Below are 60,948 nucleotides of genomic sequence, written 5' to 3'. Positions count from 1 at the left end.
TACTACTACTACTACTACTAGCCACCTGGGATGTTAGTGGTAATAAGAACAGCAATAACAATAACAAGAATAATAATAATGATGAAAGGCACCAAAAACCTTTGGAGGAGAAGTAGTAGTAGTAGTAGTAATAATAATAATAATAATAATAATAGCCACCTGAGATGTTAGTAATAATAGCAGTACAGTAATAATAATGAAAGCCACTGAAGACCTTTGGAGAAAATAGCTGCCCAGATGGTTGCGGTTCTGTAGTTGTTCTTCTCCTTCCAACAATAGTAATAGTAATAACAATACTGTAGTAGTAGTAGTAGTAGTAGTAATTATTATTATTATTATTATTGCCACCAGGGATGATGATGATGATGATGATGATGATGATGATGATAACAACTGCCACCCACGAGGGTGGTAGTGATAAGAACAACAGCAAGAATACTAGTAATGAAGGCTGCCGAAGACCCTTTTTGTGTGTGGGGGGGAGAGGTCGGCTTATGAGCTGACATAATAATAATAATAATAATAATAATAATAATAATAATAATAACAGCCACCTGGGGTGTTAGTAATAATAATGGTGGTAATAATAATAATAATAATAATAATAATAATAATAATAGCCACCCAGGAGGAACAGCAGCAATCATACTAATAACGAAAGCCGCCGAAGACCTTTTGTGTGTGTGTGTGTGTGTGTGAGAGAGAGAGAGAGAGAGAGAGAGATTGGCGTATGAGCTGAAATAATAATAATAATAATAATAATAAATAATAATAATAATAATAATAATAATAATAATAATAATAATAATACTCCTGCTGAGGGGGTCCCGTGAGGGGTCCGTGGCTCCTCCTCCTCCTCCCCTTCTCTCTCCTCCGGGGAGGAGGCTTGTTTACCGGCGGCGTCGGTGGCGGCGTCGAGGTCCTGGTCTGGTGGGCCTGGCGGAGGAGGAGGAGGAGGAGGAGGAGGAGGAGGAGGGCCTTGCCTGCTTTGCTTGCTTGCCTGCCTTGCTTGCCTGCCTTGCCTGCCTGCCTGCCTGCCTGGGCCTGGGACTCGGCCTCTTTTTTACCTCAGGAGGAGGAGGAGCAGCGGCGGCGGTGGCGGCAGCAGCGTCGCCTTCCTCCTCGCCCCTCGCTCGCCCTTCTTCTTCTTCGTCGTCGTCGTCTCCCGTGAAAGGAAAAAGGGAGGCCTCGTCCTCGTCCTCCTGCTCGTCGCCGCCGTCGCCCCCGCCTGGGTCTCGGGGCCCCCGCCCGCCCGCCCGCCATCATGCCCCGTCTTCCTGGGCGGCGGGGGGCTCCTCGGGCTCTCTCTCCGGGACTCCTCGCCTTCGCCCTCCTCGCCTTGGCCGGAGGGAGCCTCGCAAAGAGTGAGTGGGGGATATGGGGAGTAGGGGGATAGGGGCTGGGCGGTAACCGAAGGGCTCCTCAGGTGGGGGGGGGTAGCGGGGAATAGGAGGGGGTAACGGATGGGAGGGAGAGAGAGAAAATGGGGGGGCTCCTGAGGTGGGGTGCAGAAGGGGAGAGGGGGGCAAAGGGGTGGGGAATAGGGGGTGGGGGTGAACAGACAGGAGGGAGAAAATAACGGAAGGGCTCCTGAGGTGGGTGGGGGGTAGGGAGAGGGGGTGGAAATATGGGGGGACATAGGGGGGGCGAAAGGACAGGAGGGAGAGGGAATCAAGGGGCTCCTGAGGTGGGGGGTGGACGGGGAGGGTAACGACCAGAAGGGGAGGGAGGGGGTTACGGGCGTAGGTAGGTAGGTAGGTAGGTATGTGGGGGGGGGGTAATGGGGCGAGGAAGGGGAGGGAGGCTGGCAAGTTAATAGGGGGTAACAGCCAGAAGAGTGAGGAAGGGGGGGAGGTAAGGGCCAGAAGGGTGACAAAAAGTAATGAGGGGTTGAATGGAGGGAGAGGTTAATGGGTGGGGGGGGGGCGAACAGCCAGAAAGTTAGTGAGAGGGTTACTGGGGTAGGTTGGTTGGGGGGGTGTTAATTGGGGGGGGGTAACAGACAGGAGAGTGACAAAGGGGAAGGAGGGGGTGAATGGGAGTGGTGGGTTAATGGGGGGTAGCATGGAGATCCCCTCTGGGGTGGGCCCTTCATTGCAGGTGTCAGGAGAAAACCGGCCTTGGCTTTTGCAGCTCAGCTCCCCGTTGGGGGGCTCCAAACCCCCCCAAAGCCTTGCTTCCTGGATGTGGCCCCTCTTCATAGCTCTGCCCCATAGGGGCCCAAAGTGGGCTGCAGAAGCCAAGCCCAGGTGCGTGGCAGCGGATTGGCGGCCTCTGGGGGTGGGGCTCCCAACATCTGGCCGCTCTAGCTGGAGGGCGCATGGGGAGGGGAGGAGGCCTCTGGGGTGCCCTCCCCCCAGTCATGGGGAGTTCTGCCTGGTGGGGAGACATCTGGGGCGATTGCAGGGGTTGCATTGGGGGACGGAGTGATTTCAACACATAATAGCAGTGGACTCAGAACAGACGGCTTGGAGTTGCGCTCAGGAGTGTTTGCAATGCATTTAGCAACCCGCTTAGTAGAATCCTAGAATTTGCAGAGGTGGAACGGATGCCAAATGTTATTTGGCCCAACCCCATGCGAGCTTTTGCCCATCGTGGGGCTCGAACCCACGGCCCTACATCTCTCTGCCAGCTCAACTAGACTTAAATTGTCCTTGAAAAGGAGTACAGTAACTGTTCAAGACTGGGGTGTTGCTGTCGGTGGTGCCCATCTGTGTGGCTGCAATGCGTTTGGCGGTAGTGGAAGATTTAAAACGTAACGGTCAGAATTCTGGCATGAGTTGCAATGGAAGGGGAGGCCTTAGGTGCCATGTTTCGGGTGCCAGGTTTAAGACCCAGTCGTGGGTATGTACCTAGGGGAGATTTCAAGGGCAGTTGCAATATTCTGGGCAGCTGTAGCCAACGTAAATTGGAATGGCAAGAGGAGACTCGATTGCAATGCATTTATTAATGGAAGTGCTACCAGTTTAGGAGACTGGGGTCATCTTGGTGGGCCAGTAACCAAGACCTTGGGGGACTGAAGCTTGGCAGTGGTTGTGGACTTTTTATTCATAATACCAATTCTGGTGTGGAACAGGAGGAGGGTGAAGAAAGAGCTGGGGGTGGGGGGGTGGACACCTCTTTCCCCACCCTTTGGACCCCCTCGGAAACTCAGCAAACCTGCCGTACCTGGAAATGAGTTTGGAGAGTGACTAGGGGCACAGCTGTGGGCAGCCCACCTTGGGCAAGTCTAAAGCGAGAGACAAGGCTGACGTCCACTGTTTCCAGAAACTCCTCCTTTTTATTTATTCTGTTCGTAACATTTTTATACCTAACTGTATATCCTTGAAATGCTCTGTTTAGGTTCTCGGCTCCTTTGAGATGTGGTACAGAAATCAATTAACTAACAGATAAGAGTAGGAGATTTAAATCACAACCGAAGGGAAGTCCTCCGGGGTGATTTTTCGGTAGCGCTAATAGTAGCCAAAGATTTAAATCCTAATGACAGGGTTTGCCTAGAGAAGTGACCACTGGGGTGATTGCTCTGCATTTACTAGTGGTAGTATTACTGGGAGTAGCCTTAGTTAAAAAGTTTTTTAAATGATGAGTGTTTTTGGCTTGTCAAGAGTTTATTTTATTGATATAAACAGTATTATGGTGGCACGCTAGCAGTAGCAGCAGCAGTAACAGTGGTGGGGGTTATTCTAGTAACTGCATAATTAGAATTGGTAGTAGCAGCCTCAAAGTGTGGTCTACTCAGAATCCACTGGTTCAATGCGGTTTGCTTTTGGGTCAGTGTGTGTAGGTTTGAAACACCCGTAATGGTAGCTAGTAACTAGTAGAATTAGAATTAATCATAACAGCTCCAGGTGATTGGAAAGGATCCGTTTGGGATTATGCCCTCTCTTCTTGTGGTAGCTATGACTTTTGTACTTGCCTGGAGGTGTAAGCTTTAACAAAACTGATAAGAGTAGAAATAATAATAATAATAATAATAATAATAATAATAGATTATGATGAATGGAGAGCAGTCCTCTAGAATTATTCTCTCCTCCATTTGGACACGACTTTAGTTAGTTATCAAAACCGTCTGTACATCACTTAGCATACAAAAGCATTGAAGCAGTTGTACGAGATGATGGAAAGGTATTCATCTAAAATAAAAGAACAAAAAACATAGTTTAGGCTTCATAAGCCGTAATTAAGGGCAGGGCGATACCTGCAATATGTCACCAGCTAAACATTGCAACAGACTGATAGATCACGATGTCTGGAATAAGGATGGAGGCGAGGGGAGTTTGGGTACAAAAAGAAAAGTCATTGGCATGCTCTGAAAGTGTAAGATCGTTGGCCGATACCTCTGAATGTCAGAGGGAAGATCGTTCCCGTGTGTCTCTTTTTAAGGAGTCGTGCGGGATGTGGAGACAAACGAATAAAAGCAAAAACATCACAAGGAAAAGCTGTATTATACTAAAGCCATAACAAGCTGGAAGAGGCAGCGAGCATGAAGGCCGGCGTGGGGTAAAGCCATAAGCATGAGATAATATAATAAACAGATCACGCTTATCTTCCCTGAGGCCTCATCTCCACCCATCCTGACCATCGATAACAGTAATTAAGTGCCACATTGGATTCCGTGGTTGGCATGTCAGGGTCATGGCAGCAGGGCCATGGTTCTGTTCTACGGGCAGGGCTGGAAAAGCTCCCCCCCAACCCCTGGGCAGCTGCTGTCGGTCAGTGTAGGAGACATTGCTGAGACCCACTCGGCCTGCCACTCGCAGGAGGGAGGCGATTCTGCTCCCCAGCTCCCTGCGGCAGAGCAAGGCAGCTTCCTGTTGAAACCGGCGCTTTGTTCAGACCCATGAGGACTTAAACCTTGGCTTGCTTGTAAGGAAAGGACCATCTCTTTGGGGCAGAGCAGCTGGGAGAAGGAACTGGATGAGAGGGGCTGGCCCGATGCTCCTTGCTTCGCTAAGAGTTGGCGTAAGAGTTGGGGGGTCCTGTGGGGCGCATCCCCCTTCTGCCACGGGGAGCCCCTCCGATGCCCGATGTCGGAGCTGATTGCACTTACGGTACATTGGTTCAGCACCGGCAAAGATCATTATCATTTCAGGAAAAATATCTGGCAGAAATCCTGGAGAGAGCTGCTGCCAGCCAGTGCGGGTAGTATTGAGCTAGATGGAGTCAGTGGCCCTGACTGCGCAAGGCAGTTTCCTCTGTAGCTCCCAGATTTCGGGGGAAGGTGCTGTAAGATACTCGCATCTGTGAGGGTTTCATTGTCTAGCAGAGAATATATATATGAAACAGTCTGTGGGGAGCAGCACAGGAGTGGGTCTGTTCTGACCTACAGGTTTGGGTAGGCTGTTATTTGGGGCTATGTTTGAGCTGTGTGGGGCCACACTGTTCTCCCTCCCTCCCTCCCTCCCTCTGTGCCTCCTGAGCAGTTTCATCACTTGTTGTGTTGTGTTTTGTGATGTATTTTGGTCGCTGGCGATGTCGGGTTCCTAGAACCAGGCCAGAAAGAGCGATGCCGGCAGTGGGTGCTTTTATTTGGAGGGAGGGTCCCTAATCTCCCCCCACCCCCACCCAGAACTGGCTTAATAATAACAGGAATAAAGACACCTGTTGACAAGATGAATCACCTGGAAGCTGGCTTATCGGAACTCTCCCATTTCCAGGCCAAAGTTCCTTGCTTCGCATAGGGACCGTCTCTAGTGTATTAGCAATGATCGTTCTGTTTGGTCGATGTGGCGGGGGCTGCTTATTTGCCGTCGCTCTCTGTGCACTTGATGCGCGCAGCTGCCATTATCCCCGGATCAAAACACGAAGCTGCCGTTCTGTTTGCTCTCTGCCATCAGTGCCCACCTCCCCGGGTCCGTTTCCACGAAACACGCTTTTATATTCCATTCCTCCCCGACGTTCGCCCCGACAGCACATTCTGCCAGGCGATCCTCTCTGCCTCTCGTTTCCAGAGAAGCAGAAGGAGGCAAAAAGGGGTTCTCCTTCAGAGGTGACCAAGTCTGAAAATCTCTCTTCATCTAGTATTTTGCATGTGTCGTGTTTGTGTGAGCACACAGGTCAGGCTCCGAGCTGAAACCAGCCTGTTTGTTCAGCCCGTAAAACTCTGGGGCCTGTGTCCTCCCTGCCCCCTCCCCTCCCCTCCCACAATTTGCTGGGACTGGCATTTCCAATTTTGCACGTTCAACTTCTCAGGCCAGGCTGGTTCTGCCCATGCAAAACCCAGAGGTGGGCAACACTTTCAGGAAGCAGGCCGGCCCACCGAGAACCGAGAGAAGTGGCTTGTCTTGCATCTGCTGGGAGGGCGGAATTGTTTTGGGGCTGGAGGGAGAGGCAAATTTAATACAGCCCTCTGCCATTTGGAATGGGAAAAAAGAAACACCATTGGAACCTTACTTCGGTCTGTTTTCATAGTTTTGTAGTAACCCCTCCCTGGAACCTTATGGTGACAGATGGGATAATTTTTTTTAATTTTGTAAGTAAATAAATAAAATCAGTTTGGAAGCAGTTAGGCATTGCAGTGCCAAACAAGCACCCCATAATAGCTAGAGGTGGCTGTTATACCCTGCACAGTTTTCATTCTTCCCCTGGTGTAGTCTTCTCTCTCTTTTTCCCAGTTGTACTGTACATTCTTTGGTTGCCCCCCCCCGTGTGTTAGAAAAAATGAGGCGGTGGATCTGAGAAATGCGTTTGGCAACCTTGGACTTGACCTAAGCCATTTTCTGAAATGCGTTCCTTGAAAGCGTTGGAAAACAAAACTCTTATTCTTCTTGACCAGGACTAAGGATTGTTTTAGTTGTTGGTGCTGGGTTTTTTTTCCTTACCCCAGATACGGCTTGTTGTTTTTTGTTTTTGTATAGGGAAGCCCCGTGGTTTCGAGATTCCAAAAGTTGGTTCCTTAAGTGGGAGTGGGAGGCTTTGCAGAGAGGGAAAAGAAGTTTTGGTTCCCCCCCTGCTTTTACTACATAGCCAGAATGCAAGGAGCTCAGCACACACGGAGGGAGGCTTGTGAAAGCTGCCTTGGGCAACGATCATCCGTCCAGCTTGATATGGGCTACACTGGCTGACAGCAGCTGGTTTCCAGTGGGGAACATTTCCCCCGCCCAATGCTGAGCAATGGAGTCCACCCCCCACATCACAACATGTCTTTGAACATGAGAGATGAGGGGGGGATAGTTCCGTCAGTGCGTGCACAGTGAGGTTACTCACGAGCAAGTGACTTCTGACCCAGCTGCTGGCCATGTTTACATGCATCCAAGTTAAATTTTTACATCGTGCGTTGCAATGCTTAACCGAGGGATAACTAGGAACACGGCTGTTTCCTCCACGCTTAAGCAGAGGTGCTTTGGGTCGTGCTGCCTTTTAGGCCTCCCCACAAGCGTTTCTGAAACGGGTCCCGAATCGCTGCTGCGACTTGCTGTCCCTCCCCTCAAAAACTGCTTCTCTTGACTGTGGCATTTGGAACACAGAGGGGTATAATTGTGCTCCTCCCGTCTATATATCCGTCCTTTGGCTATATATAAAAGCGGGCGTCAAAGCGGCCACTCACTCGCCAGGGGTTTGTGCAAGTGTTTTTTTCATGCTGTTATAAGAATTTTGAGGTCATATCTATATATATATAATAATTGTTCATAAAACATGTACATGAATGTACAGAAACATGTCTGAAGCAGCACAGGAAAACAGGCCTGACTGACACCATTTTGACTCTCTCTGACCAGGTGTTCCTCTGCAAGGAAGAAGTGGGGTGGGGGGAACCTTCTCATTGTCTCAGGAATTAAAGTGATAATCCCTGGCATCCTGATACCTGACTGCCAGACAAAAGGGTGTGATTAACTTGGCTGGGAAACAGGGAAATGTAAATATCTCTCAATTTTGTTGATTAGGTTTTGGGGGGCAGGGGGCAGGGTCCAGACTGCTCAGATTACTGCCACCAGACCTCCCCTTTCATGATGTACCTATGATGAATCTAGGGAGGGGGGTCTTGGGCTACACCCCTTCTGTGACATATGGATGATGCTTCTGGGGGGTGGGCTGAAACCAATTTCAAATTTCTTTTGAAGGGCAAGACATCTTTGTTTGGGGTTCCTTCCTTGTTCTCCTGTGTGAGAGGAAGGACCCTGTTGCAACAGCAAAAATAAAAGTGCCTTGCTTCGTACGTCCTGGTTTGGTCTCTGTTATTTGGTGGGCAGGAGACGCTTAAATTCGTCTGCTTGCCTGGATCCTTGAGCTCTCCCTGGGTCAAGATCCATTTCTCTGGGTTCATAGGAACCAGCTTAAATTTTACAACAATGCAAAACACGGAGCAATGTTCTGGGGCTTGGGGCAGCGCCAATAGACCGCCAGGCTACCGTTTTTGAGGCCGCTCTTCTGCCGCTCGGCCTTCCCATCCGCAGAAGCGCGCAGCAGGCTGCCAACCCGTGCAAAACGGCAGGGCGTGTGTCCTTGCTTTTAAAGTGCTGCCCAGAAATGTTGAGCAAAGTTGGAAAGAATAGAAAGCGACTATGACCGGGGGTAGACCAGCCCTCTTGCATTCAGGAGGCCCCAGGTTCTATTCTCTGTGGCGTCTTCGTACGAGGCTGCTGCCACGTCAGTGTGGTCAATATGGAGCTTGCTAGAATAGTGGTAGCTTCCTGCATCCTTATTTAAATCCGCCCTTGATTGAGACGATGAGGACTGGAATCCTGTTTTTCCTTTAAGGTAAGGAGCAGGGCTTTGTATGCCTAGCAGCTCCCAGGTTCAGCTCCTCTGCATAAGGCTGGGATTACCCCGTGCCTGAACCCACAGGGAGCCCTTGCTGCCAGTCAGTGCTGCCAGCACTGGGTTCGGTGGACCTCAGAGGCCTGGCTGGCCGAGGCCTCTTTCCTGGGCTCCTGGAATGGCAGCGATGTGAAGAAAGGCTTGTTAGGCAACCTCAGGTCCTTGCCAAAGGCGTGTGCTTACGCCCCCAAGGCAGGCTTCGGCAACCTGGTGCCCTCCAGGTGCTCTGGAGTGCAGCCGCCCCGACCAAAACCTCTGGAGGAGGGGGGGCACCAAGCTGGCAAAGGCTACCCAGAGCCCCAAAACACAACTGCTCTGCAAGAGGTGCTAACTCCCCTCTGGGGACTCTTGAGTTCAAACCAACCCAGTGTGTAAAGAGCCACATGCCCTTCGCTGCCTTATTAACAGTACTATAAAAGTGGAGGCTTTAAACGGAGACCTGGGTACGATTCAATAAAATTTTCCCACTGAGTTTGTTTTGTTTTGTTTCTGTTTTTTAAGGCCCTTTGGAGAACTCTTGTAAAGAGAGAGGGAGGGGAGAGAGAGAGAGAGAGAGAGAGAGAGAGAGAGAGAGAGAGAGAGAGAGAGAGAGAAGCATTAGTCTGATTCTGTCCTGTCTGCAGCAGACTTGGAGAAATCGCAGCTTGATTTCAAGCAGCGTTTGCATTTCTCAACTGTTGAGAAATCTATTCTTTTATATTTTAGACAGCCTGCTTCCCTCATATATTGAATGCAACTTTCACCAACCTGCATTGAACTACAACTACCATCAACCCCCTGTCCGGGTAACCAGGCTGAGAAAAGCTGATTTAACAGGGGGAAGGGACCAAAGGGTGTGGCTAGCTCCCTCTCCTCCCCATCCTAGCCCCTGGGAATAACCTAAGATATTGGGGGCTCTGGTGGGGGAATGTGCCCCAGCATTGTTTCTGGCGAACTGTAACTAGGCAAGCAGAGGAGAGTTTCTGCCAAAAAGATTGCGCCAGTTTCTTTCATTTAAAGGGCTAGCCAGCCCCTGGGGCCGCTGAACCCCTAGGCATTTGCAATATCGAGTCTTCTTAGTCTCCTCTTCTGTTATTGCCCAGGCCCCAGCCTTAGTTGCTTGGCATCCGCCTGTGTTGGGAGGCAAGGCAAGAGAGCGCCTTTGGGGGTGAAGTCAGACGGCAGAAGAGTTTCATGCCACTTTAAGGCAGCTGCAGCTTCCCTGGAAGTATCCGGGGAACTGTAGTTTGTTGCGGGCGCCGGTAGCTCTTAGGAGGCCCGTGTTCCCATCATCACAGAGTTAAAGTTCCCTGAGTTCCCCTGTGTGGGGAAGAGGGGTTGGCTCTTTAAGGCACACCGGAAGAGCTTGCTGGGTCAGTCCAATGGCTCTTCTCGCCCACCATCCCATTTTCCCAGGGGTCGGCCAGATGCGTGTGCGAATCCTGCAAGCAGAGCTTGAGCCCAAGAGCACAGTCTCCACTCCGGCACTTTCCAGCCAGCACTATTTGGAAGCTTTTGCTGCCCCCGCTTGACCTCCCCTCCGTGCATTTGCCCGAACCCTCTTTTAAAGAGGTTGCCGACTCTCGCTGCCTCCTGCGGCGGCGAGTTCCAGGGTTCAACGGCAGCGCGCTGAGAATTGCATCTCTTGTGAGAGGGTCTCTTGAGAACTCACATGGCACAGGCTACAGACTCCGGCAGTGGGTGGGTGGGTGGAAGCTGGGACGAATCACAACGCACGGTACTACTTTAAATGCAAAGTGCAGAGGCCGCCCCTCGTGAGTCATTAAAGGTTTGTTATCCAGATTGTTTACTACAAACATACTCTTGCTGCGTTCCAGAATTGCCCTCGCTCTTTCAATGCCTCAAGGGTACGCTACCTTCTGAGCTTATGTAAGATGCTCTCTCCCCCCCCCCATCTCCCCAAACCGCCTGCTGGCAACCAACTTTTTTTTTTCTGGGACTTGTATGTTGCGGAGAGGAGGCTTTGCTTTAAAATTTGGGTTTCGGTATATGTGTGTGTGCCGAGAAGGTTCTGATTCTGCTCAGGCTGGGGGTGAGGGAGCCTGTCCGCCTTGCTCAGTGTTGGAAACGGCTCCCTAGGGTTTGTTTCTCAGCCCCACTAGAAGGTGCTGAGCATGCAAAGCTAGCACCGAGCTGTGCCCTCCGTTCCAGGATATAAATGGCTCTCTAGCACACACCCGTCTTACCCAGTATGTGCAGTGAAACTCGTGATCCACTGCGATTCCTGCTTCACGGGGGGTTGGACTAGATGTCCCCTAGGGGTCCCTTTCAGCTCTGCGATTGTGCCGTTCAGCAAATGAACCGGGTTGCGTGGCTCAACAAAGGTGCAGGTGCGTCCATCCAGCAGACTTGACCTCACTGCTGCCCTGCAATCTCCCCGAACATTTTTCTCTGGGAATTAGGGAGGTAGTGGAGGATCGGAACTCAAGGCCAGCCGGTTCTTCCAGAGGCCAGAGTGGCCACCTGGCCCGTCCAGGAGAGAGGGACCTTGAGTGGCACCTGTGTGTGCCTCTGGCCGAACAACTCCCTGGCCAGATAACGGAGCAATATCTCAAGCAAGCAAATTTTCCCTCAAGGATTTGTTTGTCAAGACGGTTTGCACTTGCAGCTTTCAAGGTGAACAAATAAGTCTAACCTTCTGCACAGGAACAGCAGCCAAAAGAAAAGCCCCAGTACTTGGGTTTTCTTCCCCCACCCCCCTTTAAAGGAAAGACAAGCAAGTTTTGAGCTGTTTGGACTAAGGAGCATTGCAAGGAAGGCCTCGAGGATTTGCAAGCGGTGGGTGGAGAGGCAGCTCGTTCCAAGAGGTCCCGAAAAGTGGCTACTGGCCATGATGGCTCATGTTCTGCCCCTGGCTACCAGTTGCTGGGAGCCACACATGGGGAGGGTGTCCTCGCTTGCACTCAGGCACCGCCTGGGGGCTTCCTTGGGAGCCTCAAATTCATGGAGGGGAAGGCCAGAATCGGACACAGGTGGTTGTACAAGTGAGGAGGGTTTGGGACTAAAAGCCACGACCCTGAGATCGAGAGCTTCAGGCTCTGCCACCTGAGCTATCTTTTCTTCTTAACGGGAAAAGGCCAGTCTGGCTGGGTCTTCAGCTGGCGGGACAGAACATATTCACAGACTGCACCCTGGCCCAAAATGGGGGTATCTGGTTGGCAGCCATGGGGTGAGCCAGGTGGAGCCACCTTGGCCTGCCCCCCAGCAAGGCTGTTCTCACCTGAGGGTCAGTTGCCCCCTTTTGCAGCCGGGCAAAGAAGAGGTTTCAGCAGCTTGGGGGGGCCAAGTGTAAGATGGACCAAACAGCACAAGGCAATCAGCTGAGCTTTACGTTCAGAATGCCGCAGGTCATTGCTGCCAGTCAGTGCAGATGGCAAGGAGCTAGATGGGCCTGGGAGCTGCGAGGGCCTCCAACTCGGATATCTTAATTAAAAACGGAGAATGGAGAGGGTGTAGAAAACTCCAGCTACCTTGTGGAAGGGGAGATAGTCTAATCCGCTGCAGGGTAGGTCTGTCAGTGGCTCTTAGTTGCGATAGTTAAGTCGAACCTCCAGACTCAGAGGCAGTCTACTTGGGAATGTTAGTCCCCGTGGCACAAGTGAGGCAAAGCTGTTTGCAGACTTCCCGAAAGCTTCTGGTCGGATTCTGCACCAAATGGAAACCACCTGTTTAAATCAATATGTTAAACGTGCCCCACAAGGAATCCTTAAAATGATCAATATTTTTAGCCTGTATTTGGGGCCAAACGTTTTACTTCCTTTGTCTCTCTGCTGATTTTTTGCTTTTTTAAGAGGAAACAGTTGTCCAGGGGCCCCTTTTCCAGCATTGCCTTTATAAAGACGCGAGATCGACGCCACATTTCTTTCTGCATCTTTAAAAAGAGGGGAAGGTGAAAAATTCCACTGACGATTTACAAGACGGCCTGGACCTCTTGCCAGAAGAATGCTGTCGAGCAGCCATATTGTTCCAGATTCCGCAGCAGCACTGCCAGCTAAATTTTATTTTATTTGTGATTAATGGACTTTAAATGATTACTCATAAAAGGAGCTTTCGTGTTTTAATTAGATGGGGAGAAGGCAACTCTGGAGCCGGCCTTGCTGAGCTGCGTGTCTTGAGTGGGAAGGAGGAGGGCTAGGATACTACTCTGTTTCCCAGCTCCCCGCACCCCCCCCCCGGAAAGACCAACGCTTGTCCCCTCCGGCTCCCTCCTTCCTGAGCGGCTCCTGAATGAGCACCGGCTCAAGTTGCAGCAACATTCAGCGTCCTGGGCTTTTGGCAATCCCCAGAACTTGCGGGCGGGCTCTGGCGAGGCGTTTCCAAATACCTGGCCATAGGCCGCGGCCGCTCACCTACAAAAGGACACGCAGGGAAGTGGCCTAGCTGGATGCCTTGCGGTGACATTTGTCGGGGTTAAGCATGGGTGACCTTTGCAGATATTGGGTTGCCTGGCCTTGGCCGCCTCTAGCCCCACCTCTGGCCTAGCTCTCCTTCCCTCCGGGACACGTGCAGCCGTTTAGAGAAAAGGGCAGGATAGGAACACCACAAATAATAGTAATATTCAGATAAGAAAGACCCCTTGGAATCGACGGACTTTGCATTTATCAATAGGGCAGGGTGATATCTGCTTTTCAGTGTCATAACATGCCACCAGTTGTGATATACAGTGGTACCTTGGTTCTCAAATGCCTTGGTACTCAAACAACTTGGAACCCAAGCATTGCAAACCCGGAAGTAAATGTTCCAGTTTGCAAACTTATTTCGGAAGCCAAAAGTGCTCCATTTTGAGTGCCACACATCCAATTTGAGTTTTACGCTGAGGTCTGTCTGTTTTTGCTGTTTATTTTGCATTTTTGCATTTGCGGCTCTTTTGTTTTTGTGACTGTGTGGAACCCAGTTCAGCTAGTGATTGAGTGACTGCAGTACATTGTTTATCACTTTCATTTTATGGAACGATGGTCTCATTAGAGAGTAAAATTCATGCTAAGTTGCTGTTTTAGGGGTTGTTTTTAAAAGTCTGGAACGGATTAATGCGTTTTGCATTACTTTCTATGGGAAAGGGCGCCTTGGTTTTGGAACACTTTGGTTTTGGAACGGACTCCTGGAACGGATTCAGTTTGAGAACCAAGGTACCACTGTACTGATATTATATCACGATGTCCGAAATAAGGATGGAGCTATGGAGAAGTCACTGGCTGGCTCCACGCTTTTCTCCGCATTGTGATTTCTGCACAGTGCACAAGTATAATGATCCTTGACATATTGCCAAGAATCATGAAACCGGTACTGTATCACAATATTGATATATCGCCTAGTCCTATTCATCCTATCTGCTGGTTTCAGTGGATCTGCTTTGAGTACGAGTTTTGCCAACCCGTTGAAATTGAAGGACACGTGCTAACTAATCAGGCCCATTAATTTCTGTGGGTCTACTCTGGGAAGAAAGGCGTGCTATAAATCCAGTAACAAACAGGATAAAATACAACCCGCTCCCTCCCAACGCTGATAGGGTGGCCCGTCACTCTCGTGGCCAGTGGCCGCTGAACATATTAGCTCAAATCCCCTTTCAGAGCCATCCAAATTGGCTTTTGGAGATGAAGCCTTTTAAGCACCGGCAGCTTATCCCGCAGCTGGGAGGGGATATTAATCCCGGCCCTCTGGTTATCCAATGCAGATTAGCATGTCTAAATCAGATTATGACACCAGAGCGTCCTCATGGCCAAGGGCTCTGGCAGGGGGGGGGAGGCAGAGGCAGATAGTTGGCCTGGCTGGGTTCAGATTCCCAAGACTGGCCCTCTGGGTTGGCCCAAGTGAAATGGAGGCCAGGCAAGGGGTGGGCAACCCTCTCCCCAAAAATGGCAAGGGGTTTGGGGTTTTCACACGCTGCGGGTTTGCCCTTTTGGGCTGAGTGGCTGGAAAAGGAAACCCAAAGGCCCTCTTAATGTAATTGTCTTTTTTATTTTCCTTATTTTCACACACACCACCCCTCCAAAAAAGAACCCGTCACCGCCATCACACCTCCTAAGCAATATCAAAGATGAAGAAACAGGCAGTGGGTTGTATCCAGCTTAAGTTCCTCCCCGACTGATGTAGCCCTGTTCGTTTCAGTGGCTCTGCTCGGAGTGGAACTCGGTTCAGTTGCAAACCTGCAGCGCTTGAAGTTACAGCCATGTTAGAAACTCAGATATATAAGCTGGATGTCAGGCGCCTCCTTAAATCGGGGTTACAGTCTCCAAAACAAAATGCCTAGTTGCCATTTTGGGGCAAGACAGTTCTAAAGTCTTATTTTTCGAATGATGGGCTGACTGTGGCTGATTCTCAGTTGAACATCTGGCTTGTTCAGATGACAACCTTGAGCCAGGTTGAGAGCTTTGAGAACGGAAAGAAGGAAAGTCACTTGAGCCAGGGACAGTCCAAATAGATATTGAGCTATTCTGACCCTCTTTCTCTCAGTAGGGACATGGACCATTCATAACATAGGAATATTCTTCTCAACGGCGAGCAGGAGGAAGCGAAAGACAAGCGACAGCAATTTGCTATAATGTCATTCGCTGCTCCTGCTCGGGCTGCACGGAAAAAGCATTTTGGTTCCTAAGATTCAGACCAGTTGCGCAAATAAAATGCAACGGATATAATTCTACAGGATGGGGTATTAGTGCAGGCATAGTCAAACTCGGCCCTCCAGATGTTTTGGGGCTACAACTCCCATGATGCCTAGCTAACAGGACCAGTGGTCAGGGATGATGGGAATTGCAGTTCCAAAACATCTGGAGGGCCGAGTTTGCCTATGCCTGTCTTGGTGTGTGAAAACAGGCAAGGTCCCCTGGCCTGCACCTCCAGGTGGTGGAGATGTCGGGCGCCATCCTGTCACCTGGGCATCTTCACTTGGTTGCAAGTGGCCAATAGCCAGGTGCAAAATGTGCCTGGCGCCTGCCTAATTTCAAACACTTACAAGCTGTTGCCGCTGCCTGTTGGGAGGAGAGGTGTCTGTTTGGCGCCTGGAAATCTCTCCCAGCAGATTATTTTAACCATTTTTGTGTGCCCCCCCCCCGGTTCTCTTTCCAGTTTGCCCGAGTATGAACATCCGGAACGACATTTCCAACTTCCGCCAGCTCGAGAACTGCACGGTGATCGAGGGCCACCTGCAGATTCTGCTCATGTTCGGGGCCAAGACGGAGAACTTCCGGGGCCTCAGCTTCCCCAAGCTCACCATGGTCACCGAATACCTGCTGCTGTTCCGGGTCTATGGCCTGGAGAGCCTCAAGACGCTCTTCCCCAACCTGACGGTCATCCGGGGGACGCGGCTCTTCTTCAACTACGCCTTGGTCATCTTCGAGATGGTTCACCTGAAGGAGGTGGGCCTGCCGAGCCTGATGAACATCACCCGGGGGGCCGTGCGCATCGAGAAGAACGCCGAGCTGTGCTACCTGTCCACCATCGACTGGTCCCGGATCGTGGACTCCGTCGAGGACAACTACATCGTCGCCAACAAGCGGGACGAGGAGTGCGGGGACATCTGCCCCGGAAAGGCGAAGGGGAAGAGTGTCTGCTCCCCGACGGTGATCAACAGCATTTACATTGAGCGCTGCTGGAGCCACGAGCATTGCCAGAGAGGTAAGGGAGGCCTCTGAATGCTGGCTGCTGCTCTTACGCTGGGGAGAACAGGATTCTGGCCTGGATGGGCCTCTGCTCTAATCCGGGATTTCCCAAACTTGGGGCTCCAGCTGCTTTTGGACTACAGCTCCCACCATCCCTAGCTAGCAGGTCAGGGGTGATGGGTATTGTATGTAGCCCAGTCGCTGGGAACCCTAGTTTGAGAAACACCGTTTAGCCCAGTGGTTCCCAACCTTTTGGGGAGGGGGGCCATGCCCCACCTAAGCATCTCTAAAATTCTGGTGCCCCCCCTCCCATGACATATAATTCTTATTATTCAGAAAGTGAACTCCTATTCACGTGGATGAAGCCTAAAAGGCCGTTCATTTGATACAGTGGTACCTTGGTTGCCAAATGCCTTGGAACTCGTATGTTTCGGCTCCCGACGGATCAAAAACTGGGAGGGAGTGTTCTGGTTTTTGAATGATTTTCGGTAGCCAAACGTCCGGCACAGCTTCCGATTGGTTGCATGATGATCCTGCAGCCAATCGGAAGCCATGTCTTGGTTTTTGAACAGTTTCAGAAGTCAAACAGACTCCCGGAACGCAATCTGTTAGAGAACCAAGGTACGACTGGAACACATTCTCAAATTGTCCCCCTTGAAAATCAAATTGCCCCCCCATGGGGCATGTACCCCATGTTGGGAACCATGGGCTTAGCCCAGGCATCCCCAAATTGTGGCCCTCCAGATGTTTTGGACTACAATTCCCATCTTCCCCGACCACTAGTCCTGTTAGTTAGGGATCATGGGAGCTGTAGGCCAAAACCTCTGGAGGGCAGTTTGGGGATGCCTGGCTTAGCCTCTCCTACCTTGCAGGGTGGTTGTGTGGATGAAATGCGGAGGAGGAAGAGCCGTGTGCACCTCACTGCCTCGGGGTTCCTCGGAATACCCAAGTTTGGTAACATAAATTATTACGTTCTGCTGCTAGGCGGAGTCCGTGGTGTTTGCCGAGGGCAGCGGTCTTTAACTGGCCCAGACACAAAGCCCCCACCTCTGACTGGGGCCCAGCCTGTACCGCGGGACCCACCCTTTCCTATTTGCTTTCGAATTAATAGTGCAAATAATGCACGCTATGAATCTGAAAGTGGCAGTTCATGGAGCAATAGACATAGTGCCACCCTCGCATGACTACTAAATGAAGACCAGTGGTTTAGCCAAAACCCAGTGGTGGTGGTGGTGATTTTTAAGACTCCCCTTTCAGTGAGACCCCTGGGCAGGTTTGCTCTTCCAGTGGCAGGCGTTGTTGGAAAGTCTTAACTCGCAACTCGTTTTGGGCGGCTGCGCTGGTTTTTGGTTTCTGTTTTGAGGGTCGCTGCAGCGGAGAAGCCCGCTCACAAATATCTGTGGGTACCAAACAGCAGCAGGTGGACTAACCAAAGTCCAAAACCGGTTTCCTTCCCCGCTTTGGCATGCTTCAAGTTTCTGAAGCAAACCCTGATGCTTTGTGTTCGATTTAACTTCAGTAGCTGCTTAACTTCTGCCTGGAAATGTTTTTTTTTTTTTTGGTATGTTTACTTTCCAGTTGTCATTCTTTGGAATCTCTCCTGTCAATGTTTGGGTCTTGCTTGCTAGGAGAGAAGAGACAACAAAGGCTTTGTGATGGCAAAGCTCGTTCTCCGGTTTACTTAACCTGCCCAAAGCTTCCTTGTAGGTTCTGCGTTCTTACGTTCTTTTATTTTTCTTTAATTGTTTTACAAGCTCAAAACATTTGGACTGGTAGCGTTTGCAGCCGGTGAGAGATATATATACACACATACACAGAGAGAGAGAGCGCTTGGAGAAAGCTTTTTAAACGCCACAAACTGCTGCCACGACCGAACTTCCTTTGTGTATATTTTGACTGCCAGATTTCGAAGGAGCTTGCTACGTAGACAGCAGCTGCTGTATGTTTGCACAGATTAGACAAATTCACAGAGGGGGCAAGGCTGTTGGGGGGCTATTAGACCCCACAGCTAGGTCCCCTCCTCTGCAGAAAATGCAGGTGCCGGTTCTGCTGGGAATCATCGCAAGTGGAGAGAGTTGCTGCCCTTGTGCCGGGTCCTGCTTGTAAAGGCTTCCCCTGGGGGCATTTTGTGGCTCCCTGGGAGGACAGGAGGCTGAACCAAGGGGGGGGGGCTGCTACAGATCTCTTCTTATATTCTTATGAATGACTTTAAAGGGGGGGGGGTTAAGCAAATTAAGATAGGGAATAAAGCTCTCCGTGGCCCCGATGGCTGTGTTCTCCCTCTGCCGCCTCCAAATGCCAGTTGCTGGGGATCACAATAAACCAAGCCTTTAGCATCACCGGCCCTGTGGAACTCCCTGCCACTAGAGGCTCAGCAGGAGTCTTCTATGCCTGCTGAGAACTTTCCCATTCCACCAGGCCTATGCAGGCTGCTGTAGAGCCACAGGATTGTAAAGTCGGAAGGGACCCTTAACCCCCCCTGCAGTCCAGGAATCTCCATTAAGAAGACGTCCTTCCACAACAGTGAATTGGTGTCTTTTAATGGCTTTTGTTGCAGGGTTTTATGCTTTTATTGCCGAAAACCTGCTTTGACACTGCAGTATGCAAATACTCTTATGGGTAAATAGGGTGGGGAGGGAGGTGGTGTTGCGCCCAGGTTCTGCTCGTGGCCTCTATCCAGGAGCCTTTTTTTATGCATGTTCCTTTTGGACCCCTGGCTTGCATCCAGCGACCGCGGTGCAGGGCGAGAGGGTTGTTTATGCCGAAGTTGAGGGGTGCCGCTCCTCTTTCCAGGGCCTCAAACCCCCTGCAAAGAACAATTTGCCAGTCTCCTGCCCCGGCTAATCTCTCCTCCTCTCTCTGATCCAGCAGACAAAACAAGGCAGGCGTGAGTGGGTGGGTGCTGAGGCCTCAGCCGTGAATCCTGGCAAGACGAGGGTTTTCCTCTCAAACACGTCCGTATTTTCCATTTCAGCTCCCTCACAGTTGCATCTCCCCCCCCCCCAGCCTCCATCTTTCCGCTACTGCTCCCCAAACTGGCCACTCCAACCCTGGCTTTGGCTTGCTGGCTGGCTGGCCCAGGTTTCCCCCAATTTCTTCCTGGGTTTTCCTCTGCTGCTGATTTACAACTGCTGTAGGGAGAGAGCAAGGAATTATTATTAGAATTCATTTCCTAGGCTTGTGGGTCCCTTCTTCCCCGAAGGTCTCCAAGCAACTCGCAGCACACTTGAAATGCGTTGGGGAGCCCAAGGAAAGCTCTTTGCCTGCAGGAACAGCCTCACTTCCTCAATTTTTTTTTAAAAAACCCTCCTTTCCTTGCTGCCGAGACTTTGCCTTCTCAGAGGGTGGCAAAGTTCAGAGGTGTGTGTGGGAAAAACAGAGTCTTGTAATGTTTGCTTAGGTGGGGGAACATTCCTTAGCAACAGTTTCCTGTGACTTAAAAATGAAAATAAAAATCCTGAGAATTCCTGTAAATCATAAGCTGGTCTTTGCTGCAATCTGCTTCCGCCTCCCACCCTATAACCCCGTCCCCTCTTGACACGGGAAGCTGGGCCTATAGATAGCTCTGGATTAAATCACCCCTGTTCTCAAGGGTGTGATATTTCTTTAAAGCTCCAAGAAAAGCAAAGGAAAGGAATATATTTCCTGTTGCTGGTGTGAGAGAAGGAAGGAGGCTATTTCTTTATTTATTTCAGACTTTGGCGCATCTATTATTATTATTATTGGTGGTGGAAGTTGGCAACCGGAGGTTGCAGCACGTGCGTTTTCCCATCCTAGCAAGTGATAATATTTCCATCGCCCACACACGCAAGGTGGGGCTTCTGAGAACACGCAGAGAGCCTTGCAGGCTGGCGGTGTTCGAAAGTCTCATATATAAGCTAGGCACGGAACGGCTCTTTAAACCAAGGCTGCACTAGCCAAAACAATATCTAGGATCAGGGGTCAGGGGGCCGGTCCACTGTCCCTCAGACTATGTGGTGGGCCAGACTATTTTTTTGGGGTGTGTGTGAACATATTCCTATGCCCCACAAATAACCCCAAGATGCATTTTAAATAAAAGGACACATTCTACTCATGTAAAAACACGCTGATTCCTGGACTGTCCGCAGGCCGGATTGAGAAGGCGATTGGGCCGGATCCGGCCCCCGGGCCTTAGGTTGCCTACCCGTGGTCTAGATACCATTTTTGGGCCAGGCAAATCAAAAGTTGTATTTTTGCAAACGATGGACTGGCTGTGTTTGGTATCCAAATAACAACCTTGAGCAAGTTTGAGAACTGAGAACTTTTTTTTTAAAGTCCCTCAATCCAGGGACAGTCCGCATACAGTATATACTGGCCTATTCTGACCTCTCTTTCTTGGTGACACGGACCATTCATAACCTAGGGATACTCTTCAAAACTGTGAGCTGCTCCTGCACGGGCTACATAGGAAAAGCTTTTTGGTCCCTCAAATTCATTCCGCTTGTGCGGATAAAACATAACAGGTAGAATTCTACAGGACGGGGTCTTAAGTGTGCGAAAACGGTCCAGATCCAATGACCTCCTGTTGGTGCCTGGACATCTTCACTCGGCCGCAAGTGGCCGATAACCAGGTGCAAAATTATTTTTGTATAAACTTTTTTTTAATTGAGTTTTACACTGCACATTTAAATTCAAACATTAAACATCATCATCAGCATTTCAGATTCCCTGAATCCTTAGACTCCCCTCCGCCCTTTTTCAACTGCCTCACGTATTTTCTCTATTTTTCTTAAGTAGTCCAATTTTTACCTTAATTTTTAATACACTACAAGCGGTACTGAAATCCTGCCAAAGTTTTTAGTTGTTTACAGTGTTCTCTTAAGTACATTGTAAATTTTCCCCCATTCCTTATTAAAGTTTCTATCTTCCTGGTTTCTGATTTCCCCCCAGTCATTTTCGCCCTTTCGGCGTAGTCCATCATCTTCATCAGCCTTTCGTCTCTGGCCGGGACTTTATCTTCTTTCCATCTCTGGGCCAGTAGTATCCACGCTGCTGTCATTGCATAGATAAATAATCGTTTCTGCTCCTTTGGTAACTCCACACCTAAAATTCCTAATAGAAAAAAAAGCCTCTGGTTTTTTCACAGACGTTATTTTAAACATTTTTTTCCAGCGCATTATATATAATTTCCCAGAAAGTGCCTTCCTTCTCCTTACACTCCCAACATACATTTGAAGCAGTTCTATACATCTTTGCTAATTTTATAGGTGTTAAATACCAATGGTACGTCATTTCCGTATAGCTCTCCTTCGACACGCAGCGCCGGATGCAAAATTCTAATTTCGAACACGGCACTCTTGGTCAGGCCAAAGGGGTCCCGTCCGGCACCTGTGGTCATGGTGGCCAACCACAGGTGACCCCGTAAGGGAAGCCCCCAAATGCACACCAGAAACTGGTGGGTGGCCCCTGGGTGATGGCCATGGGTGCAAGAGCGGGTTGCGCCCTGCCCTCCCTCGGTGCAGCCTCCCCGCTGCATGCTTTCCCACTTAGCAGAGCACACACATTTGTCCCTCTGAGCTTCCACGGGAGGCCCGTTGCTCTGGAATTCCTGTGGAATGCTGGCTATGTGGCCACGTTGGAATTGCTGGGCCCGGATCGGCAGGCGGCTCCCAGACTGTCAGCTTGGGGGGGGGGATGACGACGATGAAGATCTCTCCTTCTTTAAAAAGAAATCTGTGCAGAATGGAACTTGCCAAACAAATTTGAGAGCGAGCAGGCGGGACAACAAGCAGCCCAGAGCCAAAGGCAGGAACTGTTTGTGCCTTCTCACCAGTCAATCTAGAGCTGTGTTGTCTCCACAGACAGGCAGCAGCTCTCGAGGGTTTCCGGCAGAGAGGGTATTTCCCAGCCGTTTGCGGAGGCGCCGTTGGGGAACTGGGCCTTTTGGACACCGAGCAGGTGCTCTGGCGCCGAGCGATGGCCCTTTCCTTCAAAATAAACATGAAGGTTCTAGTCCTCATGATTACGGCTTGGCATTGGAGAGGCAATATGTCTCGAGAGGCAACGGAGCGTGCCGGGGGTGAAGCCAAACTGCTGCGTTAGCAGCACACCGAAGTGACCTCCTTGGGGTGCAAGCTTATTTATTTATTGAATTAATATACTGTACTGCGGTTCACATAAAAGATCAACATAAAAACCACTACAGTATCTATATCTATCTATCTATCTATCTATCTATCTATCTATCTATCTATCTATCTATCTATCTATCTATCTACACAGTATATAATCAAAATAAAAACAACCCAATAACACCTCCTTTCCAAAAAAGGAGAGCCACATTTTAAAAGGGTATAGGATGTCAACCAGATCACTCAAAGGCCTGGCTAAAAAGGAACGTTTTTGCTTGGCGCCTAAAGGTGTGTAATGAAGGTGCCAGGTGAACTTCCCTGGGGGGAGCATTCCCACAAACGGGGGGCCACTGCAGAGACGGCCCCGTTCTCTTGTTGCCACCCTCGGCCTCTCGAGGAGGAGGAGGCACATGAAGAAGGGCCTCAGAAGATGACCTCAGGGTCTGGTAGGTTCATCTGCTCTTGCTCCCCTGAGGGATTGGCCCGTGAGGCAGCAGCGCTGAGGGTCCCCTGCTGCTCTTTCTCTTCTGCTTGTGTTGCCGTTCTTTAGGTAATTGGAGCTCTTCCAGCAAACGTTCCCTGCCTCTCTTTGGGGCACGGCTCACTCCAGATGTTTTCCTGGAATTCCCGCTCTCTGGCGTTCCCCAGAATCCAAACAAGAACAAGTGCAGGCCCTCGCAGGGGTAAAATCCTGCTCCTCGGATTTCTATCCCCCCCCTCCGCCACCCTTAATAAGGTTGTCCATGTTTCAGTACGAACCAGAGGAAGGAAATGGAGGGGATTTCCTTTTCTCCCCTCAAGATTCTGCAAAGGGGATTTGGGAACTTTCCCTTGTTGGAAATTTGAACTGCGGAGCTGGGGTGGGGGTGGGGAGGAGATAAAAATCTCCGTTGTCAGAAGCCAGAACAGGACGAATTAATGAACTGCTGAAATGCCAAGAGCTCTGGGACACCCGCGGTTGCAAAGTCTTTCACGTGTTGCAACCGCGTTGCGTAAGACGGGGCTCACTCTTCCCACAGATGTGGAGCTGCCCTTGTATGTTACGCGGCAAGTTGCCTGTCGGATCCGGAGCTTCCCGGGGCCCTTCGCCCCCTTTTGCAGACACGGCCCCTGGGGACGCGCAATCTGATGTGGACCTCTTTGCCCCCTGGTCTTTAATCCACAAGCGAAATAAAGCATTTCAGAGTTTTGAAACCTGGGGAAAATATAAATATATGTGTTTTTTGTTAGCCTTAAGATTCCACATGCAGCTGTGGAATAAACAGCTTCTCTGATACTCCTGTTGAGAATGAATGAATGGCTGCGGAAACGTCCCGGGCGCAGGAGGCAAGGTTTGCTGTTTACTTCGCCGTTTCAAAACCAAGCCACTTACTACAGCTGGTCTTTGTCCCCCTGGACACCGAGTCACACCTTGGGGAGTCTCTGCCCGGGTGCAGCTGAGGTCAGCCTAGCCCTCTCCCTTTCAGCAAAGCCATGGGCACCTGGGCCTTCCTGCCTTTTTGAAACGGCGCCTGTCCCAAAATGGGCTCTTCCCCCAAACTGCAACCATGCTGAAGCTGCCTGGGTTTTCCTTGTTCCGTGTGGCTTCCACACCATTGCTCCAAATCGCCACTCTCTGGTCACAGTGACCTCCTGCCTCGCTTTCAGGCCTGATTTATTGCGGTTTTGACCTCGAAATACATGGCCGCATCAGCTACCCTGGCAGAGTGCTCTCGAGGCATTTGGGGGGCTCTTACCAAAAGCTTCCTCCTCGCGGATTTCCAGGGCTACTGTTTTCTTTTTAGCAGACCTTTTCCCCTTGCAAATTCAGCTCATTTGGTTGGTTCTGGTTCAGCAAGCAGGTGGATTAGTGACGAGCCGCCCCTGTGAATTGTCAGCTAAAGTTCCCTGCCAGTTCTGCATTTGACAATAGGAGGGACTCTCTCCTTCCTTGGAGGTTTTTAAGCAGAACTTGGATGACCCTCTGTCCTGGATGCTTTAGCTGAGATTCCCACATTGCAGTGGGTTGGACTGGATGACTCCTGGGGGCATAGCTGCCAAGTTCTCCCTTTTTTAAGGGAAATTCCCTTATGCTGAATAGGCTTCCTCGTGAGAAAAGGGAAAACTTGGCAGCTATGCCTGGGGGTACCTTCCAACTCTACAATTCTAGAATTCTGTGATTATACCCTGATGTGGAGAAAGTGAACAGGAAGAAGTCTCCCCCCCCTTGCAGGCTTCCCTTTGGGGCATCTGCCTGGCCACAGTGAGAAGAGCAGGACTGCGGACAAGATGGGCTCCTGTTGGGCTGACCCAGCAGGCTCTTTCTTCCATCGTTCTGGAACAAAATCTCCCTTAGGCCTTCTCTGTCTTCCTCTTACAGCTGTGAGGGATTCTGCAGGAAGTTCTGGGACAGGCAGCAAGTGGAAACCAAGGTCCCTGCCTCCCAGAACCTTTTGTATTTGGAAGCAGGACCATGCAGAAACCACCCCCACACCGTCACGGGCACAAGCGGCCACAACAGGACTCACGAGGAATAGGGTGGCCGGCCGGTGAACGCCGCCTCTCTGGAGCTGACATCACAGCCCGGGGGTCACGTCAGGAGAGCATGGCTGCCCAGACGCCACCTTCCTTCCTGCCCCGGGAAGCGGTTGCATCCTGGCTCTTGACCCAGGCGTGCAGAGGGTGGCAGATGCCAAGCAGAGCTGGGACCCCCAACAGCTGGATGCCACCTTTCTGCATCCCTTCTTTTTAAAATTTATTTCTAGCGGTCAAGCACTAGAGGCCGGGGCACGGCTTAATTAGGTTGTGGTGAAGATTGGGCAGATGTTTCCTCCTTTGGCGCCAGGTTCCTGCACAGAGGGGGCTTCCTTGACTTCAAAGCCTGCAAGCCCTCTGTTCTTGCTGCTTCTGGCCGTGGTGGGCTTTCCTCCTGAGAATCTTCTTTCTTCAATGCATCCGCCTGGCATTTTCACGGAGCTCTTCGCCAGCAGCTCCTTGGGGAGATGCTTTTGCAACTCCCTTCATTATTACTTTTCACTCGCTCTGCCAAAGGTGTTCCCTTCCCTCCCCACCCAAACCCCTTTGTGCAATTGCTTTGGGGAGGAGGGGGGGGATCCTATTGCCTCAATTCAGTGCTGCTGAGTACAAGGCTGTTGTTTTTCCCCTCTGTGGCTTTTGGGCTTGCATAATAACCGTCCTGGGTTTGCAAACAGGGAGGCTGACTCTTGCAGAAGGAGAAGGGTTTATGTGTGTAGGGGAAACCAGAACGGCTGCCGTATGCCACAGGGGAACCGGTGGGGTGGAGAAAGGAGCTCAGGGGAAATTGGGAGCTGAAAAGAAACTTGCTTCTTCTTCTTCTTGACCTCGAGCAGATTTTTAAAAACGCATCTCAGAACAGAGGCGTCCGGTGGTCAGTGACTGCATCCCTTTCTGAATAGAGGCATTGCAGGGGGTCGGACTAGATGCGTCTCGGGGTCCCTTCCACTTCTTGGAGCAGAGATGGAGAGCGCCAAGGTGGTGGCAGGATCTGCTCCTTCCCCCTCTTCCTTGGTCATGCCTTGTAGGATCCCTTTTCTCTGGGCTCCCTCCCCGCCCCGAATCGCTGCTGCTGCCGGCCCGTGTAGACCGTCTTGAGCCCAGTGGACAAAACTGGCTCTGGACAAGGCAGCTTTCATTCTGCATGTGTGTGACAGAATCGGGGAAATCTCTCTCTCTCTCTCTCTCATGCACATATACAAACACACCCACTCCAGTTTCACTCTTCAGATGGCCGGAGGGCCTGTTGCTTCCCTGCTATCATCAGATAAAAAAGATGAATGAGTTAAAGAAGAAGAAAACTGGTTTTTGTGCTTGTTTTAAAATGCGCGTTATTTATTTATTGTTTGAAGCTGCTTCCTTTGCAGATAAATTTCACTGAGGGGTTGGGGTTTTTTTGCATCAACGTGAAACCGAATCGCAGGACTCTTGCTTTGAGTTGTAAAAACAAAACAAGTTCCAATGAATGATGGACCCCCCAGGTTCCGAGCAGAAAACAAGCGCAGGATCCACCCCACTGGCTGTTGCGGAAGAACATATTTCCCTGCTCATCTAGTTGGGCCCAGTCTTATTCAACATCTTTATCAATGACTTGGATGATGGGCTTGAGGGCATCCTGAGCAAGTTTGCAGACGACACCAAATTGGGAGGGGTGGCTAATACCCCAGAGGACAGGATCAAAATGACCTTAACAGATTAGACAACTGGGCCAAAGCAAACAAGATGAATTTTAACAAGGAGAAATGTAAAGTACTACACTTGGGCAAAAAAAAAAAATGAAAGGCACAAATACAGGATGGGGGTGACACCTGGCTTGAGAGCAGTACATGTGAAAAGGACCTAGGAGTCTTGGTAGACCACAAACTTGACATGAGTCAAGATTCCACCTAAACATTAGGAAGAACTTCCTGACAGTAAGAGCTGTTCGACAGTGGAATTTGCTACCAAGGAGTGTGGTGGAGTCTCCTTCTTTGGAGGTCTTTAAGCAGAGGCTTGACAGGCATATGTCAAGAATGCTTTGATGGTGTTTCCTGCTTGGCATGGGGTTGGACTGGATGGCCCTTGTGGTCTCTTCCAACTCTATGATTCTATGATCTAGTCAGGCTTCGCGTTCTCGCCGTGGTCTTGCAAGCAGGACCTGAGCTTGGGACTGGACTTCAGAAACATCATCGCTTCAAACCACAGAGAGAGGAAGCATAACCATTGGGGCTAGCAGCGCCCTGCCAGTGGCCTCTTTCTAATATTTCTCTAATCCTCTTTTAAAGCCGTCCAAACTGGCGGCTGCCTCTTGTGGGAGAGAGTTCCATAGTTAAACTCTGCGTGAAGAAGGGCTTTCTATTATCTCTCCAGAATCGCCAATATTGTGCAAAAGAGAGAGAGAGAGAGACTATTTTCTGCTGCTTTCTCCAGGCGGCAGCATAATTCTTCTAGCTCTTAACCTGTCGCTGCTCAGTCGCCTTTTCCCAACCGCTGCCCTTGAAGGGACGTTGCTCCACCACCACCACCCCCCATCTCGTTTTGCTCGCCCTCCCTGAACCTTTCTTGGCTCTTTTTGAGGCGAGGAGGCCGGCGTCGTATTTTCGGGGTCACCCTTGTTGAAAAGGAAGTGGCCGTCAAGTTCAATTTTATTCCCCCAGCCCCTGCATAGATATGGAAGTTGAAGTTTGGGTCTGCTGCGAGGAAGACTCAGTTGGATGCAAAATTTGAGCGGGGAAGGAGCTGGGAGAGGGACATTTCCATTCATTTATTTGGGTCAGCCATGTGGAAGAGGAGGGGGCTTGGCCAGCTGCTCCCGCGGCATTAAAAGGTGTGGTTTTTTTAAAATAAATTGGTTGAGGAGGCTGCTAGCGTCTACTGGCTACGAGGGCCGTGCTCTCCCTCTCCTGTTGGATACAGCATACTGGGGAGTCGCAAGCGGGGAGATCGTTTCTCTCATGCTCGGGTCCTGTGTCTTTACTCAGACATACCTTAATTTCTACACCACCCAACTGAGAAGAATTTAAGATTTATCAAAGTGGTGTAACATGAAACCACCAGAATCAAAGACAGGGGAAGCAGGAGAATGAAAACATGGCGGGGTAATATTGAATTAAATTACAAGAAAGGGTTTAAGGTGTTGTCTTAAAGGCAAAATGCCTTGTCTCCTTAAGAAGTCCAATAACTAAGAAGTACTATAAACATGTTTGTGATAGGGGAGGTGGTGGTTCTGTTCTTTTAACTATTCATTTGTGCTTTTTAGCTTGTATATTTTTATCGAAGGGCAGCATGCAAGTCTAATAGATGAAAACAAGTCATGTGGAAAGGCAGGGAACTCTGTTCACAGGGCTGCGTCGGCCTGTAAGGAGCAGCTCACAGTGTTTCCTCAATAGACACCCAAGGATCCGCAGGAGCAGGCAGCAAAAGGCAACTTCATCTCAGAGTCAGGGCTTCGCCCGCCCACAGCAACACTTTAAATTTGGCCCAGTAGCATCTTGGCAGCCGGGGCGGATTCCTCAGCAGGCTTGTCACATGCTGCCGATAACCAGCTCCAGTCAGCAGCCTAGGCGTCCTGCCCCCCAAGGCCCTGGCTTGCCCTGGGGTGTCCCAGCCCTGGCTCCCCCCCCCCAAGCAGGATCCTCTTCCTGCTCCCCGTTGTCCTGCCAGTTCAGGACACAGACTAAGGTGGAGATGCCTGCTGGAAAGGCGCGTTGGGGAAAGGATCTGGTGAAGGAGCTGTGTAAAGCTTTGGAACTCCCTCCCGCAGGAGTTGGGGGAGGCTGCCAGCCTGGGCGGCTGGGAAGGAGGACTGGATGAATTCGTGGAGGAGAGGGCAGCCGACAGCTCCTAGCCCCGAGGGCCGTCCTCTCCTTCCACATTTTGAGGCCGCCTTGCGTCTTGCGTACGGCTTGCTGGGGCCCAGAGGAGGCAAGAGGGCTCTGCTGGCGAGTTTCCTTTGGGGCATCCTGAGAACGGGATGCTGGGCTAAACGGGCCCTCAGCCTGCTCTTCTTAGGGGCTGAGAAGGCCAGAGGGAACCACCCTGCAGCTGAAAGGATGCCTGTTTTATAGGGTGGGGGTATTTTGTGGCAGATGAGAGTTCATTTCCCGCCAGCAGGACACTGAGTCTTCGGGGTGTGTGGCAGGGGCCTCGCACAAAACACAAACCTCAAAGCCCAGGCGCGCCCTCCCTGCAGAGTTGTCAGCAGTTCTGCTGGCGGAGGCAGCAGCAGCCCTCTCTTCTCCCCTCTGCCCCAGACCCAGACCTCTGTGTGTGCTGGGACTCGATCGGGTCCCGACTCTGGCTCAGGAGTGGATCCAACACACCCATATTCCAGTCGGTGTTGCCCGTGCAGAAGGCGTGTGCTGGGTGGCATCCTCCGTTCCGGACTGGCTTGCTTTCCTGCGCTATGGGCTTTCCCAAAGGGGGTTGGGCTAGATGACTCTTTGGGTCCCTTCCAGCGCGACAATTCCATGATTCTATAAGTCGGCCCACCTGGCCCCACGTTGCCTTCACAGACCGGCAGTCTCTCTCTCTCTCTCTCTCTCTCTCTCTCTCTCTCTCTCTCTCTCTCTCTCTCTCTCTCTCTGGGTTTCTCACTTCAACCTGGGAACTTTGAAGTTTTCCACAGTTGCTGTCTCAGCGAAGTGCACAGGGTGGCTCCAAAAGAGGGTGATCCTGGCCACCATCGTGGTGCCTCTGCAGCAGGGAGAGTTGCATTCGAATCCCGCCTGCTTGGCTCCTGGGAAAATCCTTCCGTTCCGATGTTTTGTGGGGCATCGGTGCCTCTTTCTACAGTTTAGTGGTTAGGGTACCTGTTCTGCATGCAGAAGGCCCCAGGGACGTCTGGGCGGGGCTGGGGGAAAGCCCTGGAGAGCTGCTGCCGGTCAGTGCAGGCATTACTGAGAGAGCCTGCTGGGTCGGGCCAAAGGGGGACCATCTAAGTCAGCACCCTAAAGAAGAACGGTGATAATTTTGTTATTTGTAGGATGCCCACCTGCCCCAGCCACAGCGGCCAACCAGGCACCCCAGAGAGGACTCCCACAAGCAGGATTTGAGCCCCTTCTCCTCCCACGGTTTCCAGCAAGCCTAAAGGTCTATAGTCGGATATTCAATTTTGCATTCAATCCAGCTCTTTTCAGAGCAACGAGGGCTGTAGTAGTAGTAATAATAATTTTATTATTTATACCCCTTCCCATCTGGTTGGGTTTCCCCTGCCACTCTGGGCAGCTTCCAGCAAAAACGAAAACATAATATAACGCCAGACCTTAGAAACTTCCCGATAACAGTCAATCTGAACTTTATTTCTAAGGGAAGGGTTTTGACTTGGCAGGTGGGCACCTGATTCAAACGCCGAAGGTCAGTCACTAGTAGAGGAAACCCCATCTAAAAACCCAGAGGGCTACTGCTGCCGGTCTGTGCCAGCAGCAATGAGCAAGGCCTGGGGAGAGACCCCCTCCCTGAAACCCTGACAAGCCACTGCCAGCCGGTGCCTGGCTCTATAAGGCAGCTCCCTCGGCGGGTCTTCCTTGCATGTGTCTCCAGGCGACGCCATTCGCTAAGCTCCTTTTTTTTTTTTTGGCCACTGTCGCTTCTGCTGTCGGATCTCGCATGTTGTTTATTGCAAGCCCCGATGCAACGTGGCTTCTCAACTCTCCTTGCAACTTTTCCAGCACCGGATCTCAGCTGGAGGCTTTTTATCAGCCGGGGGAAGAGGCCGAAGGGGTTAAAGATCTGTTTGCTTTGTGCAGAGGCAGAAGAAATGTCTTGAATGACGCCCCCCTCCCTTCGCTACTCCAAGCAGCCAAGGCATTGGTTCAGGGAGAGGGCGGTTCTCCTGGGGGAACCGTTTTTTCTGGCCTGGATTTCTTGGGATCTGCAGCCATGTTACATATCTATAGATATACAGTATGTTTATATATCTCCTCCTCCTCCTCCCCACGGCTTGTGGTCTGGACTCAGGCCAGGTGTTTTGGTTTGCTTTACTCCAAATATTATTATTATTATTATTATTTATTATTATTATAACGACAGGCAAGCAAAGAAAGGAAAGGGAAATCCAGATTAGTTGCAACAACTGCCAGTAAAGAAATAACAGGATTCAGCTCTGCAGGTTGCCACAGTTGTAATGGCAATGTTCCGTGGCCTAGACTAGCTCAATTAGGTAGCGAAAAAGAATACTGAAAAATAACCTTGAACCTGAGAGGCAGTGGGGTGTAGTGATTAGAGTGTTCTGACTAGGACCTGGGAGAGACCAGGGTTCGAATCCCCACTCAGCCGTGGGTGACTTTGGTTGCCAGTCACTGCCTCTCAGCCATGCCTACCTCGCAGGGGGGTTGTTGGGATTAAATGAGGAGGGGGGAGAACCAGGGGCGTCGCCTTGAGCTCCTTAGAGGTGGGATATAAACACAATACAAAATGAATACTAAATCCAGACAAGGCAGTGCGGGCTGTGTGTCTGTGTCTCACATTTTGTGTTTGAGAAGGGTTTGTGGCATTGCCCCCTCCCCCCAAAAAAACACGGGGGGGGTGTCTTCCTATGCATTAGAGACAACCAACTTGCTAGTTTGCACCCCCCCACCCACCCCCCGATGAGATCCTGTTGTGCAAGTGATCCCTTCCTTGGCTGGATCTTTCTCAGAATACAGGAGGGGGGAAGAAGTAGAACGAAATGCTGCAGCTCAGTGATTAGAGCACCTGCTTTGTTTGGGGGGGGGGCCAGGTACAGCACTGACCAAGCAGGGCTGGGAAAGGCTGTTCGAAACTCTGAGAGCTGCTGGCGGCCAGAGGCAACGATACTGAGCTGGTTGGATTTGATGGTCCATTCAGTGAATCCTTTATTCAAAATTGTGGAGACTGCAGTCCAAAAAGAAAGGACTGTGTGTGTATATATATATATATATATGTGAAAGATATATGTAAGTCACTTTGATATATGTATGTATTTTTTAAAATAATATTTAATAAAGAATATCTATAAAAAAAGCGGGACCCAGGTGGCGCAGTGGGTTAAACCACTGAGCCTAGGGCTTGCTGATCAGAAGGTCAGCGGTTCGAATCCCTGTGACTTGCACGTCAAAATGCAAGTAGATAAATAGGAGCCGCTACAGCGGGAAGGTAAACGGCGTTTCCGTGTGCTGCTCTGGTTTGCCAGAAGCAGCTTTGTCATGCTGGCCACATGACCTGGAAGCTATACGCCGGCTCCCTCGGCCAATAATGCGAGATGAGCGCGCAACCCCAGAGTCGGTCACGACTGGACCTAATGGTCAGGGGTCCCTTTACCTTTACCTATCTATAAAAAAAGAACTATTAACAGAACAGCAATCTGATCCTCCATTGTTTCCAGCCACCCGAAACCCAACAAATGTTTGGTTTACACATGATTTACCATGTTCTGTTTTAAATCTCTTCGATTGCATTATTATAGAAAATTGTATTACAAATACAGTAACGTAAGTCAATAAACAGAAGGTCCACTTAAAAAAAGAAGAAGAAAGGACCATAGCTCTAGTTACAGGTAGGTAGCCGTGTTGGTCTGAGTCGAAACAAAATAAAAATATTCCTTCAGTAGCACCTTAAAGATCAACTAAGTTTTAATTTTGGTATGAGCTTTCGTGTGCATGCACACTTCTTCAGATACCATAGCTGTTGGCCGCTCCGGACTATTTCAAACGATGTTAACTGGGGAGCCACCAGCTGGAGGCCCTGTTCTGTGTGCAGGCCAGCCTAGCGGGAAGCAGCTCGCCCCCCAAATTGGAGGGCAGGTAATGGGGTGGCCCAGCTCTGTGGGCGGGAGGGAGGTGGAAGGGCGGAGACATGGGCAGGCATTGCTCTATAATAATAATTTTATTATTTATACCCTGCCCATCTTTCTGAGTTTCCCCAGCACATATATAAGCACAAATGTGGAAAAACATCCCTTCAGGTGTCTTCTGAAAGCTGTGTAGTTGTTTTAACTCCTTGGCATTGGGTGGCAAGGCACCACCACCGAGAAGGCCCTCTGCGAGAGACGGGGCATGTTCTCATCCCTCTCTGTTTCTCTCTCTCTCTCTCTCTCTCTCTCTCCTGCAGTGTGCCCTTCCGCCTGCAAGTCCCAGGGCTGCACCCCGGAGGGCACCTGCTGCCACACGGAGTGCCTGGGCAGCTGCCTGGAGCCCGGCGACCCGGAGAAGTGCCTGGCCTGCCGCCACTTCAGCCTCGAGGGCAAGTGCATGGAGAGGTGCCCCGCCGGGTCCTACCGCTACGCCGGGTGGCGCTGCGTCACCTTCGACTTCTGCCAGGAGCTGCACAACAAGTGCAAGGCCGCCCGCCAGTCCGACTGCCCCGTCATCCACAACGGAGAGTGTGCCCCCGGCTGCCCTTCCGGCTACACCATGAACTCTACCAGGTGAGTTGGCAACACACCCACACACCTCGGGGAGGGGGGCGGAGGAACCAAGGGGGGGCTCTTCTCATCGGCAACCGTCTCCCTGATATTGGGGTCTTGCTTTGACCCCCTGTCCCGGCTGCATGAGTCTGTGCAACTCACCGCTTTGCAGGAGTCGAGATGCCCCAAAACAGAGCAGCAATAATAATAATAATAATAATAACAATAATAATAATAATAAAAGTGATGATGATTTGGGGGAAAGAAAGAGGTCAGCGCAACGCAGAGTGAGCCCCCCAACCGTTTGAGGAGGAAGGCGATGAGGATTTAAAGCCCTTTTTCTGCCAGGTGCTGATCCCTGAGGGCTCTTGCGGTACCGAGGGAGCTGGACACCCTAGTCTCAGAGATCCCCCCTTTTATTTCAGGGGTGTCTGAGCCCCCCCCCCACTCCCGCTGGGGGTCCTTGTCCTAAAAATGCCTCCCTATGAAGCACCCCAAAGGGATTAACGTTTCGGAAACCATTCTGGAAAACGATCGAGAAATAGCATCCAGCCTTAGAACAGCTGCTAAGATTTATTATTGGCTAAAAGACGGAGGTGAGGGGAGCTTAACTACTGCTCTGTCCTGATGGATGGAGAGATAATTGGTCAAGAGAATCTCTGGTTAAACTCACCTGTTACGAAAGAACGCACAAAATGCAGCCTAGCAGGTTTGTGGGGAAATGGGCATTTGGGGTAATGCTTTGGAACACGTTCAGCGATAATGCCCAATCTTAGGCAGCTATCAACCTGCTGGGACAATATTTCTGTTCTTTCTCTTTGGTTTATCTTGTTCATTAATGAAGGAATGAACGGAAAATGGGGTCGGGGATCAACCACCGAGCAATTTCATAATGTAAAAAGCGATGAAAGCGAATTCGCAGGCTCAAAACAGCGGGTTGCGCCCCTGCCCAGAGTAGACTCGTTGAAACGGACGGGCACTGCTGACTTCGGCCGATTCATTTCAGTGGGTCTCCCCTTAGCCCAGTGAGAACAATTAGAACAATTCCAGACCTCCGCTTATGGAAAGAGGCAGACCTTCAGTCAGTCCCAAGGAGGCAGCAGAGGCGGGCCCTGCCTGATAACGCCACGGGAGAGAGTTTAATCCACGCTTAATGTATGTTTGATATTTAAGATATCAACAAAGTTACTTGTACATTTATCAGAGGCAGCGTAAGATCACAGGGGTCTCTGAAATTTGCCTGCTGTGGGGACGGGGTGAGAGGCTGGGGGGCTGGCTGTTGCCCCCCCAAATGCAAGGGAAGCATCCCTTTCTGGTCATCCCATCTAGACCCCATCTAGATCTTGGGGGGGGGGCTTCTTCTTCTTCTTGGCAAACCAGCTTCCTGACGCTCTTGGGCAAAGCCAGGAGCCAGCCAGGCCCCCCAGGGGAGGAGAGGAAATTGCCTGTTCTCATCATTCTCAGGAAAGGGCAGCTAATTGGCCTCTAATTGTGGTTGACGGCAGCAGACCTCGTTCCTCCTGCACTGGGTGGATTTTCTCAAAGCAGATGGAATTTTCTCCGAATGCTTTTTTCTCTAACCTCCTTGCTATCACAGGGTTGTGAAAGAGAGGGGGCAGGAAACAGGAAGCAGACTCTCAAAGGGCAGACCCCTCACAGCATGCCCCCCCCCCCGCCCGGACCAGCAGGGTGCTTAAGGACCTTGCAGCGGGGGGGGGCCCTTGCAGCCATCCTGTTTTGTTTGAGCTCGATTTGCTTGCTGGGGGGTGGAGAGATTAGAACAGGGCTTCGTTCTGGGCTGCCCCACAGCCCCCAATGCACTTTCTTTGTCCCAAGCAACACATTGTAAACCTGTGGAACTCATTGCCACAGGAGGCGGCGGTGGCTTTAAAAGAGGACTGGACAAATTTGCCGACAGCTGCTCTGCTTCCTTGAATCCCAGTTGCAGGAAACCAAGAGAGGGGAGAGGGCTCTTGTTGTCAGATTGCACTGGCGTGTTTTTTGTTTTGGGGGTGGTGGTGGCTGCCATTGTGAGAACAGAGTGCTGGGCTGGGCAGGCCACTGGCCTCATCCAGCAAGCTGTTCTTAGGTTCCTTTCCTCTCCCCTGTTGGGAAAGTGGGTCTGCAGGCCCCACAGGGCCACCCGAGAGGCTGCGGGGGCATCTCTGCAGCCTCTGCGCACAAGCCAAACTCCCCAAGCTTTACTGAACGCGCACATCGGTTATCGGGGCGTCGAGAAAAGCCCCGCGGCCGTTTGCAGCACAAGAGGCATCTCTCTTTCCCCACCGTGTCTCTTCTGCAGCCTCCTCTGCATGCCCTGCGAGGGGCTGTGCCCCAAAATCTGTGAGTTGCCCGTCAAGGAGAAGACCATCGACTCCGTGACGGCGGCCCAGGAGCTCCAGGGCTGCACTGTCGTCAACGGCAGCCTGACCATCAACATCCGCGGAGGAAGTGAGTGCTGGGGGGGGGGGAGTCTGGGTGCAGGATGTGGGGGGAGCCAGAGGGGCCTCTCACTCTGCCCCACGCCAAGCCGGTCACCTGGGAAGCTGGTTCTGCTCACGCAGGGCCGTCTCCAGGCCCAGGCGCGCCTCTCAGCTGTTCAGCGGCTTCAGGCCGCTCTCCGGAGGCGTGGCAACAGGGGACGGGCAGCGCCCCCTGGCCCAGGCCCGGCCCTATGGCCAGGCTGGGTTGTGCAGGACTCCAGCCCTCCAGGCGGCAGCCATGCTGCACCCACCCGTCTGCCCGCCACGCCGGGAAACGGGGTGGGGCGGGGGCGCCGGAGGGATCCGTCGCACCAGGGCGCCAGGTATGCTTAAGACGGCCCTGGCTCCACAGGTCTTTCTCTCTGGGACACAAGGGCTTCCTTCTCACATCCAGAACCTCACGGCTTCAGCTCTGGGGGAGCCTTTTCGGCGGAGGGCCGCATTCCCTTCTTCTGGGGGCCACGTGCCGATGTGTGGAGGGAGAGGGCCAGAGGGAAAAGCCGGCAGAGCAATGGAGACGAGGGCTTTGTCCAGTTCTGGGCCTAAGGGGGTCACGGACAAGCTGGAAGGTGTGCAGAGGAGGGGATTGGAATGGTAGAATGGTAGTGTCAGAAGGGATCCCGGAAGTCATCTGGCCCAACCCCCTGCAATGCAGGAATCCCAACTAGATCACACCTATAGCATGACAGAGTGAGGGGTGTTTAGCCTGGGACAGAGGAGACTGAGAGGCGATACAAGAGTCATCTCCAAATATCTCAAAGGCTGCCCCATGGAAGTGGGAGCAAGCTTGGTTTTCTGTTGCTCTGGAGGACCTGAACTGATGACTTCCGTTTACAAGAAAGGCGACTCCGACTAAAAGTTAGGACAGAAAATTTGTTTGCACCACACCAAGCTTTTTACTGATAAGAAATCGCTTTGGGGAAAGCCCAAAACTTGGATCGGTCTCCGTATTGCTTTGTGCTCTCATTTCAAAAAGATGTCTACCCATATTCTGCAAATGGAAAAAAGAATTATTTTGATACTAGAATATACCCCAGTGTTTCTTGAATCTTCCTGCCCCACCCTTATAGAAATTTCTATGGGCTCTTTTGGTCGGTAGTGGACTCTCCTTCCTTGGAGGTTTTGAAGCGGTGCTGGGGGGGGGGCGTCCACCAGGGATTCTTCAGCCGACATCCCTGCATTGCCAAGGGGGTTGGGCTGGATGACCTTTGGGGCTACCTTCCCACTCCACAGTTCCGTGAGTCTGTGAAGCAGGAGGGCCAGTTTCTAGGCAGGCTCAGCCCACGCCTCTGTATCGCCCCCTGCAGGCAACATTGCAGCTGAGCTGGAGGCCAACCTGGGCTTGATTGAGGAGATCACGGGCTACTTGAAGATCCGGCGCTCCTACGCCCTGGTCTCCCTCTCGTTCTTCCGGAAGCTCCACCTGATCCGGGGAGAGGCCCTCGAAGCAGGGTGAGTGGGGCCCCGGAAGGCGGCAGAGTTGGGAAGGGACTGCTAGAAGCAGGGCTCCAGTCCCCGCTTGGCCGTGCAGCTTGCTGGGTTGTGTGGCTCAACCCTGGCCTGCCTTGCATTTGTGGGTATCAAATGGGGGGATGGGACACGCACACCGACTTGAGCTCCTTGGAGGAAAAAGGGGGTTGTACATGTCAAGAAACAGATAAGGATCAAACGCTGGCGTCGCCAAGTGAGCGCTACTCAGAGTAGACCCACTGAAAGGAAGGGAGCTTGCTTGGCGAGAAGCTGTAGCTCAGATAGCAGAGCTTTGTGCCTCAAATGGCCAGAGGAATCAGGAAGACCAAAACTTAAATAAGGAATGGGGGGAATTGATAATTTACAGTGGTGCCTCGCTAGACAAAATTAATTCGTTCCACGGGTCTTTTCTTATAGCGAAAAATTCGTCTAGCGAATCCCATAGGAATTCATTGAAATTTTTTTGATTTTTTTTTTTTTTGCCCATAGGAACACATTAATTGAATTCCAATGCATTCCTATGGGAAACCGCGATTCGCTAGACGAATTTTTCGTAAAACGCATTCGTCTAGCGAGGCAACCTCCGCTCGAAAAATCCTTTCGTTAAGCGGAAATTTCGTTAAGCAGGGCATTCGTTAAGCGAGGCACCACTGTATCTTAAAGGCCGTTGTAAAATGTTAAAATCATTAGTAGGGTTGGAACATCACTTGTAGTTTATTGTGAGTTTTGGACGCAGTGGAGAGGTAAAAAATTTCGGTTATCATAAAAAGATGCAGGAGGAAATGATTAACAATAGGACCCACAAAGGGGAGGAGGAAAGTCCAAGAGATTCTTTGGATTCTTTTTATGTTGTATGTTGGATATGTGACTGTCAAGTTTTAATCTGAAAAACTGAATTAAAAAATTTCTAAAGAAAAAAGAGGCAGAGAGGAGTCCGGCTGGAGAAGAAGTCGTCTTCCTCTCCTACTGCAACCAGCTCCCCAGAACCAGGAGAGGGATGAAGAGGGCAGAGCAGAGGCAGTGGAGGCAGAGAAGTCTCAGATTGCTTAGGAAGGACAAGATTTAGGCAGCTGTGGGAAGACAGGGGCCTTCAATCCCCCCCAAAAAGTGCCTCATTGGGGATGAGTAGTTGGGGGTCTTTCTTTCTTTGCTGGGCCTGCTCTCCCCACCTTGGCCAAGGAGCATCTCTCTCTCCCATCCCCACCGACCGTATTCATCTTGTTAATTCCCCCTCCCCGCCAGGAACTATTCCTTCTACGCCTTGGACAACCAGAACCTGCGCCAGCTGTGGGACTGGAGCAAGCACAACCTCACCATCGCCCGGGGGAAGCTCTTCTTCCACTACAACCCCAAGCTCTGCCTGTCCGAGATCGACAAGATGGAGGAGATCTCGGGGGCCAAGGGGCGCCAGGAGAAGAACGACATCGCCCTCAAGACCAACGGCGACCAGGCCTCTTGTAAGCGGGCCGGGTGAGGGGTGGGCGGGGAGGGTGCCCTCGCTTTTGCACGCACGAGGTCCCAGGTTCGAATCACGGCAGTTTCCCCGGGTGTGGCCAGGCAGTGGCTCCTGCCTGAAACCCTGGAGCACTGCTGCCAGTCTGAGCAGGAGATACGGAGCTAGATGCTTCAGAGGGAGAGGTAGCAAGCAGCTTCCTATCGCCCTGCTTGAACACTTCTTCATCTAGAACCTTTAGGACTGGAGTGCTTATTTTAAGGGTTAGGGCCGTAGCATCTAGGGAAGGCGCCCCCCACTGGCTTAAACCCTGGAGAGCTGCTGCCAGTTAGTGCAGGCAGCTCTGAGCTGGGCGGGCCAGCGGTTTGACTCCATATAAGGCAGCCGGCCTCCTGTGTCCCTGTTTGAAGCAGCCATGAGGACCGGAGCCTTGCCTTCGTCTTTGGAGTAACTCATAGGAAAGAGCCATGTCTCGGGGGCCAAGTAGCGAGTCCCAGGTTCCCCCCGCAGGGGCACCTCCAAGTCAGGCCCCGGAGAGCGGCTGGGGCCAGTCAGTGTGGACAACAGTGAGGGAGATAGACCCAGGGCCTGGCTCTGCAGAAGGACTTTTCAGAAGAGCCCTGTAGTGGTGGCGGCGGCAGGATCAGGCCAAAGCAAAGCCCCCAAGCAGAACCCAAGGATGCTGTGGGTCGGGGTGGGGGGCACCCCCATGCGCCGCTGGCTTCCTGAGACCAGAAGGGCTGCTCTTCAAGCTCCTGGGCCTGAGCTTTATTATATTATTAATAATAATAAAAACCATTAAACCTGCCCTACTCCACTTGGAGATGGGGTCGAACCCCGTACACCCCCCTGGCCCCCTCCCTCTGCTCTCCCAGAGGAGAGTTTCCGGGGCTGTCTTCCGGCCCTCTTTCCCTCCTGGCCGGCGCCGCCTCTCTATGTACGATCTATATGTTTGCTCAGTCTTGGCTCCCTCCTTCCTGGAGCGCCTGCCAGGCTGGCAGAACGCCGGACAGCTTGTCCTCCCAGAGGCCTCCCTTGGCACTGACAGCCTCCAGGAGGGTGTGCATGGATGAGAGAGAGAGAGAGAGAAGGAAGGAAGGAAGGAAGGAAGGAAGGAAGGAAGGAAGGAAGGAAGGAAGGAAGGAAGGAAGGAAAGGAGAAGGAGAGAGGAAGAGGGAGAGAAGGAGAGAGGAAGGAAGGAAGGAAGGAAGGAAGGAAGGAAGGAAGGAAGGAAGGAAGGAAGGAAGGAAGGAAGGAAGGAAGGGAAAGGGAGAGAGAGAGAGAGAGAGAGAGAGAGAGAGAGAGAGAGAGAGAGAAGGAAAGAAAGAGAGAGAGGGGAGAAAGAGAGGGGGAGAGAAGGAAGGAAGGAAGGAAGGAAGGAAGGAAGGAAGGAAGGAAGGAAGGAAGGAAGGAAGGAAGGAAAGGAGAGAAAGGGGGAGAGAAGGAGAGAGGAAAGGAAGAGGGAGAGAAGGAGAGAGGAAGGTAGGAAGGGAAAGGGAGAGAGAGAGAAGGAGAGAGAGGGGGGGGAGAAAGAGAGAGGGAGAGAGAGAGAAGGAGAGAAAGAGAGGGGAGAAAGAGAGGGGGGAGAGAAAGAAAAGGAGAGGGAGAGAGAGAGAAAGAGAGAGGGAGAAATAGAGGGGGGAGCGTGCTCTTGGACTGGGGTTCTACTTAAAGGCCTCCCATGTGTTTGGTGGTTCACAACATCAAGTTACACAATCAAAATGCATGAATGAAATGAGCCCCCCTCCATCCCCCGGTGGGTCCTTAGCCAGGCTCTCCCATCTCTGACCTGCCTTTTCCGTCCTTCCTGCAGGTGAGAGCGAAGTGCTCAAGTTCTCCTACATCAAAACCACCTGCGACAAGATCATGGTCAAGTGGGAGCCTTACTGGCCGCTGGACTTCCGCGACCTTCTGGGCTTCATGCTCTTGTATAGGGAAGCGTGAGTAAAGTGGGGCAGGGAGCTCCTTTCTGCACTTTGGGTCTTGGGGAGAGAGGGATTCTTTGGCTGTGATTCCTGCGTTGCCGGGGGTTGGACTAGATGGCCCTGGGGGTCCCTCCCAACCCTTCAATTCTAGGATTTTATAACACACACACTCAGCTTGATCAGAGAGAGTTACAGCGCCTGCTGTGGCAGCAGAGACCGACACGGGAGAGACATGTTTGGTTGCAGCCGGGGCAGAAGAATGTTGCCGAAGGGTGGATGGCCCAGTCTAGGAATAAAAGGGGATGTAAAAAGTAAAGGGACCCCTGACCATTAGCTCCAGTCGTGACCGACTCTGGGGTTGCGCGCTCATCTCGCATTATTGGCCGAGGGAGCCGGCGTACAGCTTCCAGGTCATGTGGCCAGAATGACAAAGCTGCTTCTGGCAAACCAGAGCAGCACATGGAAACGCTGTTTACCTTCCCGCTGTAGCGGTTCCTATTTATCTACTTGCATTTTGAAGTGCTTTCAAACTGCTAGGTTGGCCGGAGCTGGGACCAAGCAACGGGAGCTCACCCCGTCGCAGGGATTCGAACCGCCGACCTTCTGATAAGCAAGCCCTAGGCTCAGTGGTTTAACCCACAGCGCCACCTGGATCCCTAAAAGGGGATGTAGAACGAACTAAATGTGAACACGCTCTCTTCTATACCCTAAAAGTCAACTGAAGAAAGAGGCTGTGTATTTTCCCAATCCGCACCCAAGAAGGATTTTTAAAAGGCTGGGCATTATCTGAAGGAGTGGCGCAGAACGATTTCATTGGAACCCACGAGATCCCCGGCGAAGCGTTAAAAACGTGCATTATTTAAGTTGAAAGGCCTCTCTGCAAAATAACTTAGGATTAGGCCCTCCTATTCCTCCTTTGTCTCTCGGGCGATGCAGAGTTTGGAGGGCAGCCCCCTAAAATAAAGTTGTCAAGTAGATTCTGCCATTTCTGTAGCTGGGATTGAAGGATCGGTAGAGGCAGCGCTTGGAAATAAAAGTGAGAACTCGGGGAGAGCAGCCGCAGCCCAACTGGCTCAGTTTCTACAATTTCCATGACCTTAATTCATTTCTGCAACAGGCTTCCATGCAACCTTTTGCAGTTTTTACATCTCTCCATCAAAGCGTAAGTCCCACTGCAGGTGTGTCTGTGTGTTGCCTTTCTGAAATAAAAGCCGTTTCCTTTTTTTGGCCTTTTCCAGCCCCTTCCGGAATGTGACAGAGTTTGACGGCCAGGACGTCTGCGGTGCCAACAGCTGGACGGTGATGGACGTCGAACCGCCTCCCCGCAACAGCGACACCAAGCCGGGCCACCTTCTGCGCGGCCTCAAACCCTGGACGCAGTACGCCATCTTCGTGAAGACCCTGATCACCCACTCGGACGAGCGCAAGTCCTACGGGGCCAAGAGCGAGATCATCTACATCCAGACCAACGCCTCGGGTGAGAGGCTGTCCACAGTTGGAAGCAGGGGGCTGGGGTGAGAGGGGGCTGCGGGGTTTCCGCCTCGCCCTGCCCTGGGGTGACGTTTTGTCTCTCTTCTCTGTCCCCTGCAGTGCCCACCGTCCCCCTGGACCCCATCTCGGTGTCCAACTCCTCGTCACACATCATCTTGAAGTGGAAGCCGCCCTCCGACCCCAACGGGAACATCACGCACTACAAGGTCTCCTGGGAAAAGCAGCCTGAAGACAGCGAGCTCTACGAGCTGGACTACTGCCTGAAGGGTGAGCCGCTGGCACTGTGGCAGCGCCTGCCCGCCTGTGTGGGCCTCTTTCCCCACCCGCAGAGGCCCCACCTAGCGTCGTGGTCTGGCAGGGTGCGGGGGAATGGGTGGGAGGCACCAGCTGGGGGACCCCCAAAGGAAGAAGGGTCAGAGCTTGAGGGGGCGATGATGAGGGATTAGAGGGGGAAGAGGAGTTGTTGGAAACCGGAGAGGGAACAGGGCTTTGTGAGTGAGGAGAGTCGGTGGCAGAGAGCAGTCAGCAGCTGAAGCTGGAGAGGAGGGAAGCCAAGAGGCAGAGATGAAGTCACAGGGGTTTCCCCCTCCTGCAAGAAGCTCTGCTCCTCACTGGTCTCCCAGAACCAGGAGAGGCATGAAAAGGGCGGAGAGGTTGGCTGCACATAGGCACAGTTACGGATTGCTTGGAAAAAGCCCCGGAGTGGAGGGGACTTAGGCAGCTGTCATGGACAGGTGGGAGGCAGAGGAATGGTGGGGGGCACCAGCTGGGGAACCCCCCAAGGGAAGAAGGCCCAGAGCCTGGGGAACGGGGTGACGATGAGCAGTCAGAGGGAGAAGAGTGGGCAGAGGAGTTGCGGGAAGCTGGAGAGGGAACAGGGTTTGGTGAGCGGGGAGATTCTGTGGCAGAGAGCAGTCCAGAATCAGAGGCAGAAGCGGAAGCAGGGCAGGAGGGAAGCCAAGAAGTCACAGGGGTCTCCCCCTCCTGCTGCAACTGGCTTCCCTCTTCGCTGGTCTCCCAGGACCAGAAGAAAAATTAGAAAGGGTGGCACAGCGAGAGACAAGACAATGGCGCCTTAGGCTGCCGGGGAAGGAGGAGCCTTTGGGAGCGGTGGGAAGGTGGACACCTTCAGACCCCACAACTGCCTCCTTGGAGCAAGACCCGCTGCTTGGGTTTCCTTGAATCAAGGCCGGGTGCTCCTGATCCCCAGGATGGCAGTGTGGGCCTTGGGTGGGGGAAATTCCCCCAGATAAACCTCCTGCCCCCTCTTCTCTTTTCTTCTCTTCTCCCGATCTGTTTCTTCTTGAGTGTTGTCACTGCTGCTTATCATGTGTTAGAAAAGGATTATATATCTATCTATCTAAAGAAAAAGGTATTCCATCTCTGCTACAGAGGGAGTAGGGGGGACTGTCCAGAGTCGGGGGGGCACCTCTGCATGGATCTGGCCGCCTGGCGCTCTGGGGTGCCCTCTCCGTGGCTCCCTCGCTGCCTTTCCTTGGCCTCATGAGCTTCCCTCCTCTCCCCGCAGGCTTGAAGCTCCCCTCTCGGACGTGGTCCCCTCCCTTGGAGTCGGAGGACTCCCCCCACAAGCCGAACGACAGTGACAGCGAGGAGCCCAGCCTGGAGTGCTGCCCCTGCCCCAAGACCGAGTCGCAGATCATGAAGGAGACCGAGGAGTCCGCCTTCCGGAAGGTCTTCGAGAACTACCTCCACGACATCGTCTTTGTCCCCAAGTAAGAGGTTGAGCGTGGCTACACACACACACACACACACACACACACACACACACACACACACACACACACCACTTTCTGGCTTAGGTGTGGGAGCAGGGAATGTAAGTGAAAGAAGAGCCTGCTGCTGCTGCTGCTGCTGCCAGCCAGTGCAGGCAATGCTGGGTTAAATGGATCTGTAGGCCTGTGTCAGGTCAGATCCAAGAGGATGATAACCGCGCTTAATCTGCTGAGGCTCCATGGTTAGAGCCCCCGTGTTGCACACAGACGGGTGTGGGTTCAATCCTCAGTGGTGTCTCCCTGAGAGCCCTGAGCCTGAAACCCTGCAGAGCCACTGCTGCCAGTCCGTGCAGGTTGTATTGAACCCAAAGCTGGGCAGCCCTGCTGTGCCAAGGAACGTGTGTGTGTGTGTGTGTGTGTGCATTTGTTTGTGCCCTTGGATCTTTGGGCCAGGGAAGGTGTGGGGTGCGGGACGGAGCCTGTGAACCCTGCCCTGCTGCGGGAGGGGGCACAGTCCAGCCGGGGGCTTGTGTGGCTCACAGCCCCAGGATTAATGAGTAATCCACCAGAAAGGGAGCCAAGCCCTGGGAGCCTCTCTTTGCTCCTGGAGCCCCTTCCTGGGAACGCTTTGAAACCCAGAGCCTGAGCCGAGGCTGCCGGTGGATCCATTTGTGCCCTCGCGTTTGCAAAACGAGGCCACGCACCCTTAAAGAACCAAAAGGGTCACACATCCCTCGACCGAATGCCAGGAGCGGGTTGTGAATCAGAGATAAAAGATGGAATATCAAGCAGTGTATTTACAGCAGATAATAATTAAATGAGTGCGTTAAAGGAATTTGCATATAAAGAAGAATGTTTTAAAAATAAATTTAGGGAACCGCAGAAAGAGGGGGAAGGAAGTCAAGTTTTGAAATGTTAAATTGATGGCAAAATAAATGAAATTGTATAACTTTGAAAAGTATAAATAAAAAGCTAAAAAAAAAGTAATATCGAGCAGGGGTGGTGGTGGTGGGGAATGGGGACGCATCCGGGATGAAGAGCCGGAAGTCAACTTTGGGGTGAAATTGTATTTTTTTCAAAAGGAAAACCAATCAAGATTGATTGGCAGAGTCTGAGCTCTGAGAATTCGATTTTTTTAAAGTGGTGGGACCCCAAGAAAAGCGCCTCTCTCCCAGTCCCCAAAGAGAATCCCAGATAGAGGAGACACCGCCAGGGCGGCTCTAGTGTGTTTCTGAGCTCCCCGGCCAAGCGCTTTCGGAAATGGGGCTCTGACCGACGCCTCTCTCTCCCTTTCTCCGCAGGCCGTCGGTGATGCGGCGCAGGAGGGACCTGGGCGCCCCGGCCAACAGCACCACCCCGTCCCCAACACTGCCGGCCTTTGGGAATGCTTCCATGGCAGCCCCCGCCAGCCCCCCGGAGCCCAAGCCCTTCTCCAAGGTGGTCCTCAAGGAATCCATCGTCATCTCCAACCTGCGGCACTTCACGAGCTACCGCATCAAGATCCAGGCCTGCAACCACGAGGTGCCCCAGGAGTGCAGCAGCGAGGCCTACGTCAGTGCCAGGACCATGCCGGAAGGTGAGCGGGGGGGGGGGCAGCCGAATGGGCAGGGTGCAAATAATATTTTTATTATTGTTGTTATTACCATTATTTATTCCTCCGAGAAGCTGGCGCACGAGATTCTCTCTTCCTCCCCCCATTTTTGTCCTCCCAACAACCCTGCGAGGTAGGCTTGGCTGTTTGAGCTTCATGATGGAGTAGGGCTTTGAACCCGGGTCTCCTGACTCTCCTAACCGCTGGCTTTCGCGTCGGGTGTCCAAATTTGCACCGAGCAAGCCTCTTCTCTTGCTTGTGTTCCCAGCAAAAGCCGACGACATTGTGGGGCCCGTGACTCACGAGCTGGAGAAGAATGTGGTCCACCTGCACTGGCAGGAGCCGAGGGAGCCCAACGGGCTGATTATCCTTTACGAGGTGAATTACGGGCGCCTTGGAGATTCGGAGGTGAGAACCCCTCTCTTCCCCTCTCTCCCTTTTCTGGCTTTCCATCCCAGAGGATGCCCTGACTCTCTTCCCTCCCCTTCAGACATGATCTGTTTCTAGCAACTCATAGTTCTGGTTTTGAATTCCGTTGTGTTTTCTTTCTCAGCATATTTTTGGTGCTGATCCAAAGATGCTAAAAAGTTCATAACCAAGGCAAAGGTGTTTTTTGTTTTGTTTTTTCCCAATACACCAGAATAAAATTAATACAGTAGAACCTCGTTTTTCGGAGCATCTCGGAAGCCAAACGTTTCAGTGTTCCAACACCCAAAACCCGGAAGTGAATGCTTCCGTTTTCCAACGCGCCTCGGAAGTCGAACTGCTTCCGAGGCGCCTTTCTTCATTTTCTCAATGGAATTTGCCGACCAGCCGTTGCAGCTTGGTTGTCGGAAGGTTTCAGAAGTCAAACAGTCTTTTCCGGAATGGATTACGTTGGACAATCGAGGTACCACTGTACTACTAAAATCGGATCTAAAAAGGAACAAGAGCAGAGAGAATAAAAAAACAGAAACAGAAGAGGGACCGAAAGACAATGAAAATTGAGTGAGTGAGTGAGTGAAATATAACTTTCACTCATTAACGTCCAACTGTTCAATTTTCTACAAGCCAATATTTTCCCCCCAGTCTTCTAACCCGGTCGTGACAATTTTATTTTCTCTTTTCCGCAAAAAAGCCTATGAGGGGTTTCCGATACTCAATAAATGGCAGTCACGGTTTCCGTGATTTCATCAGCCCTCCCTCCCGTGCTTCTTTCCCTCTTTTTGCGAATAAAAATTCTGTTGCGTTGCCGTCTTCTGCAGAAGGGCCGGATCTACATTGAGCTGTATGCGATATGCCGTTCTTAACCTTTCCTGATTGCCAGTAGCTGGTTGCTCTGCAGCGCGATCAGGAAAGCGCCATTTCCCCCGATAGGTTACGAAAACCCTTCCTGGCGCTCCCTCAGCGTTGTGATCCTCCGCGAGTGTGGATCTGCCCAGGGCTGTGCAAGCCGCTGCTCTGAAGGATGCAGGATGGGGCCTGCTGGGAGACACCCCCCCCCCACTGAACATGCCGTCTCCCCACAGGAGCAGCGCTACTGCCTCTCTCGCCTGAAGTACGCCACTCAGCAGGGCTGCAAGCTGACGGGGCTGCAGACAGGCAACTACAGTGTCCGGGTGCGAGCCACATCCCTGGCGGCGAACGGCTCCTGGACGGAGCCCATCTACTTCTATGTCTACGACTATTGTAAGATCCTGGGGGGGGGGCAGGGAGAAGGAGCTTGGCTTGGGTGGTCATGTGCCTGTAGACTTGGCTGCTTTGGACTACGATTCCCATCATCCCTGACCACCAGTCCTGGGAGGATGGGAGTTGTAGTCCAAAAGCAGCTGGAGATCCAAGTTTGGGAAACCCCGATGTGTGTGTTTCGTACTGTGTGTGTCTGTGTCTGTGGCATGTGCATCATAGCTGCCAAGTTTTCCCTTTTCTCGCGAGGAAGCCTATTCAGCATGAGGGAAAATCCCTTTAAAAAAGGGAGAACTTGGCAGCTATGATGTGCATACACACAGATTTCAGCTATTTACATCAAGAAAGCATTTAGAAATACATCAACTATATCCAAGCGGTTTGCAGCAACAGAGCCACATAGAAAAGCCCCAGTCGGTAACCAACCGGCTGTGGGGGAAAGATGAATCCTAAATTGCCCCCATCAAGGGAGAATTTTCAGCTGGCATTTGGGAGTTTGAACAAAAGGCGCTTGCTGTGGGATCTCTAGTGGCAGAGGGTTCCTCAGGACGGGGCCCGGGGCCATGAAAGCAGGACTTCCTTGTTGCTGTCAGAGGAGCCTCTTGTATATGTGAGGGAGGTTGTGTGCCCTTTGGTGGGGGGTGAGAGAGAGGGGCTTTTGGGGGGGTGATGGGGGAGGTGAGTCCTTTTCAGCCCAACCTGACCTGGTCCCCCCTCTCTACCCCCCACTGCAGTCCCCCCCAACAATAACCTGGTCAGCATCATCATCCCCATCATCTTCGCCATCTTCTTCCTGGGGGTCATCGGAGGTGCCTACGTCTTCATCAAGAAAAGGTGGGTCCCTCGTTTGCAGATTCCCTCCCTATAGACTCCAGACTTCTTGTGGCGGGGAAGAGGGGGAGCTGGCAGGTGCTTGCGGCCGCAACCAAGGACACCGCCTTCCCCTCCCGATCCGCGAAAAGCTTTCCCCACTGCAGCTGGTGGGGCAGCGCCTTTCCCCCCCTCACGGACTGGGCAACAACATTTCCCACCCCACCCAAAAATGGGTTTTATTTTATCTGTTAGGCACCTTGAGTCCCTGGTAGAGGAAAAGGCGAGGTATCGATTAACTAACAACACAACAATAACAAACAACAACTGAAGTGTTCCATAGGCTGGGTGTGTGGGATCACATGCCCTCCCTCACCTGGTTTTTCTTTTTCTTTTTGAAGGCTTTATTATGAAGCTAAGAACCCTGTAAGAAATACGAAACTGTTGGCCCTGGGTTTTCTCCTTCCTTCCTTCCTTCCTTCCTTCCTTCCTTCCTTCCTTCCTTCCTTCCTTCCTTCCATCCTTCCTTCCCTCCCTCCCTCCCTATCCCCTGGTTTTGCTTGAGCATGTCCCTTTAAGTGCCACAAAACACACACATGCACCGTCCTGAGGACTAGAAACCTCCCTGCACCTTTGGGTATTTGCTTCCAACGGCGATTGCTCGAGTCCTTTCAGATTACGCAGGCCCCTCTGTGCCCATGCATACACACACCCCACAGCCGTTCCCACTCCGTTTTTGGGGATCCCCGACGGGTGACAGGCGCCTCCTCTCCTTTGCTTGCTTCCCCCCCAGGCAAAAGGAAGGACCGACGGGGCCACTTTATGCCTCCTCCAACCCGGAGTATCTCAGCGCCAACGATGGTGAGTGGCAGGCCGAGGCAGCGGGGCTTTTCCTCTCCCTCTTCCTTGCTCGGGGAGGGGGCACAATCCACTGGGGAGAAACAGATTCTCCTCCTTCCCTTCGGAAGCTTCGAGGTGCCTCCACTGCCCTTCTGGCCGCAGGCGTTAAAGGAGGCGGATGCAGCCATTCTGGACTCGGATCAGAACCGAGCTGGAGAGAATCCTCTGGGGCGGCAAGCTGAGCTCCGTGCCACTCCCCCCCCCCCCGGGCTGGCCTCTGCCCTCCCGAGCCCCCCGTCCCCCTTCTGAAACCGGCCCTAGAGAACCCAAGCCCTCGCCATGCCGTGAAGCTGGAAGGGACCCGAGGGTCATCTAGCCCAACCCCCTGAGCTGCTCGCAAACCCGCTTCCCTCTGCAGTGTACATCCCCGACGAGTGGGAGGTCCCCCGCGAGAAGATCTCCCTCCTGCAGGAGCTGGGCCAGGGCTCCTTTGGGATGGTCTACGAGGGCATCGCCAAGGACATTGTGAAGGGCGAGCCAGAGATGCGGGTGGCCGTCAAGACGGTGAACGAGTCGGCCAGCCTGCGGGAGCGCATCGAGTTCCTCAACGAGGCGTCCGTCATGAAAGGCTTCAGCTGCCACCACGTGGTGAGGGACCCCAGGGGTCATCCAGTCCAACCCCCTGCAATATGGGGGTGGGTGGCGGGGGAGGGCTGAGAAGACCGCTCCGCAGGGGGGTCGCCGCTCAACCAACCCATTGGAGAACTACGGTGGGAGGCGAGCGCTTGCCAGGCAGCTTCCTCGGCTCTTAAGGTCCTTTGGCCACGGGCCGTCCTCTCGCTTCCACGGGGTTCTTCATTGGCTCACGGGCCCTTCCCTCTCGCCCTCCTTTCCCCCAGGTCCGCCTCTTAGGCGTGGTGTCGAAAGGGCAGCCCACCCTAGTGGTCATGGAGCTGATGGCTCATGGGGATCTGAAGAGCTACCTGAGGTCCTTGCGCCCGGATGCAGAGGTAACAACTGGCTGTGGGGTTTTTTTGGGGGGGTGGCGAGGTAGAGAAGCTGGAGCCCCCTTTTGCTCATGCCTCCTCCTCCTCTCGGCTCCCCCAGAACAACCCAGGCCGGCCCCCACCAACCCTCCAGGAGATGATCCAGATGGCGGCCGAGATCGCCGACGGCATGGCCTATCTGAACGCCAAGAAGTTCGTCCACCGGGACTTGGCTGCAAGGAACTGCATGGTGGCCGAGGACTTCACCGTCAAGATTGGAGGTGGGGCAGCTTTCCCCGGGGGGGGGGGGGAGAGGGCCCCAAAGGGGATTTATTCCGAGCCTCTCTCGGAGCGCAGCCAAAGGAAGAGACAGAAAGATGCGTGTCCTCGTTGAAAGAGCGAGTAAAACATGCGATATCCTGCAAGAAATGCATTGGGGGTTGAGGGGTCCAGGCCAAACTCAGCACTGGGGGGGGGGGTATTTCACAGTTGGGGAGCTCCCACTGTGAAGACCTTTCTCTCATATATAGATATAGATATGTAGATAAAGATATATTTATTTGTTTTGTTTTATTTTATTAAATTTATATACCACCCTATACCAGGTGGTCTCAGGGCAGTTCACAGAATAAAATCAAGATATAAAACCACAAAATACCTAATGAAAATAAAAACAACAACCCCCCCCCAAAAAAACACACAATTTTACAATTTAGAATATTCATTTAGACCACCTTAAAATATCAACGACTTCCCTTCTTCTCTTTTTCTGGTTCATTTTGCGTAGCATAAATCATTGCATAATTTACATAAACTAAACCAGGGGTCCCCAGACTTACCGCGCAGCGGGCCGGAGGGCGGGGGAGTGCGCGCCCGTGCGCATGCGCACACGCACACGGTCGGGGAAAAAATCGCCAAAAATCGCTTGTGCGCATGCGTATGGGCCTCCCCCGACCCAGAAGTGCATCGGAAATGACCTCTTCTGGGTCGGGAGAGGCCCATACGCATGCGCACAAAGGATTTTCGGCGATTTTTTGCCGATTTTTAAGACCGTCGCCGCGCCGCGCGCCGTAAGAGCGGGCGGCGGCGGTCGCCGCGGGCCGGATTGGGAGGCCGTAGTTTGGGGACCCCTGAACTAAACCATTCAGTGTCGCATGGTTTCCGAAGGCCTTTTCCCAGATCACCAAATAACGGAGGTCTCCCGACGGCAGGCGAGCATGAAGAAGGCCCTGTTTCAGGGGTGGTGGGGGGGTCCCCCAAGCCACCCCCCTCTGCTCTGGCCATGCCCCTGCAGGCACTTCCTTGGGGAAGGCTCTGAGCTCTCCCCCCCCTCTTCCTCTCTCCCCCCCCAACCCCCAGACTTTGGCATGACCAGGGACATCTACGAGACGGATTACTACCGCAAAGGAGGGAAGGGGCTCCTCCCCGTGCGGTGGATGGCCCCCGAGTCGCTGAAGGATGGCGTCTTCACCGCCTGCTCTGACGTCTGGTGAGTGGGGAGCACCCCCAACCCCAACCCCCCTGCCGCTGCTCAGGGACCCCCTCTCTGAGTGAATGCATGAGGACGCTGGGCCAGAGCAGCCCTGGCTCTCCTCGCGAGCCGAAGAGTCCGTAGGAAGCCGCTCCTGTCCCGAGTCAGGCCATCTGGCTCAGTATTGCCAACTTTGGTTGTCAGCAGCAGCAGCTGCTCTGCAGAGTTTCAGGCAGGGGGGTCTTTGTCCCGGCCCATCGGGGAGAAGGGAAACTCTGATCCTAAACCTCCGCTGCCTTGCGGGATATTTTGGGAGAAGAAAAGGCTCAGGAGGAAACCCCACCCAGTTGGGCGGCTCCTTCTGGCAACTCCTGCAGCCAAGCGGGTGCCAGACATCTCACTCTTTCAAGGGGGTGGGTCTTGCCACCTGGGCAGCCCAGGACCCCCAGACACATGGCCTAGATTGCACCCCAGGGACGTCACTTCAGTGCTGCTAACACAGCAGATTGGCTTCACCCCCGGAGGTGCGCTCCATTGTCTCTCGAGACGGACAGGTGCCCCCACTGGGGACTGAAGCCGGACCTTCTGCATGGGAAGTGGGCCCTGTGCCGCCACTGCCCGGCTCGTTCCAATCTCCGAGGCTCCGAACAAAGCACTAACTTGAGCGGAAGTGTGGGGAGCTGCCTTCTCCTGAGTCACAACAGTGTGGTCTGCACTGACTGGCAGCAGCTCCTCATGCTTTAAGGCAGCGTTTCTCAACCAGTGTGCCTCCAGATGTTTTGGGACTACAACTCCCATCATCCCTAGCTAGCAAGACCAGTGGTCAGGAATGATGGGAGTTGTAGTCCCAAAACATCTGGAGGCACACTGGTTGAGAAACACTGCTTTAAGGCCCGGGGGTCTTTCTGTGCCCTTTGCGCAGAGAGTCGTTTTCTTCCAGCAGTGCCCTTGGGGAGCTGGGGACCCCAGCCTTGCGGGGGGGACACACACACACCCTGGAGCGGCTGCATGCGGGACAGCCTCTGCCTGGGGAGTCCCCTCTGCTTTCTGGCCCTCACCCCCCCGTTTCTCCCCCCCCCCAACCATTTCCCCACAGGTCCTTTGGCGTTGTCCTCTGGGAGATCAGCAGCCTGGCCGAGCAGCCTTACCAAGGCCTCTCCAATGAGCAGGTCCTCAAGTTCGTCATGGACGGCGGGTGCCTGGAGCAGCCGGAGAACTGCACCGAGAGGCTGTGAGTCGGGAAGGGGAGGCGTGCCCACCCCCAGGGTGCCTCCGGGTGGGTGGGTGGGGCATGGGGCACCAGGCAACTCCTTTGCCCTCCGTCTCCCTCCTCCGCTCCTAGGGGGGTCTGCTCCATTAGGGTGAACAGGCTCCCTCTGCCCTGCCAACCAGTTTCTCAGGTTTGTCCCTTGAGAGAAGGAAGGCACAATGGGGAGAAGCGGGCTCTGGCGCCACCTGCTGGCAGGCTCCTTGCTCCTGCCCATCGGTCTCTGGAAGTGGTGGCCAATTCATGCCATGCAGCCACGTGGTGCCGAGGCAGGGTCTCTCCTGCCTAGGGACACGGGTGGCGCTGCCGTCTAAACCACTGAGCCTCTTGGGCTTGCCAATCGGAAGGTTGGCAGTTCAAATCCCCGCAATGGGGTGAGCTCCCGTTGCTCGGTCCCAGCTCCTGCCAGCCTAGCAGTTCGAAAGCATTCCAACGTGAGTAGATAAATAGGTACCACTGCGGCGGGGATGTAAACGCCGTTTCCATGCACTCTGGTTTCCATCGCGGTGCCCCGTTGCGCCAGAAGCGGTTTAGTCCTGCTAGCCATGTGACTTGGAAAAGCTGACTGTGGACAAACGGTGGTTTCCTCGGCCTGAAAGCGTGATGAGCGCCACAACCCCATAGCTGTCTTTGACTGGACAACTGTCCAGGGGTCCTTGACCTTACCTCTCCTTCCCCCTTGGCGCAAATTAGTGGCAGAGGGACATAGAATCATAGAATCCTAGAGTTGGAAGAGACCACAAGGGCCATCCAGTCCAACCCCCTGCCAAGCAGGAAACGCCATCAAAGCATTCTTGACATATGCCTGTCAAGCCTCTGCTTAAAGACCTCCAAAGAAGGAGACTCCACCACACTCCTTGGCAGCAAATCCCACTGTCGAACAGCTCTTACTGTCAGGAAGTTCTTCCTAATGTTTAGGTGGAATCTTCTTTCTTGAAGTTTGAATCCATTGCTCCATATCCGCTTCTCTGGAGCAATGGATTCAAACATGGGTCCTTTTTTTTTTTTTTTTTTTGAACATACTTTTTATTAATTTTACAAAATACAAAAAAGCAAAAAAGAAAGGTACATACTTAAACCCCTTTTCCACCTCCTTCCTACCCACCCACATGGGTCCTCCCCCGCCACAGAAGTATCCCATGTATGTGAACAGTCAGAGATGGTCCATTTTGTGCTTGGGTTTCTGTCCTCCCCCCCCTCCCCTGACCCCAAAGCCCCCCCCTGCCACCAGGGAGCTCCAGCAAACCAGGGCAGTACGCAGGAGGACATCCATCCAACCATCTATTGTCATACCAAAAAAAAAAAAAAAAAGAGAGAGAAAAATAGAAATAGGAAAAAAGGGGGGAAAAAAAAGAAAGGGCGAAAAAAGAAAAAAGAAAAAACAATACAAAACAAAATTTTTTTCTTGCATTCATAGTTGTAAAACCATATTTTGTGGGCTTCCCCTCCCCCCCCCTTCCCCGGTTTTCATCCCTTTTTTATCATCTGCAACAGTTTCTTACTTTATAAAAATACACCTTTGCATCTTATACAACTTATAAATCAATTGTTAACATTTTCATCTAATATTCAAATCACTGAGAAATCAAACTCCCATTTTCTCTTCCCGTGCCTAATTTTTTGTTTTTTCTCCCTCTATAAGCCTCCATATTTTCACATTTTCCAAAATCCATTCACTTTTAAAACTATAACTATTCTCAATTTAACCTTACATCCCCGATTGCCGGCTTCCCCCCCCAATCCAGCAAATTCCAAAATCAGCAGACCAGTTATAAACCTGTTAATCCATCCTTAATCACAACATCACTTTCCCTTCACCCCACCCCCTGTTTACAGTCTTTTGTCATCCAGGCCACCATACAGGACCCCTGAATTTCTTCTCTTCTCTGCATATTTTTTCCTTCTTCCCTGTGGGCGTTCTGGAGTTCCAATGATACCAATCGTGCCCCCCTCAAAAGCAGGGCACTCCATCCAACTTTTTGTAGAGTAGAGTCATCATTTTTTTCGTGGTGTGCTTCATTTTGTGTTGAATCATCACAATCCTCATCTTCTTCTTTTCCTTCCCCATCATTGTCATTCTCACATTCATCTTTTTCAGTGTCAAAAGCTTCATCTCCTAAAAAATCATATTCCGCCATCACCTCCTGGAATTTTTCCTGTAACTCTTGCCGTCGTGTCTCCTCTTGACATAACTCTATTCTTGTTTCCCACATTAAGGTCAAAACAGACCGCTGGAACTCAGGGGAACACTTTTTTGTTGACATATTTCAGTCCTGCCAAGGTCAAAACTTGTCACGTGGGGTGGAATATGATCACAGTTTATTTTTCGACTCCATTTTAACAAGCTGGCTGCATTCTTCAAGTCTTATTGACAATAAAGTTCGAACTCACATTTCACAAACACTTAAGCCAAAAAAGAAATTCCACAAAGTCCAGAAATACAAAGTGAAGTAAAATTTGACTTATAAATCCTGACAACTCACTGGGTTGTCTGGGCTGCCGGCTCCCGAGTGGAAAGGTTTTTTCTTAAGCTGTACCTCTTATTGCAGGGTCATAAACCGCAGTCTCTCTCCCCTTTTCACCCTGCATCAAAGGGGAGATTCTCTTTGATGCCTTTGAGGGATCCTTTGAATTGTAAATCTTCTGTTTATGGCTTCGGGTTTCTATTTACTGTCTCTTTTGTTGCCGTGGGGGGGGGGTGGCTTCCTCTTTTCTCCCCTCTCTCCCAGATCCAAATTGTTTTATAATAATCCAAATCATGAGGTTACTTACAGTCTTTTCCAATCGTTTTATTTTCGGAAGAATCCAGCGCTCTCCGCCTTCGGCTTGAAGCTTCTCCCTGCTAGAATAACGTTGCCGCTCAAAATGGCCCCCGCGACTTCTACCCTCCTCGCTCCGGAGCTCTTATTAGAGCTAGCCGAAGAGTTGGGGAGTCCGGATTGGGTCTGTGCCGAGCAAATTGCCCTCGGGACGCCCTTCCCGAGGTTCTAAGGGGCGCAGCGTCGCTCTCGCTGCCCTCCCCACTCCTAGCAGAGACGGGCCGTCTCGGAGACGAGACGAAGCCCCGCCGATCGACGCTGGCGCTGAACCCGGAAGCCCCCAAACATGGGTCCTTTTTTTAACAGGAGGTGGGGGCTTAGCCTTCTTTGCCCCAGGTTGCTAGTGGCAACCCCAGAGGGTTTGGGGGAGGCAGCGCCGGGGCATTGGAACAGTTTTCTTGGAGGGGGGAGCTGCCGACTGACCCCCATGCGCCTTTGTTTCTCTGCAGCCACGACCTCATGCAGCTGTGCTGGCAGTACAACCCCAAGATGCGGCCAACCTTCACGGAGGTGATTGAGATGCTGAAGGACGAGCTGCACCCCTCCTTCCGGGACGTCTCCTTCTTCTACAGCGAGGAGAACAAGCCCCCCGAGACGGAGGACTTTGAGATGGACTTTGAGAACATGGAGAGCATCCCCCTGGACCCGGCCTCCTCCTACTCCCAGCGGGACGACGTCCTGGGCAGGGACAACGGCCTCTCGGTGGCGCTCAAGGGCAGCTACGAGGAGCACGTCCCCTACACGCACATGAACGGCGGCAAGAAGAACGGGCGCATCCTCTCCATGCCCCGCTCCAGCCCCTCCTAATGGCAGGGGTGGGGGCGCCCTCTGCTTTGATCTCCTTCTTTGCCCCCCCCCTGCCCCGGCAGTTCCTCTCCCACACAAATCTCAGGACTGGCAGTATTTTTGCAGACACACCGCGGACTCGCTTTCTACCGAAAAGACGGACTTTTTAATCGTCGTGGAAGATTATTCTTATTACTACTACTACTACTACTAGGACAGCGAGAGGGCAAATCACGTCGCTGCGTATTTCTGAGTCAGGGTGGTTTTTTTGAGGGGGGGGGTTAGGGACACGCAAACGTCGACTCGCCGTCAGCAGCCTTCGTCTGTGAAAGACGCAAGCGGCCGTTTTGCAGCAGGTCCACCCGGCCCGGATCCCCTTGCACAATGCTGTGGCTTTGAGACGGGAAGGGGCTTCTCGCGAGTAGGAGGGAGAGGGGAGACCCCTCTGCCTGCCTCCAGTCCCACGGTGGGGGTGGGGGTGGTGGGGGCTCTTTAGTGTGCCCACAGCCCAGAACCACCTTCCCAAGCAGAACCCGGAAACTTGTTCTCTCTCTTTCGGAGGGGAGTCCTTTGCCATTTTTTTCTTTCCTTTTTTGTTTTTATTTAAAAAATCTGAAGGATCTCTTAAGGCGCGTCCCACACAGATCTGTCTTTCTCTTCCGATTTGACCAACTGCTGCTGCTTTTCTCAATGGGTTAATCGGTGCGTATGTGTGCGCGGAACTATATGGGGGGAGCGAGCGAGCGAGTCTTTTTGTACAGAACCGTTTTCTCCAGCCACGGAGGGGCGTGACAGCCAGCCCCTGTCCCGGAGTGAATGAATTCTCTAGAGATTATTTTTATACTGAAGAACTTTTGGGGTGAGGAGTTCCCCACCCCCGTCGTCGTCCCCCCCCCCACAGCAAAGCGAGGTAGCCAAAGCAGTAGCCAACACCCCCTTTAGGATCCCCCCCCGTGCTTTTTGGCGGCTTAAAAATAGCACAGAATGAGCCACCTTCCTTTGGGCCCTGTCCGGTTAGCGTCCCGTGTGTGTGTGTGTGTGTGTGTGTGTGTACATAAATATATATATATGTTTGTTGTGACATATTTAAGTCCGAGGTAGTCAACCTCCCTATAAATTATTGTTGCCTTTGTTGATTCCCCCCCCACTCCAAAACCTCGGGGGGGGGGGCTTGCTTGGTGGTGGATCTGACAGTTTTTGCGTTTCTGTTTTGGCAAAGTTGGCAGATGGCGCTAGGCAATTTTGGTGGTGGAAAGTTCCCGCAGGATCCATCGTGGCCTCCTAGGGTCCCGCAGCCCCTTGGCCAAGCCGCCGGTCTGCGGGCAGGACGTCCAGATAGACCGGGGGGTGGAGACACCCCCCTCTTGAGGGGCTGCCTGCCAGCGGGTGGGTGGCCATACTTCTTCTGCCAAGAAGCACAAGGCCTGGCATCTTGCCGGAAGGGCCGCAGCCCCGCCATCAGAGCTCCTGCTTGGCATGCAGGCAGTCCCAGGCGCGGACCCTGCTGGCAGCGTCTCCAGGCAGGACTGGCAAAAGGCCTCCCCGCCTGGAGAGCATGCTGCCGGTCCGTGCAGATACCAGCCTAGGTAGGCAAATGGTCTTTCTCTGGCCTTGTGCCCCCTGTGCCTTTGCCTCAGCCCCCCCTTTTTTGGGGGGGGGAATAAGCCCAAACGCTGTGATTATTTGCCGGGGGTGGCAGAGATGGAGGAGGAGGAGGAGGAGGCGGCTGGGGAAATGTTTCTGCCCTGCTAAACCCGGTCAGTTGTGCAATCCATTGCCTGTGTGTCTCCTGCCTGTGAGGTGGGGGCAAGAACTTCACCCCCTTCAGTCCTTGGGGGTTTCTTTTTTTTAGGGTTTCTCCCCCCCCTAACCTCCCCAGTGTTGCACTTTAGAGCTTTTCTGCTCCAGTCAGTGGGCCCCACAGAATATGTGGGGTCCGCCCTCTGCTTCTCCTCCCCCCTCAGTTCAGATTTCCTCTTCAGTCCCAGGCGATTGTTCGCCTGCTGAAATTTGCAGCTCTCTCTTACCTCAGTGTCATTTGAAATAAGCTTTTTCTAAAAAAAAAAAAAAAAAGTTTTAAAAGGAAGAAAAAAATGTATTTCCATATAATGTGAATCGTTCTGAGAAAAAGAAAACGATGGATCTTGTCGAGTCGACGGAATAAGCGGATCTGTAGGCCTTGTGGGTACTGAACAGAGTAATTGCACATAGATGGTTCTGTGCCCCCCCCCCAACAAAATCCACTCTGGTTGCCTTTGTTGAAAATGCACCTTCTTTTTTTATGCCGAGCACAAGGAGGATGGAGGTGGGGGTGATGAGTGGGGAGCGGGGGGTGTGCTAGGAAGAGAAGGAGATTGTTTGGGGTTGTGTGCCTCTCCCAGTAAAGCAGAGGGCGGCCCGTCACCGCAGGGCCGTTGTTAGGAGCTGCCTCAAGGGCCCCCCTCCCACAGCGGTGGGGGTTTTTGTGGGTGCCATGGTCACTATTAATAGCACATTCGTGGTGGGCTCCTCCTGGGATTTCCACGCAGCGTTCCTGCGACGCTTCCTCAATTTTGGCACCTTATTGTCACCTGCAGGGGGATCTCTTGCTGCAACAGAGCGGGAAGTGCGGTGTTTGGGAGCGAAGCAGCTTTCTCTGTCTGCCCCGAAACCTTTGCAGGGTGGCATCCACCCACCCCAAAGGCCATCGTGTAAAGATGCCTAGAAAGGGGGGGGGGCCTTAGTCTCTCCCGCTAGTCTGCAATTTTGTTTTGTGCCCATTTCAAAGATTAGCAAGCCCCAGACTTTTCCAGTCCCTCCTGACGCCTCTGGCCCTGGTTTGCACAGAGAGGGAGAGAGAGAGAGAGAGAGGGAAAGATGTGGCACGTTGCTGTTCAAAAAGTTTTTGGTGCTATCCATATTGCGGAGCCTGTTGCACTTAGGGGAGAAGGGCCCAGAGTGCCTGTCCGTTTGAGGGGAGCCGGGTGTGTGTGTGTGTGTGTGGCTGGTGCGGGAAGGGAGAGCAGAAAAGCACACAGAGAAAAAACCCTTTCCCCTCCTGAGAACCTCAGCTTAGTGGTTGAGCACTTGCTTCATGGGGGGAGAGGGGGGCTTGTCCTACTGCAACCCCCAGCAATCTCTCCTGGGCAGTGGGGCTTTAAAAAAGCTCTCTTCGTGCCCTGGGCAACCCGGGTCATCTCCAACTCCTCGATGGCACCAACGGACACCGTTTCAGTGGGTCTGCTCTGCATTGGGCGCAGAGCTGCGTAGACGAGTCTTGTGGGGTAGGGAAGCCGCTCCCTAGACGTTGGCCGAGGGGTGAGGGTGGAGGCTGGCCCAGTGGGGGCAATGGGGTGCTAGGCGGTCAGGGTCCCCCTCTTGCATGGCCGCTGTAGCTTAACTGATGCTGCCATCCCACTGCTGCCCCCTGCGGCAAGGGAGGGCCTTGCGCTCTCTATCGGAAGGGCCTTTGGACCTCTTTGTGCCGGGATTGCGGACGAGGTGCTGTGAGCTAGAAGTGAACCAGGCTGGCTGCTCGGCTTGTGTGTCCTCCGTCTGCTCTCCCTCCCTCCCTCGCCTTCCCAATTGCCCCTTCTGCCCGCAGCCACCATCCAGTAGCTGCCCTCCAGTGCGGTTCCTCCGGCCAGGACGGAGGGGAGTTTCCGTTGTGCCTTGCCTCCGTTCGGAAGAGTTGCAAGCAATTGGCAAGCCTTTGATTCTAGAAGTCACACGGGGGGGTCGTTTAGGTTGTTTCCCATTAAGGTCACAAACTCTGTTTTTTGAGTTCCGGCCTGCCTTGAGAGAACTCTGACTCGCCAGCCTGTCGTTCTTTCTGAACTCCGCGGAGGATCCTGCAGGGTGGAAGAAGCACCCCTCTCCGTTTTGCCAAGCGAAACCCACAGAGGTGACTCCAGCTCGCTTTGGAGTCAGCCAGAGTTCTCTTGCCCGCATTGCAGGGGGTTGGGCTGGATGACCCTTGGGGCCCCTTACGATTCTGTGAGCTCTGCGTGTTCTCTAAGACTTTTGCTGGACGCAGCCATCTCTCTTGTGTGTGCTGCTCCTTCGCCCCGGTTTATTTCTGTGGAAATCCGTCAAGCGCTTCTCAGCCCTGTCCTGGAAGCAGGAGGAGGATTTTTCCACCGCCTTTCCCGTTGGCGAAATCCCCTCGCCACCAACACACGCTGCTTTTTGTGATTTTTGTTGTTGCTGCTGCTGCTGTTCAGGACTGGTCCAGCTATCTTAAAACGTGTTTTGTTTTTTTAAAAAAAGAATTGCAATGCAAGCATTTTCTAGGGACGTTTTAAATTGCCCCATTGCCGGAATGTCCGAAAGGTTAAAAGATCTTTGCACGGAGAAAGCTGGGCTGGCTTCCCCCTTGCGAGGCGGGCAGGCAGGGTGGGGCCGCCTCCTGGGTCCCACCGAGGTCGAAGCAAAGGCCTTGCCGGGTTCCCCAAGCCCGCCATGGAGTGCCTGAGAAGCCAGCCCCCCCCCCAAACCCCGCTGCCCCACTTTCCCCACACGTGCAGACAATGGTCCCCGAACACTGAGAAGGGGCGGCATTGGGGAGAGAGAGAGAAAAGAAAATACCTCTTGTTTTTAAAATAAAAGGATCAATATCAATATGTGCCATGGTTTTGAGAAGAGTTAATAGAAAAAGAGTAGGCCCACTTGATTTTTATTTCTTTTGTCAATGCTTTTCATATCGGAGCCCAGGCAGTGGTGTGTACAGAGAGTATCTTTGAATATCAAACGGATTTTTCTTTTTCTTTGCTGTGTGTAAAATATTGAACAATTAACTGTTTATATTAAAACAAAACAAAAATTCTTAATAAATTATCCAAGAATGCCTCCGACTCCCGAGGGTCCTGGTCTGCACTACT

The 60,948-nt window shown here is 52.3% G+C and overlaps 1 protein-coding gene across 1 annotated transcript; it reads left to right on the top strand.

The window, feature by feature from the left end:
- The first annotated feature begins 954 nt into the window (after positions 1-954).
- On the top strand, positions 955-58,198 carry INSR (insulin receptor). Its single transcript, XM_035116977.3, has 21 exons — positions 955-1,364; positions 15,820-16,368; positions 33,005-33,320; positions 35,602-35,750; positions 37,090-37,234; positions 38,495-38,709; positions 40,519-40,645; positions 41,869-42,107; positions 42,221-42,388; positions 43,650-43,854; positions 45,156-45,430; positions 45,714-45,853; positions 46,954-47,113; positions 47,845-47,944; positions 48,714-48,781; positions 49,179-49,408; positions 49,660-49,770; positions 49,868-50,027; positions 51,106-51,235; positions 52,314-52,448; positions 55,753-58,198. Exons 1-21 carry the CDS (start codon positions 1,265-1,267, stop codon positions 56,108-56,110), a joined length of 4,080 nt encoding a protein of 1,359 aa, XP_034972868.1. The 5' UTR covers positions 955-1,264; the 3' UTR covers positions 56,111-58,198.
- The last annotated feature ends 2,750 nt before the right edge of the window (positions 58,199-60,948 follow it).

The sequence above is a fragment of the Zootoca vivipara genome, chromosome 6, assembly GCF_965207765.1.
Source record: "Zootoca vivipara chromosome 6, rZooViv2.hap1.1, whole genome shotgun sequence".
Classification (NCBI taxonomy): domain Eukaryota; kingdom Metazoa; phylum Chordata; class Lepidosauria; order Squamata; family Lacertidae; genus Zootoca; species Zootoca vivipara.
The sequence above is the reverse complement of the archived record's forward strand: the minus strand, read 5'-3'. Positions and strand labels throughout refer to the sequence as shown.

Coding starts and splice junctions, on each gene's coding strand:
- INSR (XM_035116977.3), top strand. CDS start 1,265: ATGCCCCGTCTTCCTGGGCGGCGGGGGGCTCCTCGGGCTCTCTCTCCG. Junction 49,771..49,867: donor CCTTGCGCCCGGATGCAGAG/GTAACAACTGGC, acceptor CGGCTCCCCCAG/AACAACCCAGGCCGGCCCCC. Junction 50,028..51,105: donor CTTCACCGTCAAGATTGGAG/GTGGGGCAGCTT, acceptor CCCAACCCCCAG/ACTTTGGCATGACCAGGGAC.